Here is a 72,089-nt window from a genome sequence, read left to right on the forward strand (position 1 = left end):
ATTCTAATACATCACGTTATATAAAGCACGCTTATAAATGTTGGCGAACTACTCTGAGGGCACATTTGTCCCCGTACAATCTTTATTAGTTCGGTTAAAGTCACACTTGATTATTGCAGCACTACGTTTATGCACTAATAAATGTAAAACCTTCATTTCTGCGTCATCACGTGCGATCCCTGGAAACTTTAATCTGGTCTCCCTGATGCTGGCTGGCTGGCAAGGTCTGCTGCCAACCTGCCGATAAGCTAACCAAATATACACCTGTACAAAAAGAGAAACGTAAAACACTGCAGAAAGTTTGCTTCAATCCGAAAACGGCAAATATATAGCCAGTATTAAAGTTTTGAAGGTGCATTTTCTTGCCAAGAACGAACTAAGACAAAGTGCGCCCAGAAATCCAGCCTGAGCGCGTGCAGCCTGCACATTCCACGGCAGTACTGTTTCTGATGAAGTTTCCTCGCTCAGTACAGACACAAGCAGGAAAGGTGAGGCGAGGGAGGGGAGGGCTGCAGCTCTGACTGCCAGTCTCCGCCATTTTAATTTAGGAAGAACATTTCAAATATTTTTTTTAAAAATGGTTTTCTGAATCAACTCGCCTCCTACAGTGGAACTGTGAGCACCAGACACATATCCTGCTGTATGTGTCTGGGTTTGCGTGTAGGTAAACATAGGGGCCGCACCAATCAGCATTGTTTACAGAGCTTATGCACTCTAGAAAGATGCTTCGGGGGAGGCCCCTACTTACACTAAACTTTAATACCAGAGCAATGACAGCACGCTGAACAATGTTGATACATGCTATCACCTTTCTATAAAGCCTTTCCTATTCTTACATGGTGTAGGGGACATTTATGACGAATTAGACGTAGAAAATAGGAAACATCTCATACCTCACTCACCTCTTAAAAATAAAACGTTAAAAATATAGGGAGAATTCCATAAACAAGATAAACCCGTAAACAATTTTATCATTTAATTTCCTTTGCGCCTAATTTGTATTTTCACTTTTAGTTTCAACAGAGCAAGTGTGCAATTTCAGTTCACTTAGTGCATTATTTTTAGGGTCGAGCGCGCGCAAGAGCTCTGGCCCTTGTTGTAACCTCTCTGTGGGCTTTTAGTCTTGCCCATAAGTTTGATTGGTTTGTGGGATTGCCTTTTAAAATGCGCTTGATTTAATTTGTGAAAGGCATACATATGTCATGACTTTTCCGGGGTTTAGCCCTCCTCAAGCTCACTGGTAAACTACTAAAAACATACGAGGCTCCACGTTTCCCCCATGGCTTCTGGACTACTTTATATTTTTATTTCCTACTCAGCATGATCTCGCTGGTCAGTAGTTGAGCGCTTTGCATGATATCAACCCTGTTACCTGGATAATTGCACTTTTGATTGTTACATCGATAATTCTGATTTTGCCGGTTATATGGATAATTGCACTTTTGCTGATACATTTCACTGCAAGCGAACTTCTGTTTCTTTTTCTGTGTCTCCTTCACGCTCATGGCGACCGTCGGCTTGCCTATGTATTTTTCATTATAGGATTATGTGGCAAGAAAAGTCCGGTTAGGAGCTTTCAACAATAATAGCTCTAACTCGTTTGATTCTCTTACCACTTTACAGGCAGACATGTAATAACAGGGTTAGCAACCTCAGACGGATAAAAGGCTGAGCTGGGTGTTGCAGACTGTCAACGGCCACCACTTTACCCACTGCACCGTCTTGCCTTTCTAATCCATCAGTGGTTTAAATGCATGCAGCTGATGACCTGTGATGTGCAAGCCACACGTTCAAATAGGAACGAGGTCAGTTCGGCTTTTCATCCTTCCAATGTCAATAAAAGGATTACCATACAGTTCCTAATGGTGCTTAGAAATGTGGTACAAAATGCTATATAAAAACAAGTTGTCACTCATGGCGCTATATGCCTACTCGTAGTGCTGCTGAGTGCACATAAACTTTGGGCTACGCATAAAGATGCACTTCTTCAGCAGACATACAAGTGCTGCCATTTTGTACACATAGTAGTGATGTAATTATAGATATGGTGCTATGGCATCACCTGCCTATACTGTAATATGAGTAATCACAGAGGTAGTGCTTCTCTAGATTTTAGAAATACACATATTGAATGATTACACACAGAAATGTGTAAAGTCAAGAGGTTGAAACTAAAGCGAGCAAACTTGTTTTATTTTTTTGTAACTCCTTCACGCTCATGGCGACTGTCGACTCGCATAAATGAAACTATTGTACTTTTCATTTTTAATTTATGCGGCAAGAAAAGTCCAGTTAGGTATTTAAAAACCTAATAGCTCTAACTCGAGCAAATGCTTGTTTAGATTGCCTCGCTCATGTTCTGATGTACGTACACAGCTGATGTTAGCAACCAGCGTTACTACTTCCAGTCCCACCTTCTCTGTCTCCGTGTGCTGTCCCCTTTGCAGCACCCCTACCCTGTCCTTATTCTTAAAGTTCTGCAGAGTTGTAAACTGCAAATGTATGTCTGTGTGTGGTTGGGTGTGTATCTGTATGTGCGTGCCCTTGTGTGTTTGAATGTGTCTCTGTGTGCGTGCGCTTGTGTGTTCCTGTGTGTGCTTGTGGGTTCATGTGTGCTTGTGTGTGTCTCTGTGCTTGTGTGCTTGAATGTGTCTGTGTGTGCATGTGCTTGAGCGTGTGTCTGTGTGTGTGCGCTTGAGTGTGTGTGTGTGTGTGTGTGCGTATGGTTGTGTGTGTCTGGGTGTGCTTGAGTGAATGTCTGTGTATGCTTGTTATGTACTTCCAGTGGGCCTGGCTAATGGTGCAGTATCACAAAATATCAGGGAACTATTGTGCCATTTGTATGACAAGCCAAGAAGATATCACCCCGTCACCAAACAAAAAGGCTTCTAATGCATGCACTCGTGTTTTTCTACGAATAACATACTTTTTTTTACTCTAAAGGATTTACAACCTGCCTTCCTATTCGTTACCTGATCCGTCCAGCTCCATGTGGTCTCACTTTTGTAAGTGATAGATGCACCGAAATACAATATCAAGGACCAAGACCAAGTCAGTTTCCTAACACTGGAGATATCCATACAATGATATGGTTGTTACTCATAGAACATCCCATGCGCTACAGAGAGACCACAATTTGCACAACCAAAATCTATTAGCTTTAAATGTATTAAATATCTTTGCAAAGCGCAGCACATCGGTATACATCTGCCTTAGAGCAATTGTGACGGAAAGTAGCGGTTCTACAAATTACTCTGAAGTTTAAGAGGTCCGATTCAAGATTTATTGAGTACACTCTCACACCTCATAAAGGCAGAAAAGCATCCAGGAGCTGACAGACAGCTCCTTGATAACCTTTTAGCATACATTGATAACTCTTCGGTTTACATCACAGACCCTATCAACAGTAAGTCTCAAGAAACCCTTTGGTTCACCAAACAACAACATTCGTTTGGCCACCCTCCTATGTTTCATGTAAACCATCTTCTTATTTAACATTTTTCTTCCAAAGCTTCGAAATACACTTTAGCTCCATACGCACTCTAATCTGCCACACTCTGATCTGCCCCACTCCAATCTTCCACACTGCAGTCCTCCCCACTCCAATATGCCTTACTCCAATATACCACACTCCAATCCAAAACAATCCGTCACACTCCAATCCATCCCACCCCAATCCAATACACCCCATCCCAAACCAATATAATCCACCCCACTTCAATCCACCCCAGTCTAATTCACCTCACCCAATCTTAATCCACCCCACTCCAATCCACCCCATCCAGTCCACCCTCTCCAATCCCACCCTCTCTACCCCAATCCAATCCACCTCAATCAAATCCATCCCACTACCTCAATCCACTCCAATCCACTCCATCATTTTCCACCCCTCCACGCCACTCTGCAACATTGCACTCTGAGACACTGCACTCAACAACACACTCTGCAAATGAACTCTGCTCCCCTCTATTCAAAACCACTCCCCTTGATCCACTCTACCACACTCTAGTCCAACAAATACAGTCTATGACAATCTACTCCTCCCACTCCACTCTTGGACACTGGCAACTGCTACATGGCAACAGTCCATATAAATACACTCCACATCATGGCACATAATTCCAATCAGCATAATTTCACTTAACGCCACACAGTTCCACGCAACACAGTTCCACTCCACACATTTTCATCCCACACCTCATAATTCAGCAACAAACCAAATAATTCAACTCAGCAACACATTTATACCACACACCACATACATACTTTCCACACCACAGAATACCACATCATGCCACATAATTCAACAGCACACCACAAAATTCAAAAACACAAAATACCACTACATAACACAACATGCCATTCCACATAATTACATTCCATGACACACAATCCCACTCCACATAATTCCAGTACACTCAAAACTACATAATTACTACCCACATAATTCCACCGCACACCATGCCACATAATTCCACTCCACACACCCACTCCACACAATTCCACACCACACAATTCAACAACTAACAATTCCAATCCAACCCCCATAATTGCACTCTACACCACATACATCCACTCCACTCCATAACACCTGGGTAAAAGGCTGTCATTTACAACACCAATAGATCTATCTCTCACAAATGCAAGACCTATTGCCATTGCCAATGCGTGTTTTGTTTTTTGCTGCCCAGGCGCTCACAGCTGGGGGTCCTTTTTCAATAACATAGCAGATCTTAACTCCAGCTTCATCCGCCAACTCCCCCAAGACATGATTACGCCTCTCCTGGCAACTTTGAACCTACCATGGAGACTTACTATGGGTGACAGGTTTAATTTTAATGGAATTCTGGGAAGCTAAACTTTATTTAATTATGAGGAGGGAATTACTGTCCAAAATTACTTGTCTAGAAAGCAATGCCCTGGATACAGGTATGCAGTGAATGAACAGCCAAAGCCATCTTTCTCAGTTTGAGCATAGAACGGTCAAACATCCACAACCACAATATCAGGGGCATTGTGAACAACTGCTCCAGCAGATGGGACCATTCTCCATCAGCTAAAGTGGCGTTGCCACCGGGTTGATTAGATTGCTGTGTTTAGCACTTCACAACTTTGATCTGTGACTCACACAGGAAAGTAGAATGGAAAAAGGAAGGTTTGAACAAATGTTAGAAGGAAGGGAAGCAGAAGGAAAAACAAAGAAAAGAGTAATGGGAAGTGAAAGAGACAGTAAAAAAAGGAAATAAGGTATTAAGAACTGAATGGCAAGAAAAAAGATTGGAAAGAGATTGGAACTGTTGGGATGGTAACGTTCCCATGCTTGGCTCCGGAGAATGGACAGCCCCGCCTTTCATTGTCCATAGCAAGTTCTGTAGACTTTGGACTAGGTGAACTTTGTGCTAAGGGTTTCCTGTGACAAGCAAAGCAACCCAGAGCAGGGCTTTATGGTCTGAGGGGTACACAAAGTGCACTATTCTTTACTGGACACGAGTGCAGTGAGCCCATAAGGCTGTTTAGGACTGACAGTGGTGACATCAACAGATTATAATGGCATAGCAGGCCTTTTTACCTCTCACCTGTCAAGGAGAGCCCCCTACTGGTCTCTCTTGTATTTTCAAATTGGTCTGCCAGTACCCTGAAACTGGGTCTTTAGATCCATCTAGGTGGGACATAGATCCACACATGTCTGTTTAACTTCTGTGTCTGCACAAGGCTGTGCATGAAGTGTGACAGAGAGTCCTTTTGAAGCATACGGAAATAAACATGGCATTTCTTGTTTCATTGCTCTCTAGACAGGTCAGGTTAAAGGGTAATTAAGTAGGGCAGCCTCTCCCTCCTGTGCACCCTTAGGGGCAGATTTACAAGAGCCACCTTAGCGTCATTTTTATGATGCTAAGGCGGCGTTAAGGTGTCCGTTCCCTCGGGTCATGTTTACAAAGTGGTGCAATGCATGCATTGCACCACTTTGCAACCTCTTGCCCATAATTATGCCTGTGTCAGGCATAATGTATGCAAAGGGAGCGTTCCCACGAGGTATGCCCAAAACAATGGTGCAGTGAAATTTACAAGATTTCACTGCAACATTATTTCTGTAATTTTTAACGCCTGCTTAGGGCAAGAGTTAAAGTGACGCACCCATAGTCATCTAAGGGCCTCCCGGTGCTTTGCTACAAGCGCCAACATTTTTGACGCTAGTGCAGCAAAGTACCACAAAAGCGTAACAAATTTAAACACTGTTGTGGTAACGACTGCCATGGTGAGCCGTATTGTAAATATAGTGCTACTATGGTGTCGTTAGGGGGCCAAGGGTAACCCAGGAAAAGTGGCACATCAGGACCAATGTGCCACTTTCTTCTAAATCTGCCCCTTAGTTTTGGCTTTACCAGTAATGAGACTTCAAACTCCACCCCATCCTCACACTAAAACACGACAAAGATTACAGCTAGACCAGTTTGGGAGGAATAAGCAAATGGGAAAAACTGCCTACCTCACATCTAGTCACTTCTGCAATCTTAGTATTAAACTTGGGATAGAAACTATCAACCATTGTGCTAGGAGTCATCCACCAGAATCCCAGAACTTCATACCAGTGGAGATTGAGAAACTCTGGTTTGCCAGGGATGGGGCCGCTGGGTGCCAACTCCCCTTACCCAGGTTTTAGAACAGGACCTGGAAATTCTTTTAAACTGCCAGTAGTACCTATCTGAAGCCTGTCTGGAGGAAAAGAACCGAAAAAATGCTGTGAAGTGATTCCAGAGGAACCCTTGCACAAGGGAGATGATGCCCTGCAAAAGAGTACTGCAGTGAGTTGAAGAAAGAGGATCTACGCTGGCCCGCTGAAAATCAGGGAAAGATCTGCATTGTCAGGCCTTGTGCTGGGCATTGCGAACATGTGGCTCCTGCAGCATGGCAAGAAGTAAAGTGCCTCTGACTACATGGGTTCCTGACGAATTAAGATTGCATGTCAGGGGTCACCTGAACCAAAGCTTTGTGCCAGGAGAGAGTGGAGATCATATAATGCTATTTGTGACTTTCCACCGACCTCTGCTGGACCATTATTGCGAGTAGGGTGGTTTCTTTATCTTATTTGGGTGGGGGCTTGAGTTTTGGACTAAGGACGAACCACCGGCATGGACCCATCTGGATATGGGCAACACCAGTGAAGCATGACCTTCATCTTCCCTGAACATGTGCCATCCTACCTTCTTCACCAGATGTGCACACCATTGATGCAAGGACAGAGGTCTCACTGACATCGGCTGGGACTGATCAGCATACATAAGACTGCACACTACCAGGATCTGTGTCGCACCACCGGCAACCAGTCATAGTGGCAAGGCTGCTCAGATCACACACAGACTAAAATACAGTGCAAGGGAATGTCCCAAAGGAACTGTTACATTTTATTTGGAGGAGTGATACATACCGTAAATTCCTCTGCGAGGAGTAGATGAGGAGAGGGAAACCCAGTAAGGGAGGGCCAGAAGGCCTAACATCACCAATTTCTGCATAGGGCATAGGTTTGAACTTACATTGGATAGATTACATACTGAATTAGCAAAGGGAATAGCAACATTTAGTAATTACTAGTACCTCTGCACTGAATACCACATTGATTACTGTGTACCACGTTTTATTTGCTCTCTAAAATTGAATATATAGTATTATGTTGCATGACTGAGGGAAGGGAGGAAGGAAGAAAGAAGGAAAGACCGCAAGATCATAAGAGAAAAGTGGAAAAAAAGAAAAAGAAAGAGAAGGACAAAGATAAATAAAGGAAGCAAAAGCACATAATCAAAGTGAGATTTAAGGGAGAGAAGATGTTAGAAAAAGGAAACAACAAAGAAAAAGAAGCACATAAGAAGATTGTGAAATAGGTGGAGCTAGAGATAGAAATAAGAAGATAGAAAGAAAAATAGAAAATGAAGAAACAATGACCAGAATGTGAAATGAAGAATGACAATGTGGAAGACAGAAAGAGAGAAAGAATATAAGAAAGAAAATTAAAAAAACAAATGAAAAAAGCAAACTAAAGAAAGTATGGAAACAATAAAGGGAGAAGCAGAAGAGTGAAATCACAAGAAAGTAGACGCAAAGACAAAGAGGTGAACACGGGGGGATTGAGAAATGATAAGATCAGAGATATAAAACGAAAGAGGGAGGAGACAGACGAGATGGAAAATAAGAAAAAACAGAAAGGGTCAAAGATCGACCCGGAAAAGCAATAATACAAATAAAAAGGATGAGACATGTGGAAGAAACAAGTTGTGCAATTAAAGGGAACATACAGATAGGTAGAGATTCACGTGAGAGAAAAGCTTGCAGTATAAACTACGGAAATCAAAGTAAGATTACAGAAATTAAAAAATAGAAGTGACTGAAAGAAAGAAAGAAAGGGGAAACTTAGAGGTTGAGGTGACAATGGTAGAGATTAGGGCGAACATTCCAGACCTCTTAGTGGCCTTGCACGGGGTGACACAGACAGCATATTACAGTCATTCTTGGGAGCATTATGCCCATGGTTCACAAACTGTGGACATACATTACATTTTATGAAGCGTCTCCTTACCAAATGGTGTCCATTCTAAGCAGTATGATGTCAATCCTTCGCATATTGTGCCAATTACAGGCATTTAATAGCCTCCACGACATCGTGTGAGCATGCTAGGCATAATGGAAGCCTGACATAGGCACACTGTGAGAATTCAGAGTATTATGTGAGCCTTGGCATTGGGTGCATGTGAGTATGTATGTGTATATGTAAGTATGTATGTGTGTATTGGTATTTGACGAGCACATACCTATATTGAGAGCAATGGTACGTTGAACAGGAGGCATGACCCTCTGCAAGATACACGTTTTGGTGGAAAGTCATAGCAGGGTTGTTGGGTCAAAGTAGTTCTGGCCATACCTAAAACTTACAAAAAATGTCATAATAAGGTCTTTCTCTAGGGAAGCCTCCTAAAAATTGGTCAGACTGAAATATTTAATTTTAATAGTGCTGTCATCACTTTGCAGCTCCCACTTACTTACTTGGTTGCCGAGCAGCCAGTCTGGGTCCCATAATAAAGGGATCAATTGCATCAAAGCCTTCTTGGACATGCTATCAGTGGAGATTCCTGTATTGGAGAGCAGGGGGCATTGACCCAGGCCCCGAGTTGCCACAACACATTATAACTATAATTTAAAGGACATTGTTGCCACAGTTTAAATAAAATGGCTTGCCCTACCTCCAAACCCCTATGCCCAATTGCAGCGCTCTTTCCATTGTTCTGCTGTTGCGAGCGTCAGGTGTCTCAGAGGGTGTGGTCAATCCTTGGCAGAAAGACAGTAAGAGTAGTTACTCATGTAATAGCACGATGATGACAATGTAGTGCGCATGTCAGGTTGGATGGGTGTTTTGTTCTGTCCAGCCCGATATTTGCATTTAAGGCCTCTGGAATCTGTGCTGTATGAGAGAGACGGGGGAACACTGACATAGCCCCACAGTCTCCCTTGGAGCCCTGGATTTCCCTGTTCCAACCAATCCTGGCGCTGTTCTTATTCTGTCTACTGTCTGAGAACAACACCTAGATTGGTTCTGGCAGCTAGGCCCGGAGGCGAGGGCACACAAGGCTGCATGGGGGCAGGAGAATTACATGAGTGGTCAATCACTGTGAGGCTTTATTTTGAAGCTACATGGTGATTGGCCATGTGTCTTTCTAGCAGTTGCTCTTTTGCCTTCATGCAGCAATGGCGAGCGACACTGCAGGAAGATGAGGTGAGAGTACTACCAACACTTTCCAGTTTTTTTGTAGGCGGGGGCCCCTATTTCCCTTAAATAGCAATTGGACTTTCACCTTTTTACTCCCAGCCCCACCACTTTCAAAAGTTACCAGCCGTGATTGGCTACTATCTTTCTGGGTAGCACCCTTGACTTTGGTTACAGGCAGGCTTGCTTAGAATAAATACCCTGTTCTTTTTCGCCATCCCCATTCCCCTTCCCAACATGGCCTTCTGGTGTGGGCCGTGTCTCCTGTGTTCCCCTTTGCACTGACCCACTTTGCAGCCGGTGTGTTCACCTCGGGTGGGTAGTTGATTTCTTAAAGTTACCCCTTCTGTAAACCTAAACGATTAAAAACAAAGTGGCATGAAGGGAAGCAGCAGTGACCGCAGAGGTATGTGTGGAACATAGGCCAATTGTAATAAGTGCAATTGTGCTGAAGATGTTTTAATCTGCTGGGTGCACCCATTTGAAATGTTCAAAAGCTGCACTCCAGCAGCAATTTTAAATTGTTATATCTCAGTCCTTGCTAGTTCATTGTATGCAGGGTTAATGGAATTCTGCTCCAGGAACCAATGCAGTCTTCAAGAAGTCTCCTGGCTCTGATATTTTTTAGAGTAATTCCTTTAGCCTGTTCCCAGCCTCTGGCAGAACTGCATCTTCCTCTTTATGGCATTAGGTTAGCTATAAGGGTACTTAGCCAGCCCTCCTGACCACCCCTGGTGATCCCCCTATTATGTTATATTTTATTATGAAGTTGAGCAGTAAAGAAGAGGTCTTGATGTGCTTAAAAGCTATTTGCAGGTCCTGGTGGCAATGTAGGAAAAAGCATGACCTCCAACTCTGCTTCTGTGCATGGGTGGGATATGTGCAAGAAAGAGATACTTAGGGGCATATTTATACTCCGTCTGCGCCGATTGTGCGTCAAAATTTTTTACGTACAATCAGCGCAAACGTTGCCCCGTATTTAAATTTTGACGCCCGAGCCCGCGGACGACAAAATTCCGCCGTGTGCGTCATTTTTTGGATGCGGCAACCCGCCTTGCGTTAATTATATGCAAGGTAGGCGTTCCCATCCAAAAAATGGCTTAAACGGACGTGCGTCGTATTTATGCTTTTGGGCAAAAATGACGCACGGCCGGGAGGCGGAGCCAGAAAATGACGCACAGCCCGATTTGCGTAAAAAATTAACGCCTGGGTCAGGGCAGGCGTTAAAATGGGGCAAACACACCTGTATTTAATCAGACCACACAGAACAAACAGCAAAGCAGCAGAGCAGCAACAGGGAGCCATGGAGGTGATTCCAATCCAGCGTGCACGCAGACGCAGAGCTCAACAGCAAGAACAGCAGCTACAACAACACCAGCAGGGACCCCAAAGGCAGCGCAGAAGGCAGGAGAGAATATTCCACCCAAGAACAACCCTTCAGGGCCTCAGGGAACACAACATCATACAGAGGTACCGGTTGAACTGGCAGGCCATTCACGGCTGCTGCAAAACATTGAACAGCAGTTGGCCCCCACTTTGGTGACACCCCGCACCATCCCAACAGAAACAAAGCTGCTTGCCGTACTTCACATGCTGCGAAGTGGCTCTTTCCAAACAACTGGTGCCCTGGTTGGCGGAATATCACAACCATCATTCTCTGCCTTTTTGCCCAAAGTACTGGACGCCATCATTCGACTGACACCCCGCCACATCTGCTTCCCTAACACACTGCAGAAGCAGCAGGAAACTAAACAGGGGTTCTACGCAATCAGTGGCTTCCCACACGTCCTTGGTGCAATCGGCTGCACACATGTACGCCTTGTGGCACCTGCTGCAACTGAACACCTCTACCGCAACAGAAAGCACACACATTCAATCAACGTGCAGGCCATAGTCGATCACCAGGGATTGATCAGCAACATCGTGGCTAAATATCCTGGGAGTGTACATCACTCCTTCATCTTCCGTCACTGCACCATCAATGAACACTTCCAGGATGGACGGTATGGCAATGGACTACTTGTTGGTAAGTACAAAAACCTACTTATATATACACTGCACAGCAACCCTCTAGGACACATACACCACAACAGCAACATGTCAATAGGAACACACTGAGGTCGTGACTTCACTAACCATGTTTCTAAAGTAACCATTGAACCTGTCACACATCGGAATTTACTGTACAGCCTAATGTGAAGACGTCAATGAGTGTGGTTGCCGAAATGTCACCTTGCAAATTGTAAGTGTCCCAATGACCTTTACATTAATACATTGCATAAGTCTAAAGGTATGGGGTGTCCAGGGTACTTTGATATGAACGTGTTAACAACACTTTCAAATTTAACTGTGCATGGAACCATCATCTCACCCCCAGTGAAGACACACGGACACCTGTATCACAAGTCACAATGATAGGGAGGGCACACTGTACTGCAAATCCCAAAACATACTGCTGACAAACGGTTAGCAGACAAACACTCGTTCAGCCAAGGAAACAACACAATGCAGATGGTATAGCCTACAAGCATAGGATGTCACATTAGTACACAAAAGAGTCACAGACAACACAAGACAACTACTGCCATGAAAGGTCTTTTCAATAGTGCCAGCTACATCAACATGATCCCATTCATTTTCTCTTGCAGCTGATCAGGGGTATGGCATCCAGCCATGGATTATGACACCATTTGGCAACCCGAGTACAGCTGCAGAGCGTGCATACAACGAGGCCCGTAGGAGGACACGCAGCATTGTCGAGCGGACCTTCGACATCCTCAAGTCAAGGTTCCGCTGCCTCAACATCACTGGTGGTAGCCTCCTATATTCCCCCGAGATGGTCTTTTAGGATCATCCTCACATGTGCAATATTGCACAACATTTGCATCAGAAGAAACATTCCCCTCCTGGAACCAGAGACACACATGCCTGAAGAGGAGGAAGAGGAGGATGCTGGCCTGCAACAGGAGGGGTAACTACAGAACACGGCTGCTGGTATACGCAGGCGGCAACAGATTGTAAATAATTTCTTCTGAATATGATCACCTTCACCACTTTAGTTAACAAATTTAAATAAACACCTATTCTAATCACCATATCATGGTCTGGCTATTCCTTTTTACACACCTTCATCTCTACTTATCAGAATAAGAGTGTTGCCTCATGGAGCATTGCTGAGATACTGAGTAGGACACGGAACATCCCAGAGCTTATGTGATGCCTAACATACAATGGTCACATACACACACACTCTTAATGACATATATCATGTACATATCTCCTTTGAAGGCCAAGAGCAGAGGACCACAACTATTTCACACATACATGTTGAAAGCAAGGTCCAACGAAGCATATGGCACACAACTATGACACCATCACTCAATAAGGGGAAAACAAGCCTCATACATGAGGCAGTCAATGTGCTTTGGCATCACTAACAGGAATGTCTGACAAGACCCTTGACAGCAGTTAGTCCAACTGCATCCAATATTTGCATGGAATATCTGTGACTAGAGTTCCATAGAAGCAGAACATAGACAGCACAAGTGCCACACATATGACATGCATTGCGCACATGACATTCCATGCACATGTCAGCCCATTTCCCAACTCCTGACACACCCATGCACCTGGTCACAACCCACCTGTCGGAAGAGGTCCCTGGAATACTAAGATGTGTACCCAGATAATACCTCCTCTACACACACAGACCAACATTAGCAATCCAGTGTGCTACACCCTTTCCTAAGGTATGCCATTGTCATATAACATCTGACTGCATGGACGTCGGGTCAATTTATACACTGTCTTCTAGTTTCAAAGCCCTGTTAGCACATGTAGATTGCTTCCCCTTGTGAAAATGTCTGTTGGCCCTTAGAATGCAAGTCCCACCTACAGGACTGGTGAGAAACAGATGCAGCCCACACCTGTGATCACCTCCATGCACACCACCCATTTAAAAAAGCACTGCCCCTGATGATGCCTGGAACAGCATAGGAGTTGCCATTATGTCAAATACACCGTCAACCATTGATACTAATTAAGCCGTGTAACACAGCCCTTGGGTTCATTGGTCACCTTCAAAAACACAGGACGAACACAGATTGACATGTCAACTGTCTAGTTTGTCCTCCAAACAGTCTCAGTCAGACCACTGATTATGTAACTTGTCCAGTAGCTGGCTCCTGAATCACCTTGCATTCTGTCAGCCTGACTGGCAACTGTCTGTGCGTCACACTAAAGTATCCCTGTGTCTACATATGTACCACACTTGCGTTAGCAAACCTGCCATTCATCAGGGGGCATGGGCTTCTTCCATGCATACACAAATACATTGTATAGCATCATCTGCCTTTTAACTGTACCATTTGAGTTACTTCCTCTTGGAAATGCAAAATTCATGGCCCATCCCTTGTCTGGGTTGCATATATGCATGAATGACAAAGTGTGACAGTGTCCCAGGGTCATAGGCAGGGATTGGGTACGGGGCTTTCAGCACAACCAGCAACCTCTGATAATGTACATGAATAATACACAAATGTCAGAACCATGACAGTTCGCACACAGCATCACAGTGCGCACAACATAGTGATTGGCCGTGCGTGGTGAATAGCTGCGAGAATAAACAGCACAGAGGCTATGATGTTCCCAGATGCAGTGGGAAGTGCAGAGGCCAACCTGTGTACAAATGTTGTAATGACACCTGCCGGAACATGACAATTGAGACATTATCTCACTCAGCACACCAAGGTTGCCCTGTTGACTGTCTCATTACACATCTTTAGTGACAGGGTGGGACCATCCACATGTTGGTTCACATGTCCACATCTACTGTACTCACATTGATCAACAAAGGATACTCAGTAGTTACAGGAATAGCTGCCACTGACTCATGATGAGTCCTGGTCCGAACTGTGACAAATTACACCCCAAACAATTTACAGGATCATCATTGGACCACACACATGAACAAGACACCTATGTGCAATTGATCACTGGAAATATGTGGACACGTGCTGTCTTGTATGCTGGTCCACCAAAGCCACTTGATAGTTGGGCCTTACTTCTATGGCCTCAACTGTGGTGTCATCATACATATGAGATTGACCCTTGTCTGTCTGTGCAAACAACATGGTACCCACTTCCTCAATGCTTGTGCATGGCTCACTGTGGGATTCATCAACTAGTGCCTAGGAAGCTCTTACCAATACTCTAGGACATAGGATGTAGAAAATGTGGACCTTTGATATGAACATGCGTCTGCCATCCATCTGGTGCATGCTATGTCACATGTGGTGTCTACGTGACCCTAAAACTTGGAAGTATACTTTACGGGTGTTGTTACATGTATGACTAACACATGCCCTTGCTCATTCCAATTTTGACTTTCATCTTAGGGTTGGACACATGGACGTCACATTCATACAACCAAATGTACAATAATGCTTCATGTGATATACACACACACTTGGTCAACCAACAAATTAGTTGTCAAAGCACACACTTTGAGCCAAAGGCAATTAGGTATTGTACATATGTGTGTCACATTGCTATCCTCTCCTTATGGCAAACATGCACAATTTGTGCCATACATATATGTAGGCCAAACTTATGACCATCTATGACGTCAGCCAACTGTAAACATACTGTGAAGGGTGTAGTGGATGATGTTCCGCTGCAGTATGATGTCACACATTTGAACATAACACCAGCAACACCATACTGTCTTCAATTAGCCAATCTCTGATGTGTTCCAAATGTAAAATAACCAAAAAAGATGTAAAAATGCCCCAAACCAGTTAATCCACTGTAATTTTGATGTCCCTAGCGGTGTGCGTCAATTTTTTGTTTGCCAAAACTGTATTTGTGTCATTTTATTTTACGCACAGGAGTGAAATTTAGCCCGCATCCAGATATTTGTACAGTCCATGTATCATTATGTGGATGCGGGTTAATATTCACGTCTGTGCGTCAAAAAAAATGACGCAAATACAGTTTTGGGAAACAAAAAATGACGCATAACGCGAAAAAGGCGGGACTTTTCATACAGCAAGTGATGTAATAGGATATCCTGTTTACAGATCATGTACAGTGGGTGTACTTTCACTTTCACTTTGCAGTCTATGATCCTTCTAGACTGTGTGGCTGTGTAGAGAGTGTTGTCCAGAGATTTTGTGCTGTATTTGTCCTGTGTGCTATCTGTAAAGTCCTTTTGTGAAATAAATATTGTTTGTGTATACTGTAGTACTGTGTTTTGTCTACATTTTTCATTTATCTTGTGTATTTCTTGTTTGTGGGAGTCTGTTGTGGGTAATGTTAGTTTGGGGATGGTTGGGCTCTTTTAGTGTTTAGGTTTACTTTTTTTCTGTCTTTTTACCCCTACTTTCACCCATTTCCCCTTTCTATTTCTTTTACCCCTATTCCTTCTCTTCAATTATAAGTATGTCTGGTAGGCCACGTCTTGGCAGGATGGGGGAAGAGGAGTTGGGGGGCTTCATCTGGCTGGTGACACATTTCTTGCCATTCATGATCCAGGCAGGGGGCAGGGTCATACAGGGGTACCCGACAGAGGCGCGCAGAATCCGGTGGGGAAAGGTGCTGCATCACCTTCAGCGTGTGTATGCCAGCCAGAGGTGTGACCACCAGCTGAATCACCAGTGGGCTGACCTCATCACCAGGGAGCAGCATCTCTTGGACCACTTTGGAATCATGATTGGTGGCACTGTTGGTGAGTACGACTATTGTTATTGTGCACGATTAAATGCTCTGTAGTGACATCAGGGGATTAGTGCAATGTCTGCCAGCTAACTTGCTGACTGCGTGTAATGCTGGGGAAATATAAGGGGATCATTGATGCACTATGGCAAGGATCACAATTGCTAGCTGTCAGGTAGCACGTGCTCAGCAAACCTACAGGTAACTTTACCATGAAGGAAATTTGTGCGGCCTTTTTGTCAGCACAGCTAACAAAATAGGAGCTAATCATGTCCATATAGGGTATTATTGACATAGAAGTACAGATGTACCAACATTTAGGACAACAATGTTGACGCAATTGCTAGACTGACTTTAGAATCACTCCATGATGCTGAAAACGAGTGCTGCCTTCACGTCAAATGATAATAGCAAAGTGGCTCAAACATTGGTCTCATGTTAGTCTGGTGAGTGTGGAAGGAAAGAGTTCACAGAAGTACTATGAATGTGTGGGATTATTGTGTTTCTTGATCTTTTTGGATGCATGTCAGTTAATGATTTGAAAACATCGTGAAAAGGTGTAAGGTGCCCTCAGCTAACATCTCAAGATGTTTGTTGGAATCGGTTGAGCCACAATCCAAATATGGATGGCAGTCCAAGTGTATGCACATGGCTTCACATCTCCATGGTTGGTGCAAATCACCATAGCTGGGCCACATCAATTGACTATACTGTAACAACAGGATGGCTTACAGGTGTCCCTGCCCCTCCCTCTGTACATTGGGCCTATGTGCAATAAATGTGTCATGTCCACAAGGCATGTTTGACTGGTAATGCAGTCCTCAAGTAACCAGGCGTTGGATGTTTCTCTTGGATGCACATGATGAGACAATTACACTCCATATTTTTTAGTGCTCACCAATTATGGGGCAAGTTTGCAACCACATGATAGTTAGGGCCAATGTATGTGTGAAGATATGTGTGTAACTGTCACAGGAGACCCATGCTATGTACAAGTTGCCCGTGAAATATCAGATGCAACACCATCATGTCTGAATGGCTGCCATGTCCTTATTCAGCCTACACATTGTAAATGATACTGAAATTGCTGCACTGTGCACAGATTTTGACCACATTTCTTCCTTCCATACCTTACAGGTGGACCGGCACCCTACACTGTGGGAGAGGTGGCGACATTTGAGGACCCCAACCACTCCAGTAAGTGTTGATATGTCTGTTATGTGTTGTGTTTGCTGGTTATGGACTCGTGTGAGTTGGACGCATAGCAAGGTGTGATGCGTTGGGCAAGTTTTTCACTTGTTCCATGAGTGGGAATGCAATTCTCACATGTTTTGAGTTAGCCAATGCGTACCCAATGGTATCATGTAGGGATTGTAGGACATCCCTGTAGGCCCCACTGTGAGTACAGGGGATAGTCATGTGTCTGACACTTGTATCACCAAGAGTCGCAATGGAGGTCAGCCCCTATTTAGTCAGCCTGTCAGACCCACATTCTCTAAGATTGGTGGAGCTAATAGCTTCCCAATAGACATCTGCTTCACTATTTACCTACGTAAGTTTGAAACAGTAGGTAGAACCTCCTAGCAGCATGTACTTCCACATGTAGTGCATCAAGTCTGTGGAACCTGAGTGTAATGGCCTAGGTGTGCATGCAATTCATGATCATGGGTGTTCTAGCAACTCTGTGTCTGATGTAAGTCAGGCCTCACTGGAAGTATATGTTGTGTACTAAGTTCTGCATTTCCTGACATGTCTGACCCTATGAGTGCTCTAGGGTTTGCTGACTCCAAATTGTAGATAGACCTTACCTGTGGTGTGTCTGTAGAGACAAACATGTGTGGAGTTGCCTATACACTCCTCGGTGTACATGTTGTTGGCAAATTATAGTTGTGTATCCACCGCCCCCCCTCAAACACGGCCATGGGTTTGTGAATGGGGTACCTAGTATTGATGCTACCAGTATGTTACACATACCTGTGAATAAGTGACGGTTTGGTTGCATAGTAGTATTCACACTCAGGTTTGACACTTGGTACCATACTGGAAAGTCCAGTTACAACTTGCAGACCATGTGGCTTTAGTTTTGCTTTCCGTACACTGACATTTGTAGCCCAGCTCTTGGTGGAGGAAATGCAGCATGATTCTTAGATGTTAACTGTCAGAACTCAGATAGCAAGTCAAGGCCAGTTGTTACCCATCTTGTCGGTTATGGATGTGCTTTGTGTGATGTCACCTTTGTTGTCTGGCCTGCCATATACTTCCTCAGGGACATTCGATGCTCTGTATCGTGATATGAGCTATTACAAGTACATTAGATGTAATGTCTGATTAACTTGCTGTGCCGTTTCACACAATGCAGTTACTAATGTGGCATATCTGCATTTGTCTTCATAGCAGCTAACATGACTCCAGACCAGGTCCGTGAATTTCAGCGACGGGCCATGCGATACCAGCACATCCTGCTGGTGGAGTCGGGGTTCCGGAGGACGTGAACGTGCCTCCGGAGCATGGCGAGCCTTCCCACAGCCACCACAGAAACAACCACCAATCAGAGCCAGGTGGCCCCACCCACAGCTACCTCTGTTGATTCAACATCTGCTGGACTTCCTGGCCCCAGCATTGCCACTGGTGCAGGACAGCCCACACAGACCTCCTCCACCGGTACCCAGACTGCCACTGCTCCAGCTGTTGACCCTGCAGCCTTCAATAGACTTGAACACAAGATGGACAAAGTGCTGCGCAAGGTGAGCCACCTGAGCCTGGACGTGCGGCACATTAAACGGCGGGTCAAGGATATAAAGAGGACCCTCCGGAGGGCCAACCTCTAGACAGTTGAATAGATGGACATGATACCCTCCCCTCCCTCCTCTTTCCTTGTTCTTATAGTTAGTGGGCTTAGGGGGCTTAGTGTTAGGTTAGTATAGGCTGTTAGTTTAGTCAGTGTTAGTGGGTGGGGGGTAGGGGGTCCTGCTTGTTTCTTTTTTGACTTATTACATGTGTGGGTGGGCGGGTGGGGGGCTATGTTGGGGTTCTTGTGTGTAAAAAAAAAGAAAATACCAAAAAAAGCTAAAAAATAATTTTTTTAAAAAATCCTCAAAAATATATATTTGTTTAGGATAGTATAGTATGTGTTTAGGTTAGTATGTGTTGTCCTCAATGTGTCCCGTCTCATAAGGGGGGTGGGGGCAGATGTTTAGAACATTTCGTTACATGTGATAAGTAAGTGTAGCTTAGGTTAGTTAGGGACAGTTGTGGGTAATGAGTAGTCAGGGTAGATTAGGGTAGGTAAGATTTTTCCTTCAGTTTCCTCATCTATGGTTAGCTTTTAATAAATATTTGGTTACCCCTTAATAGTATGCGTTGAATGTGTCAGAGTCACCAGATCCTCGGGGTCTGTGCACGTTCCCAACACTTCCACCACAAGACAGCTCCAATACTCTGATTAGATTTATCACAGAGTCTAAGAGAGTCCAAGTGGGGAAAAACATGAACAACCCTAGAATAGTCCTAAAACTGACTAGGCTTTAGATGACCGAATACATGAGGAGGAAACAGGAAAAGTTAAATAGGACTTTCAGATTCAAATACTTTCTTTAGCATGAGAATCAGGAAACACTCTGAGCAATTTCTAAACAAACATATGAATCTCCTTTTAAGAATACATATCAGTAACACACAGTGTTAGAAATGGGGTTTCTGGTTGGCTAGGGTATGCACCTCAGCCAGGCAGAACTTACCCACTCTAGTCAGGGCAAGGGAGTTACACGTCCAAGATAACCCCTGCTCACCCCCTTGGTAGCTTGGCACGAGCAGTCAGGCTTAACCCGGAGGCAATGTGTAAAGCGTTTGCACAACACACACACATGTGACGCAATATCCCCACCACAAAGGAAACACAACACCAGATTATATGAAAATATACTGTATTGTACACAACGTAATTATTAGACCAACATCACATAACAGTACTATCCTGCTACCTTAGCAGTTGTCAGAACGTTACACATTAGTTACTCTGCAAACTAGCAGTAGTCACACATAACACACAGGTTACTCAGTATTCTGCAACATAAGCAGTAGTCAGGAAACACGTTATCACATTAGCACACTTGTCATAAGAATATCATAAAACGCCCATACTAGGAACATTAGAAAATCTATGGCAAGTTAAGCAAACATATTAGCAAGTCATGCCCATAAAAGGAACATGTGCACACATATGTCAACACATCAAAGAACAGGTAGGCAATATAACAGAATGAATAAAGTCTGTAGAAAGAACTTTAAATTATCAGCATATTGGTCCATGTTTAGACAGTACCTGTTCTGATGAAGCAGGCACCCTCCGTTCCTGAAGAAAAAGAAGAAAGGGGGCCCCAGCGCTCCTCTGCGCAAAATGGGGGCCCCTGACAATGTGGGGAGCGAGGAGGGTAACACACACCTCCCCTTAACGAAAAACGGGCCCCTCGGGGGACCGTAAATGCTGGGGGCCCCCCCAGGCCTCCACCGGCCCTCTCGAGGGGGGCGCCCCGGTCAGGGAAACCTTTGAGGTTGGGAGGGGGGCGCCACGCACCCCCTCCGGTTGAGAAACGGGCCCCTCCGGGGACCCGCAAACTCCTGGGGTCTCCCGGGGCCTCCATCGGCCCCTTCGCCAAGGGAGACCCCCTTTATTGAAAAGCTGGCCCTCGCAGGGGCCCCGAGGGACCGAGGGGTGCAGCGAGCCTCCGATGAGGCTGCTGCCCGTTCCCCCTGGCCACCGAAGCCTTCCGAGGCTTCTCCCGGCGGGAGAGAGGCGTCCTCCTCTCCTCCCGCTGCCTCTATGGCTCTCCGGCCCAAGGCAGGGCCTTCCGGTGCCCCGGGGGGACTCCAAAGAGCAGTCCTCGCCCCGGGGGCACCAACAGGAGCACGCTTGCTCCTTACGATGAAAAGGAGGTTTCCTTCGTGCCCTGGGGGCACAGTGCTGAGCGCGAACCTCGCGCTCGGGGATATCTTCGGAACCCGGCTGCGGCGGTGATTTCCAATCAAGCGCTTTTCACAGCGCTAGGAAAATTAGGCAGCCTGGGCTGCGGCGGTGATCTGGGGGTCCCAATCAAGCGCTTTTCACAGCGCTAAGAAAATTATGCAGCCTGGGCTGCGGCGGTGATCTGGGAGTCCCAATCAAGCGCTTTTCACAGCGCTAAGAAAATTATGCAGCCTGGGCTGCGGCGGTGATCTTCTTTTAGCAAAAGAAAAGCGCTTTCACAGCGCAATGGCACATCGGCAGCCTCAGCAGTTAAAAGAATGCCTTGTTCCTGGTTAAAGCATTCTGCGCAAAGGTTTGAAGGATCGTTGCAGGGGTCAGGGGCCACAGCACCCTGCCCCTGGGAACAACTAAACAAGAAGGAGCACAGGGCTGGTGGGCCCAGCTACAGGCCAGCACAAGGGGTGCAGATGGTGGCAGTTCCTCCTAGTGACCAGGCAGGTCACAGGTCAGCACAGCAGCAGCAGTCCATGGCGGTTTCCTGGTGAGTCCATTCATCAGCGTTCTGTGTCCAGTTTCAAGTTCCAAGAATGTTCAAATTGTGGGGAAAATTCCCCTGTACTTATAGTCAGTTCTTACAGTGTTTTACAGTGGTAGGGAGAGGAGGTTCCAGCCAGTTACAACTGGTTCTGGGAGTGCCCCCTCTCTCCTTTCAGCACAGGCTCCAAACATCAGTGGGGGGTTAACGACCCTATTGTGTGAGGCCAGGACACAGCCTTTACAAATGTAGGTGTGCCCCGCCTCTCCCTTCTCTCAGCCCAGGAAGACTATTCAGTATGTAGATGCACCTCAGTGACACCTCCACCCTCCCTGTGTACAGGCTGTCTGAAAAGTATGCACAAAGCCCCAACTGTCACTCTGCCCAGACGTGGATTGGAGTCAAGCTGCAAAACACCAGAATCATAAGCACAGATAAATGCGCACTTTCTAGAAGTGGCATTTCTGTGATAGTAATAAAAAATACACCCACACCAGTAAGCAGTATTTATTATCCCCATCACAACCATACCAAACACGCCTACGCTAGCCCTCATAAATCAGACAATACCCCTACACATAAGGCAGGGCATTTCTAATGCAATCCTATGAGAAGGCAGCACTCACAGCAGTGAGACACCAAGTTAGGCTGTTTGTCACTACCAGGACAGGCCATGCAATATGGCACATGTCCTGCCTTTCTACATACATGGCACCCTGCCCACAGGGCGTACTTTAGGGGTGACTTACATGTAGTAAAAGGGGAGTCCTGGGCCTGGCAAGTAAATTTAGATGCCAGGTCCCTGTGGCAGAAAACTGCGCACACAGGCCCTGCGCTAGCAGGCCTGAGACAGGTTTGAAAGTCTACTTCAGTGGGTGGCGCAAGCAGTGCTGCAGGCCCACTAGTAGTATTTAATTTACAGGCCCTGGGTATAGAGATACCCCTGTACAAGGGACTTATAGGTAAATTAAATATGCCAATCAGGTATAAGCCAATCATACCAACTTTAGATGGGAGAGCACCTGCACTTTAACACTGGTCAGCAGTGATAAAGTGCTCAGCGTCCTAGAGCCAACAGCGAAAGGTCAGAAAAACCAGGAGGAAGGAGGCAAAAAGACTAGGGATGACCATGCGTATGGCCAAAAGTCCAACACAACCCCCTACCAGCCAAAATCCAGGGGAGAACAATCAATACCTTGATGTACTTTCCTGATTGGGGCGATAGAACAAGGACCCAGGCCCACAACAGCAGGGGCATGTTCCAGTTCTACGCCTTCCTGACTCCACTGGGATCTCTCTGTCAATGCGTCCCAGGCAGCCTAGACCAACCCACGGGGATTCTCTAGCTGCCAATGGCCAGAACCAGGCCCCAGGCCATCTAGGAGCCTCTGGTCTCTGAAACCATAATGAGTGGGAGGCGGTAGCCCCAGGTGCAAAGCAACCTGTCTCCACTCCCTTTCCGATCAGTTCAGGGGCTCTACCCTGCCACTGATCCACCAACCTAGGGTCCGCACCCATAGGTTCTACAGGGGCTAGAGGCGAGGCTCTCCTCCCTCTACCCCTCCTTCTAGGATCCCGCCCTCCTCTCCTAGGAGGGGTATCACCAGAATCCACACTTGCCAGGGTGCTGGGTACAGCAGCCCTGCACAACTTTCTCGCCAGCCCAGGATCACTACCTGGCGACTGACCACCCAACCTAGGGACGACACCCTTGGGTTGCACCGGGGTCCGGGGCGGGCTTCCCCCTCCCTGAACCCCACTTCCAGAGTCCTGCGTCTCCCCACCTCGGGAGAAGCCACCAGAAGTTTCACACAGGGGGGTGAGCACACTAACCGCCCCCCCAACCAGGTCAGAGTTTACCCCCTGAACCTGTCTATCTAGTCCAGGGACGACACCCTTAGACTGGACCATTGCCCAGCGAACCAGGACTTCCTTGGGAGCACACGTACTCCCCATCAGGTCAGAGTTTACCCCCTGAACCTGATCATCCAACCCAGAGTCACCACCCTGCGGTTGAATCCTTGCCTGGCGCACCAGGACTTCCTGGGGGGCACACCTACCCCCCACAAGGGAAACACTTTCCCCAAGGGCCATACAAGAGTCTGGCTGGCGCAGGTCTCCTGACCTCTGCCCATCGGACAGAGTCTGGATTCCTCCCAGCCCAGAAATGGTCTCACCAAGGTCATTCCTGGGGGGCTCTGCACTCAGAGCTGACCCCTGACCCTCCAGGTTCTCCACTGGGGCCCGCAGCCCCCTCTCAACCCTATGCCTGGATTTCTGCCTCCTCCGCTGTAGAGCGAGACTACCAGACACCAGGACCGGCGGAACGCTATCACCAGCCACCCGCCCAAGTCCTAATGACAAAATGGGATCCTTCTGAACAGCTGGCCCTACGGCACAGGCTAGGCTCACCTCCTGGCGTTCACTCATGGAACCCTCCAGGACCTGGGACTGGAGCTCGGGTACCCTGGGCCTCAGCCCAACCCCATTCCCTCTCCTCTGAGACTGGACATGGGGTGCCTTACCCGCCCCAATACACTGGGACCTACCTGGGACACAAGCCTTTCCCACCACACCTGGTTGGGAAACACCTAGACCACTCTCATTAGGAACACCCCCTAATGTCACACCAGACCCTCTGGTACGCAACCAGAAGTCTGCCTCCTTTGCAAGCTCCCTGGGGTCAGAGAGCTCACACACTGACAAGTGTTGGCGTAACTCTGAAAAACAACAACGAAACAGGTGCTCTCTGAGAATCAGATTAAACAGCCCTTCAAAATTGTTTACTGTGCTACCCTTCACCCATCCATCTAGTGCAATGCAGCAAGCCTCCACAAACTCCTCCCAAGACTGGTGGGACAGTTTCTTACCACCCCTAAACCTTTTTCTGTATTCCTCAGGGGAGAAACCATACTTCACAATCAGTGCGTTCTTCACAGCGGAGTACCCCTCCCTGTCACTCTCTTCTAGAGTCAGTAGGGCATCCCTCCCCTCCTCAGGAATAAAACTCCCTAGGCCAGTTCCCCAATCCTTCTCAGGGATCCTGCGCTCTACCAGAGCCTTCTCATATTCCTTTAACCACTGACGTATGTCACCCCCCTCTTGGAACCTAGGTACCAGATCTATGGGTATGTGAGGAACCTCTTTGCTACAGCACTGTACATTGCTGCCACCACTGGACTCCACCTGCAACGCTGGTGAGTCCAGAACCTTCAGACTGCGCTCTAGAGCGAGTCTTTCTCTGGCAAAGGCCCTCTCTGCCTCTGCCATTCTCTCCTGTACTAAGGCCTTCTCTACCTCAGCCCTTCTCTCCTCAACAGCTAGGCGCGCTAACTGCAACTTCAGGTCCCTCTCTTCCCGCCTATCTCTTAGCTCATCAGGCGTCAAGGAATGAGAGGTAGCCCTGCTTCTTACACTGGACCCAGCAAGGGACTCCCTATCACTGGGGCCTTCCCTGTCAACTGGCGTCCCCAACCGGTCATTCTCACCCTCCTGATCAGTCTCTCTACCACTCTCTAGGGATGAGGTCTGGGAGCCCTCCCATTGGGAACCCTCGCTACACTCAGGATCCTCTGGGTACCCCCTACGCACACTCCCTCCCTGGGTAAATGTCACAAACCTTTCAAAGAAATTCAGAGATCTCCTGAGGTCCCCTTCTACAGGCAGCCCTCTCTCTCTACAGAACCCCTCTAATTCCCCCTGCGTGTAAAACGGCAGGTCCTCTAAATCAAAGGTAAGCCCCATCTTGAAAAGGTACAAATAACTCAACTGTGACAACTACAATACCCAAGCGTGAGAACTGAAAACAGGAAAAATGACCAAAGAGAGAAAGTTAAGAGAAGCCAAACATGTGATGGTCTAAACGCAATCCCTGTAGTGAAATAATGAGTCACAATGGTATTGTGCAAGCGCAAGTCCTATCCTCACCGCTGACTTCCAATGTTAGAAATGGGGTTTCTGGTTGGCTAGGGTATGCACCTCAGCCAGGCAGAACTTACCCACTCTAGTCAGGGCAAGGGAGTTACACGTCCAAGATAACCCCTGCTCACCCCCTTGGTAGCTTGGCACGAGCAGTCAGGCTTAACCCGGAGGCAATGTGTAAAGCGTTTGCACAACACACACACATGTGACGCAATATCCCCACCACAAAGGAAACACAACACCAGATTATATGAAAATATACTGTATTGTACACAACGTAATTATTAGACCAACATCACATAACAGTACTATCCTGCTACCTTAGCAGTTGTCAGAACGTTACACATTAGTTACTCTGCAAACTAGCAGTAGTCACACATAACACACAGGTTACTCAGTATTCTGCAACATAAGCAGTAGTCAGGAAACACGTTATCACATTAGCACACTTGTCATAAGAATATCATAAAACGCCCATACTAGGAACATTAGAAAATCTATGGCAAGTTAAGCAAACATATTAGCAAGTCATGCCCATAAAAGGAACATGTGCACACATATGTCAACACATCAAAGAACAGGTAGGCAATATAACAGAATGAATAAAGTCTGTAGAAAGAACTTTAAATTATCAGCATATTGGTCCATGTTTAGACAGTACCTGTTCTGATGAAGCAGGCACCCTCCGTTCCTGAAGAAAAAGAAGAAAGGGGGCCCCAGCGCTCCTCTGCGCAAAATGGGGGCCCCTGACAATGTGGGGAGCGAGGAGGGTAACACACACCTCCCCTTAACGAAAAACGGGCCCCTCGGGGGACCGTAAATGCTGGGGGCCCCCCCCAGGCCTCCACCGGCCCTCTCAAGGGGGGCGCCCCGGTCAGGGAAACCTTTGAGGTTGGGAGGGGGGCGCCACGCACCCCCTCCGGTTGAGAAACGGGCCCCTCCGGGGACCCGCAAACTCCTGGGGTCTCCCGGGGCCTCCGTCGGCCCCTTCGCCAAGGGAGACCCCCTTTATTGAAAAGCTGGCCCTCGCAGGGGCCCCGAGGGACCGAGGGGTGCAGCGAGCCTCCGATGAGGCTGCTGCCCGTTCCCCCTGGCCACCGAAGCCTTCCGAGGCTTCTCCCGGCGGGAGAGAGGCGTCCTCCTCTCCTCCCGCTGCCTCTATGGCTCTCCGGCCCAAGGCAGGGCCTTCCGGTGCCCCGGGGGGACTCCAAAGAGCAGTCCTCGCCCCGGGGGCACCAACAGGAGCACGCTTGCTCCTTACGATGAAAAGGAGGTTTCCTTCGTGCCCTGGGGGCACAGTGCTGAGCGCGAACCTCGCGCTCGGGGATATCTTCGGAACCCGGCTGCGGCGGTGATTTCCAATCAAGCGCTTTTCACAGCGCTAGGAAAATTAGGCAGCCTGGGCTGCGGCGGTGATCTGGGGGTCCCAATCAAGCGCTTTTCACAGCGCTAAGAAAATTATGCAGCCTGGGCTGCGGCGGTGATCTGGGAGTCCCAATCAAGCGCTTTTCACAGCGCTAAGAAAATTATGCAGCCTGGGCTGCGGCGGTGATCTTCTTTTAGCAAAAGAAAAGCGCTTTCACAGCGCAATGGCACATCGGCAGCCTCAGCAGTTAAAAGAATGCCTTGTTCCTGGTTAAAGCATTCTGCGCAAAGGTTTGAAGGATCGTTGCAGGGGTCAGGGGCCACAGCACCCTGCCCCTGGGAACAACTAAACAAGAAGGAGCACAGGGCTGGTGGGCCCAGCTACAGGCCAGCACAAGGGGTGCAGATGGTGGCAGTTCCTCCTAGTGACCAGGCAGGTCACAGGTCAGCACAGCAGCAGCAGTCCATGGCGGTTTCCTGGTGAGTCCATTCATCAGCGTTCTGTGTCCAGTTTCAAGTTCCAAGAATGTTCAAATTGTGGGGAAAATTCCCCTGTACTTATAGTCAGTTCTTACAGTGTTTTACAGTGGTAGGGAGAGGAGGTTCCAGCCAGTTACAACTGGTTCTGGGAGTGCCCCCTCTCTCCTTTCAGCACAGGCTCCAAACATCAGTGGGGGGTTAACGACCCTATTGTGTGAGGCCAGGACACAGCCTTTACAAATGTAGGTGTGCCCCGCCTCTCCCTTCTCTCAGCCCAGGAAGACTATTCAGTATGTAGATGCACCTCAGTGACACCTCCGCCCTCCCTGTGTACAGGCTGTCTGAAAAGTATGCACAAAGCCCCAACTGTCACTCTGCCCAGACGTGGATTGGAGTCAAGCTGCAAAACACCAGAATCATAAGCACAGATAAATGCGCACTTTCTAGAAGTGGCATTTCTGTGATAGTAATAAAAAATACACCCACACCAGTAAGCAGTATTTATTATCCCCATCACAACCATACCAAACACGCCTACGCTAGCCCTCATAAATCAGACAATACCCCTACACATAAGGCAGGGCATTTCTAATGCAATCCTATGAGAAGGCAGCACTCACAGCAGTGAGACACCAAGTTAGGCTGTTTGTCACTACCAGGACAGGCCATGCAATATGGCACATGTCCTGCCTTTCTACATACATGGCACCCTGCCCACAGGGCGTACTTTAGGGGTGACTTACATGTAGTAAAAGGGGAGTCCTGGGCCTGGCAAGTAAATTTAGATGCCAGGTCCCTGTGGCAGAAAACTGCGCACACAGGCCCTGCGCTAGCAGGCCTGAGACAGGTTTGAAAGTCTACTTCAGTGGGTGGCGCAAGCAGTGCTGCAGGCCCACTAGTAGTATTTAATTTACAGGCCCTGGGTATAGAGATACCCCTGTACAAGGGACTTATAGGTAAATTAAATATGCCAATCAGGTATAAGCCAATCATACCAACTTTAGATGGGAGAGCACCTGCACTTTAACACTGGTCAGCAGTGATAAAGTGCTCAGCGTCCTAGAGCCAACAGCGAAAGGTCAGAAAAACCAGGAGGAAGGAGGCAAAAAGACTAGGGATGACCATGCGTATGGCCAAAAGTCCAACACACAGCATTACATCTAGAACTCTGGTATTGTTGTGTTCTTCTCAGAAAAAACATTGGGAAGTGAATTGCGCACATTGCAGATTTTTATATGAGTATTAAACACCATAAAGGAATGTGCACCATGAAATCACACAACGTAGATTCAAGGAATAAATCACTCAACGTGTCAACTTGAAATGCTACCACGAAAATGTCTTAGAATAGTAGCGCACAGTAATTTACATTATTTATACACGAGGAAAGAATTGCGCGTCTTGCCGATTCAAATGCCACCATACAAATGCCAAGAAAAGGTACCGCACAATGAACAACATGAAAAGCACTCAGGGAAACAATTGCGCGTTTTGTTGATTCAAATGCCACCATGCAAATGCCAAGAAATGGTAGCGCACAATGAATAACATGAAAAAACACTAAAGGAAAGAATCGCGCGTGTTGCCGATTCGAATGCCACCATGTAAATGCCAGAAAATGGTAGCGCACAATGAACAGCATAAATTACACACGAGAAGTGAATTGCGCCTTTCGCCGATTCGAATGCCACCATGTAAATGTCAAGAAAAGGTAGCGCGCAATGAACAACAAAGTTAAATGCTCATGAAACGAGTTGCACGTCTTGCCAACTCGTAAAACATCATCTAAATGTCAAGAAATATCAGTGCGCAATGAACAACAATGTAATAACGAAGTCAAATCTTTATGGAATAAATTGCGCGTCCTCCCTATTTGCAAACCACCATACAAATGTCAAAAAATGGCAGCACACAAGTAATCTGTTATTCATTTAAGAATTAAAGTCAAGAATATGAAAATTCTCAATTACGGTGTTGGGAAATGTCCAAACACCGTCTTACCGCCTGGAAACAGTGATCACCAATGAGAGATGAGTGCAGAAGACTGGAAAATCCAAATAGGCCTCCGGGATAGGAGCTCAGGAAGAAGCTGCTGCTCTGCACCGGGACCTCTGAATAGTGAGCACTGGAAGTTGGGCTGACTCTCTTTTATAGAGTCTTGGCCCAGCCTAGAACCACACCCAGGCATGTTGCAGGGAAAGTCTCTAGAAGGCCCTGGAAAGGGACCACACCCTAACACACTCTGAATGTCTGCAGCAATACATTGCAAATGTACAGTATTTATAAGCACCTTAAAAATGAATCTTTTGGATGGAATTCTGCAATGCAAAAGGTTAAACAATAACATATCATCACAATGCATAAATTACATTATCTTGCGAGTGTTGGGTTTTTGCATTCTAGATGCCCGTAGAGCGCGCACTGTCCTGGTGTTGACAGAATGGTACTTGATCGTGGGTTTGGATTCAGTGTACATCTCTTTTGTACTATAGCATCTGTGTCCAATGCTACAAACAAATCCCAACTGAGCTGAGCAGCTAACCCAGAGCTACCTTGCTAAGTGTCTACCATTTGTTGCAACCACCAATCACAGTTAATATGGATCCCAATGTGTTTCTGTTGATAAGTGTGTTTTCAAAGTCACTAACAGTGCTTCCAGACTTGATATTGGGGAAACAGTTTTAGGTCTGACTGCAGTGTGATGATCATGCACACCCTTATAAGATGAGTTCTCATTGGCAATCTTGTATTCTTGTCTACATGACCCTCATACATCATTTGTGACACAGTTCGGCATGATTATCTATTTGTATGTTAACTCAGACACCTTCATTTGTGCAGTTTTTTTGTTTGTATTTACTTAGATTAGTGTGGCATGTTTATTGTGTTATTTCTGCATGTGGACAACATTTAGCGGGCATATTTGATGACTTACTGATCCCCTGAGGAAGCATTCTTCTGTCCTACACAGCATGGTGGTGTATGGTTTCTCACTTCATCAGATTATTCCCTCAGGATGGGCATAGTATGATGCAATCATGGTCACTGTGCAGATTTCTCTAACTACATAATATCTGGACAGTTGTATTGACAAGCTACGTTATTTGACAGTAGGCACATTTCAATTATCTACTGCACAGTTGATATGTCACATTACCCAGAGACAGATTTGTTGTGTAAGTGCTATTTATTGAAAAGTGCTGTAGTGCTATATGTACATTGTCCATGATTGTGAGTCCATTATAGTGATATCTTCCATTGTGATCCAACACAAGGGTTTACCAAAATGCTTTTGTCATGCTGGGGTTGCTGTTTCAGACAGTGCAGAGGGACAGACTTAGCCAATGAGTAGGAGAGAGACAATCACTGGGCTGGGTGACAAGATATACAGTGGTTAGCAGAACAGTGCTTGAGTACAGTTGTTGTAAGACGGTCATGTCTCAAAACGCAGGACTTTGGTAATAGTTGGCCATGTGGCAGGGACTAGTGCTTCCGGGTACTTTTCCTTGTGAATGTGATCTGTTTCATGTCTTCTTCTTCTGATGTGTGTGTTGCCTGCTTTGTCCTTGTTGTTGTTGGTTGTGAAGGGGCAACACACACCTCAGTGTTAGAAGACGCGGAGTCAGACATCCCGGTCGCTGCTCCCTGTGAAGGTCTTAAGGGCAGTACTGCTGCAAGGAGGGCCTGCTGGTTCTTGAGAATAGCAGCCACATCACGATGGTAGGCAGCCAGGTCGGCCCTGAGGGGTTCAATGTTGCATTCGTGCACCCGTTGACAGGATTGCTGTTGTAGGTGTTGGGTCAACTGTATTACAGCTGTGCTGATTTCCTTCTGGGTTTTCTGCAGTTCCTGCAAGATAGATGTTAGGGCTTACATAGCTGCTGCCTGATCTGCAAATGACATCATGCACGAACGCATCCCCTCAAGGCTGGCTGCCATATTTTGGATCCCCACCGCACCTCCTTGGCCAGCTCCCGCTGTACTCCAACTACAGTTCTCTCAAAGCTGGTGCCAGTGTCGCCTGAGTCCTCAGCTGTATTGGAGCTGGCAGGTCTTACAATTGGGGTGGTGGGTGGTTCCTCTGCGATGGCTGCTTGTTCTGTGCTCCTCCTTGTGACAGAAGGTGGGGTCTGGAGGGTTTCAAGGACCTTTTGGAGAGTCTCCTGGGGAATGTTTATTGGCTCGTCATCCATGTCATCAGGTAAATCTGGGACAGGCATATCGGCAGGAGATCCATCTTCCTCTGCTATGAAACAGGGTACAATTAGTGTGTCTGTGTTGTGACCATTTTGATGTGACGTGCCTGCCTTTTGATGAATTCACTTTGTGATCTTGTTTTGTATTAATATATGCAGTCCTTCAGATGGGCATTGTTTCAGGCCTATGGCCCACTTGTGTGTCACAGGCATGTTATTGAGTTATCAGACTTGTCAGCCTCATCGCCTCTAGGTGTTGGTTTATGCCAAATAGAGAATTGCCACCTTCTTGTCCTACTCGACCCTCCGTGTATATCCATTCTCATGGTGAGACCTTTCACTGGCTGTGGGTGTTCTGATGGCCCTGGCAGCACACTTAACAATCTGGACCTGCCCCAATCCCTGATCGTTCACATCGACTTAAATGTAATTGACATGTGGCATATCCTATGCATGGCAATGTTATGATCTGATATGGATGTTGACATTGTTAATGGGTCCTGCTGATGTTGGATAATGTGTGTTACATTGGATTGCCCTGATAGTCGTATCAGTGTCCTATTTCATCCTCTGACTGTGCAGGTGTATTTCAGTGACCAGTTACATGTGTCCCCTCCTCAATGCTGTTGTCTGAGCAGTATGACATTTGGGATGTTGCCTTGTTACCCAGGCACAGGATGGACCCTGACATATGCAGCATGGGTGTGTCCTTAGTGCTGTGTCGCTCCTATTGTTGTTTACTTTGGCTGATGTTTGTTACAACTATGGGCATTGACATTTGAGTGTACTGGGGCCTTTATCTTGTTTCAGGGGATTGTTGCAGATGTCATCCTCAGCCCCTAATTTAGGTGTGTATGATCCATGGGGAGGTTACTGCCATTGGCTACTTGAGCTGCACACAGATCAGAGGTGGTAGTGGCAACTGTTGTCGCAGTTACATTGCAGTTGTCGGTTTGGCTAGAGGATTGCTAATAGGGCCCTAGTTAATGTAGGAGGTATGTTGGCTGACGAGTGCCAGGATGTAATTTTGACGTAGTGGCATTCCCTCCTGTCGTGGCTTTCCCTTTGCTCCATCGGTGGCATGACAGCATGCCCCCATGGGACTGTTGTTGGTGTAGTGTAATGGTGTGCCCCAGCTTCTGTCTGTGCAGGCCATGCCCCAATGCCATGCCCCTTTACCCATGCCACTCCATGTATATGTTGACTTCCATGCATTTAGTGGTCGGTATCCCCCCCGCTTGCAGTTAACATTTGTGCATTTCGATTCCCCATGCGACTTACCCTGCATGTGCGTTGCCTCCTGGTAGTCTGCGCTGTCCTGTCCTTGAATCCCTGTGACGATCTCCTCAGGGATGACGGCTGCGACCATCTCCTCCATGTGGTCCAGGGCCTCCTGGTGTGCTGGACTCCCACCTCCAGTCTGCAGTGCTGCCTTCCTGTTCCTAGCCATCTTTTCCTTGGTCCTGAGTTTGCAGTCATGCCAGCGTTTCTTGCACTCTATGACAGTTCTGCGTACTTCAGCCACACTGTTAATCTTGTCGACAATTTGTTGCCATATAGCCTCTCTCCTACTGATGTGACAAACAGTTGGTGCTGGTGTTCCATCACCTCTTTAACCAGGATTTCCTGCTCCTCTGCACTGAAGCGACACTTTCTTTTCTTCATAAAAGTGTCCTGGTTCTTGTGTGGGTCCTCCTGGCTGGTTCCTGGTCTGCTGTCATCTTTCTGGGGTCTGTAGTGGCATCTGGGATCCATTTTGGCTCTCCTCTGGTGAAATGGCTGTGTTCGCTGGGGTTTTTGACGCTATTGCATAAAAAAAAACTGTGCATATCCGGTTTGCTGTGTCGTAAATCGACCCACAGTCATTTCCACCGCGTTAACGTCGTTTTCCTTTACGACTTGACGCTGCGGTGTGCGTCAAAAATGATGACTCCCATCTGTTGTTTTCGCTGCCGTGCGTCAAAGTATAAATATGTCGCCCGCAAGGCGCACCAAAATGGCGTTAGCCGGCGGTAATATTTTTGACGCAAAACTGCGCCGGCGCAGTTTTGCGTCAAAAAGTATAAATATGGCCCTTAGATCACAGTTGTCTGGTAGGTTGGTAGAAGTGTAGGCGGTGGTTGAGATAGGCAGGTCCACTGTTGTCGTGGGCCTTGAATGCGCGGATGAGCAGTTTGAATTGGCAGTGTTTTTGGATGGGGAGTCAGTAGTGCTCTCTGAGGTGAGGCGAGGTGTGGGCGTGGCAAGGGAGGTTGAGATTGAGTCTGGCAGCGGTGTTGTAAATGCTCTGGAGTTTCTGTGTGAGGTAGGTTTGGATTCCGGCATAGAGTGTGTTGCCATAACTCAGCCTGCTCATGATGAGGGCTTGAATGATGGTGCGTCTGATGGTTTGGAGTAGCTATTTGAAGATCTTAAGTAGCATTCCTAGGATGATGAAGCAAGAAGTGGTGACAGCATTTACCTGATGTGCCATGGTGAGTTTATAGACCAGGATGAATCCTAGATTTCTGGCTTGTCCTGTTGGGTTTGGTGTGTGTGTTCTAGTTCTGCTGGCCACCAGAAAAAGGTTCTGAATGAGCTCTTGTTTCTGAAGATCAGTACTTACGTTTTGTCTGTGTGTAGAGCTTCAGGCAGTTCTGTTTCATCCAGTCTGTCAAGCTGGCCATGCAGTTTATGATGTTGATTCCTGTTGTGTTGGCATTGTTTGGCATTGTCTGTGAAGGATAGGATGCGCTGTGTGTTGTTGATGTAGGATATGCTGTTGAATCTGCTGGCTCTGATGATGTCTGCGAGGGGTGCCATGTAGATATTGAAGAGTGTTGGGCTGAGAGACAATCCTTGTGTGGCTCCGCAGATGAGTTTCTTAGGTTCTGAGGCATATGGTAGGAACCTGACCCTCTGTGTTCTGCCTCTAAGGGTCTGAGTTCTGCCTATAAGGAAGGAGGCTATCTACCTTGGAGCTGCTCCTTGTATTACAGTGTAGTGCATCTTTGAGACGAGAGTGTAGTGAGAAACATTGTCAAAAGCTGTGGAGAGATCGAGCAGGATGAGCGCTGCGCTGTCTCTGGATGTCATTGGTGGCTGCAAAGAAGTTGGTTTCTATGCACTGGTGGCAGAGAAAGGTACTAGTGAGATGGGTTGATAGTTGCTGAATTCACTTGGGTAGGCCAATGGTTTCTTCAGGAGGGCGTTGACTTTGTGTGCTTCCAATTGATCAGGAAGGTTGTGCGTTCAGTGGATGTGTTGATAATGGATGTGGCTGTGGAGCTGATCGTGGATCCTCCTAAGTTGCAGATGTGGTGTGGGCATGGGTCTGTGGGGGCTCCTAAGTGGATGGATTTCATGATTGCGACAGTGTCCTTGCTGAGGAGTGGTTTCATGACAGCCAGATGCTTGTCATCGCTTATGGTGGTGGGTAGGTGGCCAATGATGTCTTCTGTGTTGGTCTGCGAAGAAGTTGCTGTAGATCGTTGTCATTTTGTGACTTCTTGTGAGGTGTGATGGTATTGGTTGTAGCTTCTGGGTTAGAGAATTTCTTTGATGGTAGTGAAAAACTCTTTGCAGTTGTTGCAACTTGTTTCTGTCCTTGGTGCCTGGGCTTTTGTTTCTTGTGTCTCTCATTTGGTGGTGGTAGCGTCTGAGTGCTGCCTTTTTTATGTTTCTGGTGGTGATAACTGAGCTGATTCTACCTTTCTTTCGATGATCCTTTGTTAAAAAAAAAAAAGAAAGAAAGTAAAACAATGGAAAGCAGACTGGAAAGAATTCCCTGTCACTGATGGTGCCTTCCGCCATGGTTTCTTGGCTGTAAGGTTGCCACGAAAACCATGGTGGTAGGCGGGGTCATAATCCCGCGAGCGGGCTAGTGACGGCCTCCTGGCTGGAGACTGAAGTCTCCAGCCTGACGGTCGTTACCGCCATAGTAGACAATGTGGTACATTCCGCCGGGGTCCTTGAATATTTTAAGAAGTGGTATGGCTGAAGAGAGGGAAATCCCTCATCTATGAGTAAGTGAGGAGATGTTTAGGAGGTACTTTGAAGAGGGGTTATGAAGACCTGTATCAAAGAAGCAGTGAAGGCTGCTATGTCTAAGAGGAAGAGGAGCACTCGTTCAGAAGAGGAGTACATTTCAGCCTCTGATGAGGACAGACCCACAAACCTGAAAAAGCAAGGAAAGGCCCTAAGAAAGATGAGGCATCTGAATAGACCCCTGAACACTGGTTCAGGGACAAGGAGGAACGTCCCCCTGTCCTCCATGACAGCTAGCCTTAGGGCTACAAAAGACTGGTGTAGCCTTAGCGCTACCAGAGATGGTGGTGTCTGCTGCGGCACAAGAAGAAGTGGTGTCCTCAGCCGCACATAAGAGAACCAGGACTCACTCAGCCTGGATGATATGTTTGATGCCAATATCAAAAACAAAGTTTTTGACAAGGTCGTCTTTGATCCTGATGAAGGTTTAGATTCCTTTGAGAGTCTACACAAGGACTTACAGAGCACTTCAACCACTATGAAAGTTAAGTATCTTTTGGAGAAGGATATGTTCAGTCCAGATGCCATTAGGCACCCTCGTAGCTCTGAAGGGTAACCACTGACACTTGTGTCAAAATTTATAAAAACAGTGGGTGAGAAAACCCCTTGAGAGGCAGCATCAAAATCTAATGTGGGCTGAAAGCCCCAGGCCAGTGATAGATAATCACCCAACATAGATCCGGAGTTAATAGCATTCCTGTTCTAATGAGGTGAAGACCCCAGAAAGAGACTAGAGCGTTGCCTAAACAATGTCAGGTCTGACTTTTTGACCTCTTGGGCCCTTTGGCATGCATATTAGGCATGACTGAAAAAGTACGCATAACACAGAACTAGACATGGAGCTCTCAAAGGGCTGGAACCAAAGGGTTCTCTGTATGTTGGGCAATGCCAACACAAGTTTGACATCTAAAAGAAAAAAGGCCAGCCTTATGAGAATGAACCCAAAACTTGCTGAGTTGGCCAATAAAGAATAGGATGGTGACCCTGGGGGTCACCTATTTGTACATGACTTCCTTAAGTCTTTGGGCAAGTACGTGCCCACTTTCACAACTTTGAGTAAGGCTCAATTTAGCTTAAGAGGTGTGTTTAGCACACAAATTTTTGGAAGGACCAACAGGAGGGGACCGGTTGCTAGAAGAGGAGTTAGAGGATCCCAATTTTATATTCAAAGCCAGTACTCCCAGAATTCAAAGGGATATAGCAGAGGTTTCCAAACCTCCTCAGGATTTTTCTCTCAGAGAGGAATAGCCAGAAACAGAAGGGGAAGAGTTAGATCTCAAGGTTCAGGGCACGAAGGTAAGTGCCAAAGTTTGTACTGGTTTTTGCCAAGTAAAGGTAGCGGGAAGGCTAAAAACTATTTGTGCACAAATTAGAAGAAGTGGCAAACGACGAGGAGAAATCTGAATCGGGGTTCCCAAAAATCTATCTTGAAACTGATATCGTTTCCAGAACCCAGGGGTCATTTGACAATTTTGCTCATTGTGAACAAATAGTTTTAGCCTTCTAGCTACCTTTACTTGGGAAGAACCAGTACAAATTGTTCCACTTACCTCCAAAACTTTTTTTGGTTTTGTTTGTTTGGTGCTGGATTTCCTTGAATTTGAACTATGGGTGCAGGCAGGCCCATGTGAATTATGTAATAAGCATGTAAAGGAAATGGAAATTTCTGAGGATGGTAGAGATCTGAGGTTATATATATTCCCTCCTTTTCCTTGTGCTTTTGTGAATTTTGTCCAGCTATTTAATGATACTGTGAAATTTTACTCTTTGGGGCCTGGTCTTCTACAGGCCATTGATATTTCTTTAATGTATCTTTCACATTCTTACTGCTGCTGATATTTCTTATTATTTTAGGGGCCCGTGGATGGCTTTGAATTCATGACAAATTTAGGTTGTTGAGTTTGAGCGTTATATTTATTTCATTTTATTTGTTTGATTCCATGTTGCTGTATTGTTATTGTTTTTTATATTAATTGATTTTTATACATTCTTTTTGCTGCTTTATTAGTGCAATATATGCCCACATAAAGGCCTAGGCACATTTTGGATGTATGTATTTGTACAATCTTTTTTCTGCAATGCTTCAAGTATTTTTTGGTGTAGAGAGGGAGTGAAAGGCTCCTGTCAGGGTAGTCAGTCCAGTTCTCTTTGTCCTTCATGCCTTCTGCCTGTCCAGATCATGTGAAAGTAAGTATGTCAGCTGCAATTAATTACTATATTTCCAAATAAAACAGACAAAAATGCCCCTTTTACCATTATGCAGTAGTGCTCATACATAATCCAGTTTGATCATTTGTTAAACATATCAACTTCATGCGTCTTTATCTTAAAACAAATAACATGACCTAACGCTTAAAAACAGCTTATGCACTGTGTCAAATCCCAATAGACCTGCCATAATCACCTCTAGCCATTTTCATATTTTAAAACGTAAAAACATTGGTCTTAACAGTTACCTTCTCACTGAGTTAATTTATTTACATGCATATTATATGGGAATAACAAACTGAGAACATAAGAAACAAGTAGGGTTTATTTCCGCATTTAAAATACCATATCGCTATCCTTTATTTGGGATCAGACTGAATCTTAGTGTAATTAATGCTCTCTTTTGTTTGAAAGTGAGTGGCAACTCTAAATACTTTTGCTTTAGATTGTATTCACAAACTATCCATGATTGTTTCCTTGCCCCTAAATCACCACCTTTCTCATAATATAGAGTTCTCAGTTTTGCTTGTTTCAGGAGTAAGATAGTTTTTTTCCAAATGTCTTCGAATTTTAAATCTTCTAAGCCTCACGGGGGATGTTCACTCCAGGTAATCCCATCAAACACGATTCATTGCCATATTACATGATTCAGTGTTTTTGGTGAGGCTAACCTAAGTTTCGCACAATAAACCACAAAAAAGGCGTGTAATATGTAAGATTGTTTAAACACATGAAACTCTAAGCACGCTTGCACGCTTGCACTTGCCGAGTACTATCAATGAAACAAGTCTGCTTGTTCAACCTTGTGTTAAGACCATCTATCCAGCAAACTTCCCGTGGAAAGTTGTTGATACACAAGTGAGCCTGGGGATCAGCAGCAAGAAATATGATAGAAAAGGACCTGTCAGCGAATTGCACAAGCATGAAAAAGATAAAAAAAAAATGCGCAGTGGACCTTAGTGTCCCAAGATGCATTCTTGAACCTTCTTGTTCTTCCAGTCATGTCCCAGAATATTTGTAATTCTTTTCATGTTCAAGATTCGTACCTTCCAACTTTCAACGGCCTTTTTTGATTATCCTACAGTCAAAAAATACTAATCTAGTTCCATTTTACCTTGGCTCTTAGATTATTTTCCAAACAGCAACTGTTCCATACACTTAGCACTCTCTGCAACCCACATGGAGTGCAGTTTAAGATTACTATGTCGTTTGCATAATGCAGAATAATGAACCTTTTTACCAGTTCGTTTGCTTGGAAAAATAATCAGTGCTGCAAGAGCTTCTCCCATATCAATCAAATACAGGTTGGAAAGTAAAGGTGATAATATCCAATCATATTTCAAACTTTTATTTATGAATACATTTTCAGTGACTACCAAAGCTGGCACCCATACCCGAGGCTAATCTGACTTTCACCTGTGTCTCTGAGTATAAACTGATAATGGCTATCAGTAACTGCAATGGAATGTCACATTTTCCCATAATTTCCTTTATCACTGCAATCAAAAATTTCCACCATTTTGTGAAACCTAGGCACCTATTTTGTCTTTGTTGTGTATGCCGTCTGCTGTTGTTTAGCATGTGCTTGCCCGACATTATGTGAAACCTCATTCACCACAGCTTCTTGCTGGAAAGTTTCGTGAGTAATCCTTCAAGTGTGGGAGGGAGGAGGAACACTATTTCTCCATGCAATTGCCATAGAGAATTTGACAATGCGAAAAAAACTTCTGAACAGAAGTATACCATATTTAGCAGAAAGGTAGATCTCTGCACCAAGAAAGCATAATTCTTGTGGTTTGGGTTAAATCTGTTTGACCGTTTCTGAGAAATTAAGGTGCACAAAATAGAGATATCTGGAAGGTTGACCCCAATGGGTGTCCCACAGGAGTCCTGTAGGGCTGTGGATTAAAAAAATGGAGCAATCTGATCAGTCACAGTTTTTTTTTTCCCTTGGCATCCTTCTAGCTGCAGCAGAAAGCAGCAGTCCTGTGGTACATACAAAACTAATTGGTTGGCTGCAATACTAGGAAAAATGTTGCACCATCCCAATTAACACCCTGCACACACTTTGTCCATCCACACCCTTTTTTAGTTCCCCTGTTTAGTAAGTCACTGTCACAAGTTTATTTTTTTCCACCATATCATGTTCTAAAAATCTCACTTTTTCAGAAGATGAGTTAAGTGTTGTGGTGGATGAAATCAGAAGAGTAGAGCCCCAACCGTTTGAAACACAAACTCAGCAAACTCCTCTCAGTAGGAAAATTGAAATATGGGACATGATCGTTGACAGAGTGAAAGCTGTAGTCACCACCCTGCACACAAAGGAGGATATCAGGAAGAGGTGGACTGACCTGATGGGCAAGGTCCGTTCCCTGGTCTCCAGGCACCAGATGCACGCCAAAAAGACTGGTGGTGGCCCTCTCAGTGCCCCATTACACCTCTTTCACTGGGAGGATATGTATTGGCTATCCTGCATCCTGAGGTCTTGACAGAAATACCTGGGGGAGTGGAATCTTGTAAGGCACAACACAAGAAATGTCACAAAATGTCAATGTCATGCATGCTCATAGCTCATCTTTTGCTACTGTTTTGTTCATGTACCCCACCAAAATTCAATACCCAGAGTATCTGGGTGTTGACACCGTCAATCTGTTTTGTTGGACCCAACAACACAGCTACTAAGGCCCATCACACACCATGGGGGTTATTCTAACTTTGGAGGAGGTGTTAATCCGTCCCAAAAGTGACGGAAAAGTGACGGATTTACCACCAGCCGTATTACGAGTCCATTATATCCTATGGAACTCGTAATACGGCTGGTGGTATATCCGTCACTTTACCGTCACTTTTGGGACGGATTAACACTCCTCCAAAGTTAGAATAACCCCCCATATGTCCAAATAGGGCTTGTATTTTTTTCAATATCCAATAATAATCCCAGGACTCTTGGTATGTCTCAACAGCTAACCGTGTGCCAAAACCTAAATGCAGTTGGCATACAGATATATAATAACCAACATTTGTATAGTGTGTGAAGTACAGAGAGTTACCTGACTACAGTTCCCTGGAGGCACTGTTTCTCGAATTCCAAACATCAGACAAGTAGTCACGTGCCCAAATACACCTGTTTGTTATCTCTCAATTGAAGTGTACTCACCTGAGAGGATAACATTTGCATAGTGTGTGTAGTAAAGGGGGTGCCCTGACTGCAACTCCCAGGAGGCACTGTTTCAGTAACTCCAAACACTAGCAGCACGCTGTTGTCTTGTCCACATACCATTTTTGTAATCTCTTGTCAACATCAGGACAGTGCGTGCTCTATGGGTGACGTAAATGCAAAAACTCAGTCCTTATGTAAAGTCATATTTCATGCATTGTGTTTCTATGCAGTATGTTAACCTTTGCATTGCAGAGCTTTTACCTTGAAAAGTCATTAATGCTGTTTGTAATTCATTGTTCATTTGCAAGGCTCGTTTACAGGACTACAGGGTGTGGTCCTTTATTCTAAGACTTTCTAGAAGCCTTTCTTGCAGCTTGGTTGGGTGTGGCTCGTGGGCGGGGTTTGGCTCTATATAGGGGAACCAGCCCAGCTCCACGTGCTCACTATTCAGAGGTCCCGGTGCAGAGCAGCAGCATTTTCTAGAGCTCCTGTCCCAGAGGCCTATCCAGCCATTTCCAGGCCTGCCCTCATTTATTTGGTGATCTTCAAGCAGGGCGGTAAGGCGGATGTCGGGTTAGGCCCCCGACTCCGTTTTCCAGTGAAACTCGAGTTTTGGGCCTAAACTTAAAATCGCGTGTGCATTACTTTTCATGGCATTTGTATTGTGAATTCCGAATCTGCAACAGTGTGCGCGATTCATTCCAGGCATACTTTTTGGCATTCAGATCGGCAGTGCGCGCGATCTTTTCATGGCATTTGTATTGTGAATTCCGAATCGGCAACAGTGTGCGTGATTCATTCCAGGCATTTACTTCTTGGCATTCAAGTCGGCAGCGCGCGTCATCATTTCATGGCATTTGTATCGTGAATTCCGAATCGGCAACAGTGTGCGCGATTCAATCCTGGCATTTACTTCTTGGCATTCAGATCGGCAGTGCGCAAGATCATTTCATGGCATTTGTATAGTGAATTCTGAATCGGCAACAGTGTGCGTGATTCAATCCTGGCATTTACTTCTTGGCATGCAGATCAGCAGTGCGTGCGATCCTTTCATGGCAATTGGTTCCTGATAATAGAATCGGTAACAGTGTGCGCGATTCTTTCCCGGCATTAAACTTTTGAATCACAGATCGGCAGTGTGCTCGATCATTTCATTGCAAGTGAATCTCGATGTTCGAATCGGCAACAGGATGTGCAATTCATTCCTGGTGTTTAACTTTTGAAATACAGATCGGCAGAGTTGCGCGATCATTTCTAGACATTGAAATCTAGATGTGCAGTTTAATGAAGGTGCATAATAATTCCTGAACATTTTGCGTCTTCGAACGTTTAATCAGAGTGTGACGTAGCCGTGTTATTCATGATTCTAGTACAGTTCATTCATACAGAGAAAACCAGGTGCTCTTCGACTTTTGTTATAATGCAGTGACTATTCCAAGAACTAATTGGAGAGTGTTATTCAATGTTCATAGTAGTCTTGAAACACAAATCCCATAGAGTGTTATTCAATGTTCATAGTATTCTTGAAACAAAGATTCCATAGAGTATTATTCAATGTTCATAGTATTCTCAAAAGACAGATTCCATAGAGTGTTATTCAATGTTCATAATATTCCTGAGACACAGATTCAATAGAGTGTTATTCAATGTTCATAGCATTCTTGAAACACAGATCCAACAGAGTGCTATCCAGTGTTTAGAGCATAAGAGATTATTCTAAAACCTATTTGGAGAGCGTTTATTGTTAAAAAATATAATATGTTAATTCTGGAATGTTCATATGAAAACCTTGTATAACCTTTCTTGATTTCCAGGTACCCAGATTCTTGAGGCCTAGTTATAGTGAAGCCTTAGGCCATTCATGTTTTCAGCATAAGTGTTTATTTGAAACAAAACTTATTGAAAGTCATTGTGATTAATCTTGCAATTGTGTTGTTTAACTCTTGCTTCCACAGGTCTCCTTCCCCGCTGTTCCCAACCCAAAACCCATTCCCCCACTTGGCCATTTTTTAACTCTGTGCTGTATAACTAGTGGAGTTTGGAGCTGCCAAGAGGTGGACATGTTGGGAACATGCGCAAGCCCTGAGGATCTGGTCTCCTTGACATCTCTCAATTGAAGTGTGTTAACCTGGGAGGATTCCATTTGTATAGTGTTAATTGCAGGGTTTGACATGACTGCTACTTCTAGAAGGCACTGTTTCACTAACTCCAAACACCAGCCCAGTGGTCACTTGTCTAAATGCCCCTGTGTTGTAACTCTCAATTGAAGTGTACTCATCTGTGAGGACACCACATGTATAGTGTGTGTTGTTGAGGAGGTGACCTGACTGCAACTCCAGGACGCCTTGTGTCTGTAACTCAAATCACCAGCACAGTAGTCACATGCCCCAATACATATGTTTCTTAACTCTCAATTGAAGTGGTCTCATCTGGGGGATAGCATTTGTATAGAGTGTGTAGTAGAGGGATTGAAATGAATGCTAAGGCCAGGAAGCTCTGTTACTGTTACTTCAGCCACCAGCCCTGGGGGGGATAACATTAGTATAGTGTGTGTAGTACAGGGAGTGACATGACTGCAACTCCCAGGAGGCCTTGTGTCTGCAACTCCAAATACCAGACCAATGTTCACGTGTCCAAAGACCCCTGTTCCTTAAGTCTCAATTGAAGTGTACTCATCTGGGAGGACATCATTTGCTAAGTATTGGAAAGTAGGGTTAAAGATCTGACTGCAAAGCCCAATAGGCCCTGTTACTCTAACTCCAACCATCAGCACAGTGGCCACTTGTCCAAATACTCTTGTTTGTCAATTCTCAAATGAAGTATACTCACTTCGGAGTGGTCAAGTACAGATCATGCCCAAATCAGAGATATATCTGTCAACATAGCTCCATCTTCACATGATAACCCAAGAGGAAATATTTAAGGACAGGAATAACACCTTACCCAGTGTGTCCAACAAGTATTCATAAGGCCTCAAGATGGATCACCACATTGGTATTGGCAACAGACACATTCACACTGCACTGTGTACATGATGACTCCAGTCACATACACAACAAAGTCCTGGGTTTGCCTGCATCACACTCAACTAGGACTCCAAATGGTCAAAGCCTTATCTTGCCTAGCCACTGTTTTGTCTGCACTGGTGCCAAGATGTCATTTTCAGACCATCTTTCCAAGTACAAATGATCTGCACATTTCAGCAGCTGCTTGAGTCAAAATGAATTGGCATGCTTCACATGTCATGTCAATACACCAAATACCTTGGTTACTTGTCACACTAGGATTAACTGAAACTTAACTTTGTACAAGGTCTCTGCTTACTGTAGCCCTAAACTGTTGGAGGTAGATGTCACAACCAGTAACACTGTACATTTTACATCAACAGGTCGAGCTGCCGCTGGGCACATGGAGGCCACAGAAAAGACTGCCACTGCCCCCCTGGATGAAGCCCTAAGTGAAAAAGATACTTTGGGATTTCTGGATGTGGAGTACAGTTCTGGCCCATCTCAGCAACCTGGTCAGATGGCAACAGTGAGTCTCACTTTGCCCACAACTTCACCTCTAATCCCTGTTGCCTCAGCATCACAGGCAACCATTTGCCCCCCAACCTATGTGCTTAGCACAGTGTCTACCATCTCATGCCCCCCAGTCCTGGATCCTGAGTTGCTGTGCAACACTTCGGACAAAGAGGGTCGAGGACTAAGTTGGAGAGGGCATCCAGTGGCAAGGGCACAGGCCAGTGGGGGTAGGGCGCATGGGAGAGATGCAATGGGCCAGTGGTGTGAGGCCACCTGGGCTGCTCTTGGTCAGGACATCATCAGCCAAGTCTTGGGGGTCTATCTGGAGTCCCAAGGCGTGATGGGCCAGGTGTTAACCCAGCTCCAGCAAATCAAGCAGCTACAGAGAGACATGCACAGAGACATGCAGGGATAGATGGAGGGCCACAATAACAACGTGACCTCCCTAACAGGGGTGCTGAGGGACATACATACCAACCAAGCACATTAACATTGGTGCCAGCCACTGGAAGGGAGGCCTGTCCTGCCAGAGGAAGAACCAGGCGCAGGCACCCCTGCCTCTATAGCAGCAGATCCCCCTCCAAGAAGGGTCATCCAGTAAAGAATCCACGAGGTGCAGCTGTTAAGACACCCACCACTACCAGCAAGCGACCTCTCCCTAAAGGACCTATTTTGTGTGCCAAAAATTCACTCTGTTGACCGATCCTGAACCACCTACCAGTTCCAATGGGAGGAGTACTCCGGACTTTAGACTACCAATGCTGGGGCATCTACTCCAATGACTTCATTCACCACGACTGACACCTTCACTTACATCTTTCTGTCCCAAATTTATTTTCTGTATTAGCATTGTCATAAATTCACCGATCACAAACTCATTGTCTGCTTGCTTAAATTTCACATTTAGCTATGTAGACATGTAAGACCATGTGAACCATACGAGGAAGATACAAACTACTTGTGCGAGCAGCAATATGTTATAGGTACACAGTGCCCAGCTCAGGATTACAACCATTACACATTAACAAAAACAAACAAGTGTCTGGTCAAACCAACTATTTTATTACAGTGTTCAGCACATAGGCTGTCAATATGTCTGAACTATTGGAAATCAAGAATAAGTGACTCATACTGAGTAAATTAACATGTGTGGCTGAAATAAAGACTTTTTGATGATGATGACATGATGATGACATATTTACACGTACTGACCACCAGCCCACGAAAGGAAGGGATTTGTCAGACATTGTCCTGTAGAATAGGCAAACAAAGGTGGTTGATGTCAGCAGCTGGAGCCTTATCACATACCACACCAAAGTAATTTAACATCACATAATCCAAGATACAGAAGATGGCAGTACAACAGTCCCTGAACATAGGGAAATCATAATCCAATTCCCGTGCATCTGGTGGTATGACACAAATATATTTTAGTGTTGTGGCACAGGCATTGTGGCCTGCAATGATGAAGCACATCTACAGCTATATACAGGTCATACAAAAACAGTGTTTAGCCAAAGTGAAGGAAACCTGACTTGGTCAAAAGCTAGGACCACATATTTTCTGACTACATGATGACACACATGATGCATGAGACCAACCACAAGACACAAAACAAATGCAATGGCACTTCTATACCTCCACCCAAACACTGTGCATACTGTCTTGGTATAGGTCTCATACATCCCAACTCTACTACCAATTTTATCTGGAACAATCCATGTCCACTTTGTGTATCAGAACAGTCTCAGATACCTGCCAATGTTACATCTCTGAAATGCCAACATCAAGATGTCATGGTGAAGATGCCTGTACAAAGAATAAAACAAGGACTATAGGCTTGAAACCATACCTATGACACAAGTCACAAAGCAAGCAACTTGAAAACAAAGTACATTGCAAGGAAACTGACACAAACAAAGCAACATTATCAAGGTGGGGTGTGTGGCAAATGCTATCTTATCAAGCAGCCTTTGGTTGAATATTGCAAAGTATCAACTCCCTATCTGTTTCCAAAACACTCAACTTCACACATTCTCACAACTACAGTTCACTGTACATTCACAGTCATCACATCACATGACATAATTACACTCATGAGAAGTAGCTGTTGATGAGATCTTCTCGCAAGTCAGCTCCTTCCTCTTCAACACTGTCATCCTCACTTGGCCTTTCAGGAGCCTCACCTGGTAGCACTGCAGGGGCCCCCTTCTCTGGGATGTATGGTATATTCCTCCACATGGCCATGTTGTGGAGCATGCATCATGACGCAGTGATCTGACACACTGTCCCGGTTTAGTAGAGGAGGGCTCTACGAGTCCTGTCCAGACACCTGAGTCTGGCCTTCAAGAGTCCAAAAGCCAATTCCTCTGACCGCTGTGTTCTTCCCTGGGCCTCATTGAAGCAGACTTCCTCTGGTACAGTTGGATTCCTCAGCGGCGTCAACAACCAAAAACGGTTTGGCTATGCAGAGTCTCCTGTTAAGGAATGGGACATAAGTGCAACAATGAGTCACTCACTTCATAATTGTAGCACTGGCATTGCACACACACTATCAGGACAGACATGCCTTACCAAACAGCCAAGCCCTCTGTGAGTGCAGAATAGACATCAGCCGAGGTATGGTGCTGTTCTGCATTATGAAGGAATCACGGGCTGATCCTGGATAATGGGCACACACATGTGAAATGTAGAGATCTGCCAAACAGACAACTTGCACATTTCTGGAATGGAAGTTCTTTCTGTTGCAATAGACTTGTTCAGTGGCCTGCGGTGGCAACAAAACAAGTGTGTGCCATCAATGGCCCCCACCTCACGTGGGAAGAGGGCAAAGCCATAAAAGTCAGCCTTCACATTGGCTGAATCCTCATGTCAGGTTAACCTGATATAGCTGCCAATGTGTTTCAACATTGCTGAGAGTAAATCCTTCAACACCAGACTGAACATTGGTTGAGACATTCCAGTAGATAGGGCCACTAGATGTTGGAAGGACCCTGTGGCTAGGAAGTGCAATGCTGACATGACTTGTACAATGGGTGGTATGCAGGTTGGATAACTAATAGCTGGCATCAGATCTGGCTCCACTTGATGGCATAAGTCCACTATAGTTTGCCTTTACAGGTGATATTACATAATTATATGTTGTTCTTCCATTGTCTGAAAGCCTGGCAGTGGATGGTAAACAGGAGGCTCTTGCATCCTCCCTCTCCCAGAGTACCCATGTGTGAAAAGACATGCTTTGTAACATCAGTCAGTATATCCACAGCAACATACATGATGCATGCCAATGATATCATGTGACAAAGCATTTCTGACTGGATAGACATGGCACCCAGCACACATCACAGCTGGCAACTACACAAGGGTCACATGATTGCCAACTCAAAGATGTGTTACACAATTGGCCCTTGTAATGTGACTGTATTTTCAGGCCCCCAAAAAGACAGTCAGTGGTATGGACTGTGCACCACCGTCAAATGCCTTTTGTGCCATTGAACACACTACACTGGTGGTTGTGTAGAAGGACCTCCATGAAAAGAGAGAATAAGAATATTTGTGATGCTAAAACACATATATTCTAGGTGTTACGCAGTTTACAAAGCCAAATACAGTATTTCAGGCTGCCAAAATGGCGGTGGTTTGACCTACTCAACTGGACATTAGGAATTGCCCACGACCAATGGTGGAGGTCGACTGGGCGGTTCCAACCATGGTGGACACAGCCATAGGCTAACGTTGTTGCCTGTGACGGTCACAGCCCAGTACCTGTTTCCGGCGGCACCAGTGACCGCGTATGTGGTGGACGTGACCGCCATGTTGTGCACATTTACTCACTTGACTCCTGACACTGCTGCCAGCAACACCTCCACTAACTGAGCTGTTCTTTGCCAATTCTGGGAGCAATTATGCTATGTCCAGCAGGTGATAAGGCCCCTGCCTTTTCTCCAGAGGAGCTGGAGAGGCTTGTTAATTAGGTCCTTCCCCTGTATGGACAGCTCTATGGCTCACCAGAGGAGCAAGTAAGTACCACATTGGCACAATTGACTCTGTTTGGCCCCATCCTTTCCCTCCTCACAGGCTACAATGTGTCCCTGTGTACCAGTTAGACTTCTTGTGTGCCTATTGTTACAGTCTGTGGCGTCAATGGATGCACATAGTGCATGTGTTGGTGGGCAGTACTGTATGTTAAATTCTGTCACATTGTGTTGTGTGAGGTTTTTGGGGTCCTAGATCATCCTCCTTGTGCTGGATCCACATGAGTAGGTAAGGAGACTGTACTGCCATCCAATGACATCTTTCTTCATGATTGTTGTAAATGTTGGACAACATGTATGTGCATGACAGCATGTCTGTGTATGCATCTTGTATGAGTCATTTGAGGATCTTGTGAGCAATGTGTATAGTATCACAGAGCTTTCAAACCACATCAGCCTTGCCAAACTGTTGCCTAGAATCCATATCCTGACCCACTCTGCGCTTCCGGTTGCCACACAAACCACATGCCAAATTGCTGATGGCCATATGATGTACTGTTGTGCATGAAAGTGATGAAAATGTGAGTGACATGTAGGGTCTGTCTGCTCAGCCTGCAGAGAGCTGTCAGTTGTATCTCTCAGTACAGGACCTAGCCCAGGCTGTGGGAGAATCACTGTGGCTGTGCAACTGTGCCACTGTGCCCACTCCCTGTACACTAGCAGATCCTGGCATGTGGACAATATGATGTTGTGGTGGCAAAACTTGCCTTGAATGCCTCAGTCAATTGACTAGATTAGGAATGGGTACTGAGGTATATCCCAGAAGTAGTCCATATGTGCATTTTGCCTCATTGTCAATGTGCGCCTGACTTATGATAGGTCTCTTTCTCCCACAGTCCTGTTGTCACCTTCCCACAGGTCGAATTTGTCCTGTACCGGCATATTGCATAAATAACAGTCCCACAGTGCAGACAGTGTGTTGATTCCTCGGAGGCCATGTTATGGAACTCAGTAGTCTAGCCACATAGCAGAAACTAACTGTACAATGCATGCCTTTGTTTGTTGGATGTCATCTCTGTAGGATGGGCACATTTATCCAAAGGAGTGTTCTGTGGTACAGCTACATACCACAGAACTCCACACCCTGAAGTGGATTGAGTTTGCATTTGTTAGTCCACATGTCATGTCCATACAAGGACAGGGAAGACACTTTCTGCACCAACCATGCAAGTCCATTCATTGTTACCAATGATGTTGGAGTTTGTTCCCTGGCTGTAGCCTGAAGGATCTGTCTGCAGAGAGTCATCCTCACAGAGTGTGAATGTGATGGTTCATTCATGTCTAAGGAGTTTACTCTTCAGAAGCCACAGAGGTGTGATGTGTCTCATAGTGGCTCATATCTCAGACAGGTTGCTTGAGCATGTCCCACATGATGTCAGTAAGCTTGCTTAGTCATTGTAGGGCCTGAGCAGGGTGGTGGGTTTGTCTGCCGATTGGGGAATGTATGCCTGAATGTACTTATTGGCTTGTATGTCTCACACTTGGGGAGTATTCACAAATAGGAAAGTTCTAGCTTGATGTTACTGACATGTATGTGATTCAACCATTTGCGATGAAACTTGTGATCATAATCTCTTGATTTGTCTTTTGCATCCATGCAGGTCAATGCCCATCAAAAGAAGGGGAAATGAAGCCATCGCCAAGAAGGTGCGGACCCTGGGGTCCAGAGTGGGCGAGGCACCCACTGCAGAAAAAGGTAGAAGGACCTGAGATGCTGGGTCCGGTAGATCACAGAGGCCCAGCGGCAGCTCTCCTCCCAACCTGGGCGGAGTGCCCGTCGGCCAATGACCCCCTTAATGACACTCATGCTGGTGGTTGCCTATCCAGACCATGATGGACGTTTGAAGGCAGCACAGCAGCCACAAGGGGGTGAGTACAGGGCATGTTCCTGCCTGTCCCATTGCCAAGTGATTGAGTGAGGTTCTGAAAGCTCCCACTGACAATTAGGGATGAGCATTGTGTCACACAATAGATGAGAGATTGTTTATGCTGACATGTCATGTGTTGTATACTGAAGTGCCTTGCCTATTGGAGCAGGGACCTAGGACACAACTGGGTGGAATTTACGAAAAACTTGCTCAGCATGGACTACATATAGCTGTGTATATTGATCAATCGTGTACCGTTTGTTGCTGTAGTGGGTGTAATTTCTATGCAACAGACCACAACTCTGCAGTGTCCTAGGCCAAACGAAGGTAGGTGATTAATCACTGTCCTCTATCATATGTCTGGGCAAATGTATATGTTGGCAACTGCTACCGAGAAGCTAGTTATCTTCAGCATATGATGGCTGCTGGTGCCTCACTGCAGTCTGTATTGTGAAGGTGTCCAACATAAATGTGACAGGGCTTGCACTGTTCTTTGGATTGCAGTTACTACTTTCCCTTGTTAAGACGGGAATGTCCATTGACATGATTTAGGTGCAATCACTGTTTCCATCATTCCTTGTTCCTACATGTGGCATGTATCCCCTTCTCCTTGGAAATATTTGTAAGCTGTACTTTCATGCATGGTCTAGCTATGTTGATGGGATTAAATCTATATTATCTCACATATATGTGCCTGGCAAACTGTTTTTGGAAAAGTACATTTGCAATGGGGGTACATTTCATGTTGTACCACAGACAGTAGTGTGTCACCATTGTTTATTAGCTGACACATACCCTCACCCTCCATAGCATGTCATTTGGCATGTACATCTGCAGTAGCACTGAGGGACATGTTAGGGAGGCCTAGAGTTTAGAGCCACAATGTGAATATCTATGCCCTTGATGTGGCATCAGGTAGAAAAGTGCACTGCATATATGTAATGGTTAAGGTTTGTAACCTGTTTGTTGGTATGCATCATGGAGTGACTTGCAGTTATGTTTAAATCACAATCACGTGTGTTTGGGTACAGGCATTCATCCACAGAAAGACATCTGGGTTTGCATGAGCAAAATGGGGACAGTGATGTAGCTTCCCATTGAGCAACATGCTGAGCGCCGTCTACAAGTCCTTGCAAATTGTTGGGTTTCTCCAACATGCTATGGGCTAATGACTTCTACTGAAGCACTCAGAGTATGTCATTGTAAGGAGTGCCAGAGATTAGTGGTGATTACCCTGGGGCTTGCTGATTCATTGTGTTGTGTATTTTGGGGACATCTCTCCGTGACATCTTGCACATGATGTCTACAGTGTTAATTTCCATGCCACATGTGTGGCCTATCTGAGAAACATTAATACTACCCCCTTAACTCTATTGGGACAAATATCACTTGGTGAAGTGTACATTGTTGCTATGTTCCCAGCGTGACATGGGTATTTCCATGTCACCTTCTACAGGATATTGCACTGATGTCATCAACATTGCATGATGTTGTATCATCATTCCTCACTGTTTGGTCAACAGGTATGTGACAAAGAGATGTGTGCATGACCTTGTATGGGATCTGTGGAAATGCATTTTCTGTTGGCCTACTATTGTATGCCAACAGGTGACTGTGGTCTTCTCCATGGGGAAAAGCTTTGAGGGTGATGGCATGCATGCATATGGTATGGCACATGTATGGGACACTTAGGTGAAAGTTGTTGCTGGGGCTAACTTGACATCATGGTAATATTTGCTAATCATAGCAGTTGTTCAAGTGTGATCATGGACATGTGATGACCCTATTTCTCTTTGTATTTGCAGCATCAGCACCAGCAAGAGAAGGAGATGGGGGTGGAGCCAAGTGGAGAAGCATTTGGCCATGGGACCTTAGGTCAAGGCACCACTGACACAGAGGGACCCAGTGGCCTGGAGGGCGAGGGGAGTACCACGGGGGAGACTGCAACATCATCCTCATCATCATTGGATTACTCCTCCAGTGGACACTCCCTAGTGGTGGCGGACCCATCGGGGCATCCCCTAGTATAAACCTTGTGGAACACCCCCATTCTATCACTGCCCTCTCCGTTGCTTCCCACCCAGTTGGCCGCACCAACTCACCCAAGACGGTGGGTGTCTCTTCCGCCGCTGGCACCTCTGCCCCTGTCCCTGTTACCCCTCTGCCCTCAGTGAGGAGCCTTTTGACCTCCTGAGAGGGATCTCTGTGGGTCAGTCAGCCATTGTGAATGCCATCAAGGGATTGTCCACTCAACGGCAACAAACCAATGCATTCCTGGAAGGCATTCATGGTGCAATGGCTGGCCTACAGAGATCTTTTCAGGATCTGGCTTCCACACTGACGGCAGCCAGTCACCCCCTACCTTCTTTCCCACCTCCACCTTCCTCTTCCCAGTCCAAATCCCTCCTTTTCCTACCTACGAGGAGCACACAGACAGATCTGCATGCATCCACATCAACGCACCAGAGGAGCACACACAAACACAAGCACCATAAAATACACAGGCATGCAAGTAAACAACATCCACCCACAGACACAACAGTCATGACTTCCCCAGACACCCCCACCACTCACAGCATCACACAAATGACATCTGGAATGCCCACAGACACAACACCAACAGTCACTGACACACCTACCACACCCATCATATCTGCAGACACCATCCCAGGACACCCACAGACATCCACCACAGGCACCACACCCACAGACACCACAACTACAGACACACAGACATTCACCAAATCCAGACAACCTGCAGTCCCCACCACAACAGCCACACACACATCCACCATTCTATCCCCCAGCACCTACACCTCCCAGTCCCCCAAGGCACATAAACACACTCACTTGCTCACCCAACTGACACACACCACACACAAGCATACCTCCCAGAAGCACACACACAAGACATCTACATCAACACAGCACACAACCACTCCCACGATCTCCAAATCCGAACCCCCTTCTGCTGACTGTCCCGTGGCCCTAAAAAACCTTTTGTTGTTTGACCTGACCCTTACCCCTGTTCCTTTCACCCCATGCAACAAACCCACGATGCCCCCACCCAGCTCCCTCTTCAACTTTCCAGGCCTCCACTGCCCCCCCTGCAGGCACCCATACATCTCCCACCCCAAGAAAAAGCCCACCCCTCCCAAAAAGAAAACCACCTCCCCAAGCTCAACCTCCCCCAAATCTAGCACATCCCCTCCAGATAATCCCTGAGGTGCCTGTCTGCCCCATTGATGCCCCCTCCTCTGAAAGTTCCATGGCAGTTGGGAGTCAAGTTTAGACACAACACTGTGCTATTATTGGTCTGCTTTTAGACTGGCCAATGGCCTTTGGACTTCAAATATTCATTGTTTATTAAACTCAAACGGTTGTCTTTTTTGGGGTATACATTTGTCCTGCACATCCTTTTCTACCTGTATGTTGTTCCCGAGTGACTTGTGTTGTGTGGCTACAGTTGTATGTATTTGAACCTGCTTGCTGATTCATTTGCTGTTGTTTGCAGTATCTGACTTTGTGGGCAATGCTGGTGTCCCACAAAAGAAGGGTATATGTTGAGTGTATGGATAAGTGGGTGTAAATGCATTGGTGGTGTCAAGGCATTGTGCATTGTTTGTTGTGTATTTCATCTTGTATTGTCCAATGTGAGCAGGTATGGTGTTAGACTTGTCCCTTGATAAGGCTTATGTATTCATCTGATGTGTGTCAGCTTGAGTTTTGTTTGTGCAGACATGGAGTGTATTCAGTTGTGCTAGACTTGTTTGCATTTGACTGTGCATATGTCCATTTAGCTGTATGTAACTTGCAGCTAGGTCCTGTAGAGGCATGTCTCATGCAGTTGGAGTTCTATATGCTGTGTTGACTTGCACTTCCACATTGTGCAGATGGGCATGGCATTTGGGTCTAGTATGTTTGTCCTGAGACACATGTGGGGCCATTTCCTGTGCACATGCTGTTTTAGGGGCTTGTGCAAAATGATATGTATCTCCGTGCAGCCTCCTTCCATTAATGCTCCTGATGGCCCCATCCCTATTGTGAAGGTATTGTTTGCATAGTTCTCCTTGACTATTTGTCTCACTGGCTATGGTGTGTGCTATTGTCCTTCCATTGTGCTGTGATGTGTGTGTCCATTGCACAGTTGTTTACTGGGAGTATTGTTTGTGTTCCATGCCACATTGATACATATGTGTGTTGTATGTGATGACAGTCCCTGGCCTGTGTGGAATGTGAGTGTGTGAGTTGTATTTGTAGATGTGATGTTTGTGTGTTGCTTGTGATGTGTGAGAGAAGGTTGTGTAGCCTTCACTTTCCCTATGCCTGAGATGTGTGGGCATGTGTTTTTGTGTAGGGTTGCTGTGCAGTGTGACTAAGCTGCCCAAATTGGGTGTATTGTCACTGTGAATGGATCCGTTTTCATGTATGATTTGGACTGTGTACACAATGAGACGTGTACTTGGTGCCCGTAGCGTGACCCTTAAATGATGTGGATAACAGCGCAATGATCTCTTGTTGAGATTTATGCCATAGGTAGGTGTGTGTATTTATGGTCAGTTGCGCCGACGGTGCTATTGATTTTGTGCTTCATCGATGATCAACAACAGCAGCAGGACATACGTGATGGGCTCCATGGCGGCTCCGGACATGTAAAGCTGCCTGCAAGTGAGTGTCTGCCTTTACACTGTCCGTTTCCGCCTGCTGATACATGGTCAAAGGAGCTATTATATCTATGAGAACTTCAGGACTACTTAAAGGAGTAATTATAAGGAGAAGAGCAGCAGATTTTGTGTGTGAGTATATTGGTATAAAATATACAATATAGAAATAAATACAGGATAAGATTATGTTTTGATAGGGGGATTTAACAAATGTATGAAAATTGGTTCTTGATAACAACAAATAAGTTTGTATAAATTGATTTGGGAAGTATGGATTTCTTTGTGTTATATGTAGTTAAGTAATTTGTAGTTGTAGCAACACATTTTAGGATGGCTGCCATCATTTTGAAATGGCCGTAGTCCGTGTTCTATGTTTATGTTTGTGGGCGGAGTTATAATGGAAATGGAAGAAGGGCTCTGAATATCTCTGTGAACAAGGGAGCAGGGTCTCCTGAAACGCGTGGGAGTGAATTTATGCCAATTGTGTTTACCTGCCTGATTGAATAAACCTTGGACTGAAGCAAGTAAGTGACTGCGACGTCTTCTTCTTTGTTAAGAAGCAATTTTGGGATTTTGGAAGGGTTTGCGACCCTTTCGTAGTCTGCTGTGTTGGGCGCAGACCGAAACGCGACTGTCAAGCTTTGTTTATATATATATATATATATATATATATAATATTATGACAGCCAACATGCTCCTTACAAGAACCTTCAAATCCAAGAGGGGTGGAGGGCCGAGTCTGTGGATCACACCGACAAACAAACCAGATGATCACAGACGAGAAATATTAAGTACCATGAGAAGGCAGATCTCATAGTGGACAAAATAATCATAAATGAAAATGAGTAATTCACCAGTAAATAATAGTGCATTCCACACCCTCCTCCCAAAATTAAAAGAGTTAACATAGAATGGAAAACTTAATACATATCATATATATATACCTTAACCACAGGAAAACCTTTCCATGTCCTCAGATGTGGTTTCATCCTCTGATAGTTGCTCCTCCTACTAGCCTAAAAAGATGTTTGCAATTCTGGGAGTGAACCAAGTACCCATGACAGTACTGTTTTTTTGTCTGTATAGTACCCCATTAAAGAGGAAGCTATTGTACCTTAAGCAATATCTGGTCATGTCCAATATTATATTGGTGTGATGCAGATGCCTTATGAGTCTGGCTTTCAAAAAATGTAAGCAGGCCTTAATCCCTTGCTCACGTTCAGCGATGGTGCAGAAAGAACACACATTGAGGGCCTGCATTAGAATGTAGCGGGGAGGTTACTCCGTCATAACGGTGACGGAGATCCCGTCCACCAAACTAAATCCCATTATATATAATGGTATTTAGATTTCGGCAGATGAGATATCTGTCACGTTGTGATGGAATACCCCCTCCGCCAAACTCTAAATCAGGTCCTAAGTTTCATAATGTCAGAATGCTCTTACCAACTGCTAGCAAAGGAGAAGATGGGAAGACTTTTCCCAAGTCCCTTCCCAGAACACTCATTGTTCTCAAATAAAACTGAACAGAAGCGCTCTAAGGGGGGAAAGGGGATGGGGAAGACAAGAAGAGGCTGCCTTGTAGTCAATAGTTCCTTCTCTCCTGTGTGTTTTCTATTTTCTATGTGTAAAGAATGTGATACTGCTCATTTGTCTTCGTATTTGTGGAGTTTACGATCTGCAAAAGAAAAACAACCATTATCATGTTCATTACATATTTGCTATTTAAACTCTTTCTTTTTTTTTAAAGTCTTTTCAACATTTACATACCCAATATGACTAAGGCTATTGCTCTTCTTCTATGTGTGTATGACGTTATGTATGAGAATTAGATGTTGTTTTAGAAATGTTGATGATTGTACTTCTGTCTATAATAATAACCTTCTAGTTCCACTCCATTGCTTTTTACTCAGAATTGTTCACAACTTGCCAAATGGTTTTCTTTTCCTTTTAACAAATATAAATATATACTGAGCTTTCATTAATTATCTTTTTCTTATAGCAGGTACTTGCCAGCTCCAGAAAGAACAAGGCCAGAGAGAAAAGATGATAACTTTAGCTTCACAGATTCTGTAGTTTTAATTTCCTTTTCCTATTTCTGGAAAACTGCTGAACTATCGATGAACTGAATCTTAAAAGCACATTGCTAAGTTGAAAGTATTTGTTAAATTCAGGATCAAGCCAGTTCACTGAAATGCCACGAAGGAAATAATGTTCAGTTTACTAGAAACTCTCTTTCTGACAGACAAGTCTTTGTTTCCTGGGAATGTATGGTTTAGATTGTCAAGCATTAAACCAATCAAGGTACAATTTTTTTTTATAACAGAAAGAAAGGAAAGCATTGAAAAAAGAGTGCTGTGGAAAGACCTTCTTGACTGAATGGAAAAAAATTAAATGTTTACCTTCCTAATCCAGGCTGCTGACAAAAGAATTCTAAACCAGAGACACTAAAACGACCTAAAATAAAAAGAACGACACCTCTACCTTAACTAGCTTTCCTGATGGAGACTCTGGAGAAGGCTATTCTCTAAGGAAATTCTTCAGTGAAGTGCACATTCCTTAGCTAGCGCACTTCACATTCCATTTGTGCTTGGAGGAGAGAACAACTAGTGCGCTGCAGAGAAAACTGAACTGGCAGCCATCTTGAGTTTCAGCGTTGCCAGTTCTGTTTCCAATTGTTTGTTTGTTTTCCTAATTTTGATTGTGGTTGACACTACACTGGCCATTAGAGTTTTGTCAACCGGGATCCTCCGTAGGATCCTGACACATAAGAAGAAAATATTCTTCCTGTTCTAGTCCTTCCAATCTACATAAAAAAATCTTTTGTATCTCTCGAATATGAGAGACGACTGATGACAAAGTCCATTAATACACATTTTCAAAAACACTACCTTTGGAAGACACTATGGCCCTGATTATGACCTTGGCGGACGGCGGAGGCCGTCCGCCAAGGTACCGCCGCCAAATGACCGCATTTCCTCTGGGCCGGCGGGCGCTCTCCAAAAGAGCGCCCGCCGGCCCAGAGGAAATGCCCCTGCAACGAGGACGCCGGCTCAGAATTGAGCCGGCGTAGTTGCAGGGGTGCGACGGGTGCAGTTGCACCCGTCGCGTATTTCAGTGTCTGCTTTGCAGACACTGAAATACTTTGCGGGGCCCTCTTACGGGGGCCCCTGCAGTGCCCATGCCATGGGCATGGGCACTGCAGGGGCCCCCAGGGGCCCGTGGCACCCCCTACCGCCATCCTGTTCCTGGCGGGAGACCCGCCAGGAACAGGATGGCGGTAGGGGGTGTCAGAATCCCCATGGCTGCGGAGCACGCTCCGCAGCCATGGAGGATTCTGTAGGGCAGTGGTAAACCGGCGGGAGACCGCCGGTTTACCCTTTCTGACCGCGGCTGAACTTGCCGCGGTCAGAATGCCCTCGGGAGCACCGCCAGCCTGTTGGCGGTGCTCCCGTGGTCGGTGACCCTGGCGGTCACCGGCCGCCAGGGTCAGAATGACCCCCTATAGGTCTAGCTGGAGAAATGGATCTGGTAAGCAGGGATATTCTTTTCTGACATAGCAGTACTCTTCCCGTTCAAGAAGTCCCTTGACCCTCCAGATTTCAGCTGGTTCCAAATCCCAGTGACATTACTCTTCTGTGTATGCCTATCAATGACCTGATACCAAGAGTTGACTTTGAGTTGTCTCATGGCTTTCCTGATGTACATTTCTCTGGTTGTTATAAAGATATTGCCACCTTTACCAGCAGCACATATGATAATGTTGTCATCACTAGCCAATGACCCAATCGCTAATCTTTGACTCTTATAAAAAATGTTTTTGCCTCTATATTTGGTATTTCTCATACCTTTGAGTTCTTTGGTTACTATAGCATGACAAACATTTTGCTTTTAGATCGCACACTTTTGATTTTAGCAATTGGACTGGATTTATTTTCCCAAAAGGAAGAGGTGGCTTTTGGGGAAAAATTGTGTGTTTATTCAGAATATTTTGAACTGATGTTTGGGGACAAAATTATTGCAGTGACATATTATATGTGAATATTGAGAGAAAGATCATGCTAAGCGGGTAGACACATTTTGTTGACGCTATTTCTTTGGTGTCAAAGGACTCTTCCTGTTCTGGCTCTTTTTCATGATTCATGTGGGGGTATTTCATCAACTATATTGCCAAAGTCTCCTATTACATTATTATCAATAGTGGAGTCTGAGACCAGAGCCTGTTGGATTGTAAAAACTTTACATCTATCTATCTATCCATCTATCTATCTATCTATCTATCTATCTATCTATCTATCTATCTATCTATCTATCTATCTATCTATTTCAAGTAAGCTGCATACTGCTAAATTGTACCAACACAGAATTTTATTACACTTCATGACATGCATTGTCAACACAGTTCATCTCATAACCATAATCTTCTTATGATTTAGCATCCTTGATTCAGACTCACATCCAGGTTTCCACGGGGTAGTTATAGTTCGGATAGTGTTTCCATAGCAAAATCATTTTTTTGTTTCCTTCTAAATTTGGCAAAACAAGTCTGATCAGAACAGCACAGTTACTATGCTTCCTGGAAAGTTTTGGGGTGATCAGTTAAATGGGGCCCAGGAAAAGGGGCTGATTGAAACTACACCAATTTTGGCATGTAGCTAGATAACAGTCCAGAAAGCGTGATTTTTGTGATTTGGTGTAAATCCATTCAGTAGTTTTTGAAAAATTAACCTTCAAAAACGTTGTATATCTCATGGATCCAAAATCTCAATATGAGATCTGTTTGGCTGTCACCACATCAACAAAAATGTGGTGGCAGCGATCTTAGGAAGGTAAAAAAGAATATAGAACAGGGTATGGATACCCTGCCCTTCTAGACCTGGCGACACAACTCAGGGGCCAAAAACATATTTTTTTACAACTTTACAGCAAACGCATGGTAGATCTGAGAATATGAGGTACATTTTACAAAAAAGCACAGGCTCCTGCTCTTTCAAGAAATAACCCCCAGGGGTAGGCCAGGGTCCAGCGCATTAATTTATTTAGGGGAGTTGAGCATTAGCCCCCGCTCCCTGGGACTCTCTGAGGCCACAGGGACCCCAGTCCCCATGGCTGATGTGAAATTAAAGGGGAGGGAAGTTTTGTGCCACCTCCCATTTAATGAAGAATTAGCGCAGGGACAGCAAGTTGGAGGAGACGTACCTTTGTTTCCGGAAGCAGCGTAAGACTTGGCTATTTTCATTCTAGGGTAGGCTCCCCTCTCTCTCTTTTCTCTATTTCTTTTCTTTTTTTTCTGATAGAATAGGCATCTGTTTTTTTTTACTTTGGTAAGGACTCCTTCGAGTTACTTTTAGTCATTAGTGCTTCGATGCTATGGCCTGAATGCGCTCTATATATGCTATACAATACAATACAATACAATGCAAGTATTTGAAAGAGGGAGGGGGCATGTAACCCTGTCCCAGAGGCTCATAAAGCCCCAAGAATCCCATCCCCCGAGGCTAGCTCCACTGTTGTGTCTAGAGAAACCCACCTGCGAGACACAGTTTCCCTGCCCACAAGCACGTTGACAAGGTAAAAAATGTGTACGCCCACCCGGGGAAAGCTGCAAAAATGCTCTAGAGATTTCTTCTCCCTGGCAGAAGCAAAGAAAAAAGTCTGCTCCTGCCAGGTAGGAGCAAAGCCAGCTTCTCCTGCACTGTAGATGGGTGCATGCACGAAAGCGAGGGTGGCTGCAGGGGCTTTCCCCTGCATCCCCCAACAAAAAATAAGGATCTGGGTGTACCGGGTTGCAACCCGGAACATCCAAATTATGAATTAGAAAAAATAGGAATAACAAATAAGAGATTGGAGACATTCATTTATTCTTCACTGCCCCCTGCAAGGAACACTCTACAATGCCCTATGAGGGTTTTTAAAAAAAAAAATCGATTCTGGTGGTGTCCCTAGCAAAAGAAGTGTCACCACTAAGCATTTTTGCAATGTTGTGGAGGCTTGCAGCAGCCCCCCGTAGCAACATTGAAAAAAGAGTAAGTTTCCTTGGCCACTAAGTCCATGACCACAAGAGAGCTTACCATATTTATTTAAAGCACTCCTAGCTGTAGTTATATGCTCTTCAGTTGGAATGCACAGCCCCCTTGTGGTCAGTTTCATGGCTACATTAAGTAGCTTGAAAGATTTTAAAAGACTGAAACGTGTTGTTTTTAGTTCTAATAAACTTTATTAAATCCTTTAATGACAATCACTTTTTTAAACATTGAACTGTGTGAATTCATGAAATACACATTTCATTATAATTATTGGACTTTTTTTATAATTACAATACATGTGGTTTATATGTTAATATTGTGACCCTTCATGAAGCTTAGAGGCTCACTTTTCATATTTTGGATTTCTGACACTTTCACAAAGTCAGTAGCTGTGCTTTAGTTAAAATGACACCAGTTATATTCAACCAGGCCCCACGCCCAACCCCAAACAGGGGCCCATGGAGGGCTAGGCCAACCCCACATCAGCAATGGCTGAAGGGCTTGCCCAATGTGGGATTCCCTTCCCTTGAGGGGTTGGGTGCAGGCCTGGCCCTGCTGCCAACCTCATGCTGGGCACAGCCAAAGCCCATGTGCTGTATGGGGTTGGCTCCCCACGAGGGGTTGGATACAGCGTGTGGCCACAGGCCCTGTGACCCTGTGGTCAACCCTATTCTGTGCTCAGCCGAAGGCCTTGCTAGGTATGGGGTTGGTATTACATCTGGTAATAAAATATTAATTTATGTTTAAAAAAGCCCTAGAAATCCACTGAAAAAACAAAGGGTAAAGTGACTTTATAGTTAGATATTGTTAGAAATGGGGCCTTTGGTTGGCCGCAGGTTACCCCCTGTCCAAACAAGGACCCTCACTCTAGTCAGGGTAAAGGAAAATCACCCTCGGTTAACCCTTGCTCACCTTCTTGGTAGCTTGGCACGAGCAGGCAGGCTTAACTTCAGAAACAATGTGTAAAGTATTTGTACCAACACACCTAGTAACCCAGTGAAAACACTACAAAATGACACAACACAGGTTTAGAAAAATAGGTAATATTTATCTAAACAGGACATGACCAAAACTACAAAAATCGAACATATAGAAGTCAAAGTATGAATTTTAAAAAGAATAAGAGTCTTAATCCTTAGAAAACAGTGAGAACGCCAGGCCCCAGACACACACCAAGGGGTTGGAGACTGCATTGTGTGAGGGCAGGCACAGCCCTTGCAGGTGTAAGTGACCACTCCTCCTCTCCCCTCAGCCCAGATGGGCCATCAGGATATACAGGCTACACCCCAGCTCCCTTTGTGTCACTGTCTGCAGGAGATGTGCAAACAGCCCAACTGTCAAACTGACCCAGACAGGGAATCACAGAATAGTTTAAGCAAGAAAATGTCTACTTTGTAAAAGTGGCATTTTTCAAACACACAATTTCAAAATCAACTTCACAAAAAGAGTTCAGAGATCCCAAACTCCACATCTCCATCTGCTCCCAAAGGGAATCTGCGCTTTAAGGATATTTAAAGGCAGCCACCATGTTAACCTTTGAGAGAGATAGCCCTTGCAACAGTGAAAAACGAATTTGGCAGTATTTCACTGTTAGGACATGTAAAGTACATGTCCCACCTTTAACACACACTACACCCTGCCCATGGGGCTACCTAGGGCCTACCTTAGGGGTGCCTTACATGTATGAAAAGGGAAGGTTTAGGCCTGGTAAGTGGGAACACCTGCCAAGTCGAATTGGCAGTTTACAACTGCACAGACAGACACTGCAGTGGCAGGCCTGAGCCATGTTTAGCAGTGGTAAAGTGTCCAGAGCAAATAAAAACAGCAAAAACAGAGTCCAGCACACAGAAGCAAACTGGGAAGTAGAGGCAAAATGTTAGGGGAGACTATGCCAATGGTGCCAAGTCTAACAGATATAATAATAATATCTAACATTACATTAAAAAACCCTTAGAAATCCACTTTCAAAAAGCAAAGGTTAAAGGGATGGTATAGTTAGATAGAAATGTCTTAAAACATACAATTTTAAACAAACAAAATCACTGAAATTAACCAGTTGAAGTTATCACAAGTAACTATAATCCATGCCCTAAAGTAACTATAACTCACACCCTCATTATGCCTTGCTTATTACTCCACACATTACATCATTCTTGATATGTTCTAAGACATCATTGATAACATCTCTATACCATTTGAAATGACATTGGTGCCACACTGTGCATGGTGAGGCCACACAAGTATATTTCCAGGGTGAATCCAAGGGATTGTCTTAGATGAAAGTTGGGGTTTGAATCCGTCAAAGTTCATGTCATTGAGACAAGTTTCAACTAGTCGTGCTTATTGTTCCAAGGAAATAACAGAGCTTCTATCTTTGTGGGGTTGGGTTTCAGGTAGCTGCTGGGCATCCAGGTCTGCCTGAGGTGCAGTCAGTGCTTGAGTCATTAGATATCTCAAGCAAAGGAGACTTTCAAGTAGAGTTATACATTGTGGTACTATTATTTATGAGTAGAGCCCCAAGGGTTTCAAACTAAAGGGTGAACATGATGTGACCTTGTGGAACTTTGTAAGAGATAGGGTTCACCTAGGACCTGGAGGTGCACATGTAAATTGACTGGCATCAATTGGATAGGTAGGAGGAGGACCAGTAAAGAACAATGCCAGGGAATCCCATTCGAGACTTTAAAGCGTGGATGAAGGTGAGATGGTCAATGGTGTTGATGGCAGCAGAAAGGTCCAACAGTATAAGAAGGTAGAAGGCAGTATCTGCTCCATATATTGACAGAAGGACATCACCTATGATGTCCAAGGTAGCTATCTCAATGCCACAGCATGATCTGAAGCCACAGTTGTAGTCATGCAGAAGATAGTTGAAGTTGATCTGATTTTGGAGTTGAGTGTAGGTTGCTTTTTCCATGATCTTCCCATTGAAGGGTAGGTTAGTGAAGGACTGGTAGTGGCAAGGTCATGAGAGACTAGTTTGGGTTCTTCAGGTGTTGGAGAATCTGGCCAAGTTTTAGAAATTCTGGAAAGATGCCTTGAGTGAGGGAGGCTCAATGCATCTTCTTTTCCTGACTGATGAATCAGCATTCAGACAGTTATTGGTAGTCACCACTAATATAGGTTTCTAGCACCGCTCTCATTCCTTAGCATAACTATGTCATCAATTATAAAGGTGGCCATTCATTCCATGCTCATTCCTCAATTACATCCTGCCTGAAGGGAAACTGGAAAATTATTAGATTCTATATAGGATTGTAACTAAATTGTGGCTGCCTGTTGAAGGTACTATGCAGGATATGGTAAGAGAGAGATTCACCACAATCAGGAGAGGATTTCTTTAGAAGTGCTCCTATTATGCAGCCATTAATATTATGCTAAAATAGTAGAGCTATTAGTAGCAAATGTTATTCTGACTATTTAACAATAGCAGCCTACTATGGCAAAGGATAATGAGAGAGTTGATTGGCTTGTTCATTGCCATGAGTTTTTCACATTGCTTTAGTGGTTGAAAGATATTTAAATGTGGGACAGTTTTTTAAACCCATTGTAGTGCCCAAGAGATCTGAAAGCCAGCCTCACAATCATTTCTACTTTTCATTTCTACTTTTATACATTCTCTGCTCTTCTCTACTTTCACATAAAAAAAAACTTGGATAAAGATTCCATGAGGGTAGGAAAGGGAATCGCCACATTTTTGGCTTTGGCCAAAGAGGATAGAGTTTACAGAACAATAGAATTTTCCTGGTGTGTCCACTGCTTTAGTAATTGTAGCAGAGAAATATTGCTTTTTAGATGCACTCCCAAGGTAGTTCTGTTTAAACATTTGGCAACTATGCTTGACCTTGTCCAGTTGAGTACACAACCTTTTCTCCAATGTGATTCTAACTTGGTTCCAGGTTGGTTCAATCACTGATCTGTGGGTTGAGTAGATTATCAGGGGCAATTACCACATCACTTGTCCTCGTACAAACCTCAGCCGTGCATTGTCAGCAGGAAAACTGTGCTCTTATTGAGAGGGAGTGTATCCTTTTCTCCAAGGGACAGTCATCTTGAATATGTCATCATCATCACAAAGATAGTCCTTCCTGTACCTTAAAAGGAAACCTTTAGGTGAATTGTGGCTAGCTGTGATAAACCTCAAGGTTGTGAACAGGTTATTGATCAACTACTAATTGAAAATGGTTAATTTACAACAAATAATAGTCTTGATCCTGCTTTAGGACTTCCTTTCTTCCGTCAACCTCCAGCTAGTCTAATTTCCGCCCATTATATTCTAGTCAACAGGGTCTCCTTAGCTACTCCACAGGAGGATGGAACTTTCTGTTGTTTGTCACACTATTGCATACCTAGGAACAGTAATCAGTTTGCTGTATGGCCTGACAGTGCAGGTTTGCCCACAGATTGATGACTTTCTAATTCATGTAACATCGATAGAGTGTCTTCTTCGAGCAGAAGCCTTCGTCGCACCTCAAGATGCCCTTCTTCCTTGCCCAACAATTCATTCCAAGTTATCTTCAGCATTTTATAAAGAGCAAAAGGATTTCATCCATCCTCATTTTATCTCATTCAGTTGCGTCATGCAATGTGGTGTGGGCCATGTTGATTTACTTTGTCTGCTCATCCCTATGTCAGAAAAATGAATGCACTGTTAATTCAAGGTCACCAACGCTGGATGCCAGCACACTGTGTAGCTAACGGCCTGATTATGATCTTGTGGATGAGATACTCCATCATAAATGTGACGGATATTCCATCCGTCGTATTACAAGTTCCATTATATCCTATGGAACTTGTAATACAGCGGACGGTATATCCGTCACATTTGTGATGGAGTATACTATCTGCCAAGATCGTAACCAGGCCCTGTATCTTACAAGCCTTTTAGGTGATGTGCTCCATTCCTCGGGTTGCACTGCTGGAACATTCCAGTCATTAGGTTGTGGACATCGGTGAGTGACTAGGAGTAAAGTTTATGCTCCTTGGAATGTGGAAAAAAGTGCATTATTCCTGTGTTATCACAATACCAAAGTGCAGAATTCAAAATAAAGTGGCACTATCATATTCTGTAAATTGCACATCCCATAGCATTGGAATTTATTGGATGCTGTATAACTATAGAGAGTAAGATGGCAAATGTAATAAGACACAGGCAAGGTTTAAGAGCACAAAGAAAGTAAAAAACACTCTGTGTGTTCCTACCTAACAATGATTATGCTGCACCTTCAATTGAACAGTTCTGTGATAGAAAATCAAGGAAAACAATATTGACTCACCAAAATATTGTCAAAATATCAAGACTTAGAAAAATATTGCCATCCTTTACATAAATACAAATAACATGGATATCTATGTCAAACATATCACCATCAAAAATATTTAAATTTAAGAATATTGACTGCCCAAATACTGAATCAAATAATATAATATACTAATTAAATTAATGGACAATATCAAAAATATTGAAACACACAATATCGACTACAATCCAATTGTTAAAAATACGAAAAAATTATTGAACATTTAAAATATATTAATGCTATAACTAATACAACTTTTAAAAGTAAAACAGAAACACTAATTAGCATCTTCCACAAAATGTAATAACTGAACAAAAAATTCAATGTACACACAAAGTAGCCAATAAAATGTATCGTTCAAGAACTAACCAATTAAGAATAAACATTATTAAGAAAGCAGTATAAAAACAGCCCCCACCTCACTATTTTTCACAGATAATAACTTAACAACTGTAGGAACATAACACTCTGCCAGACATGAAGGAAAGCCTTAAAGAAGACATAAGGAAAATAACAAGGGACTTTCACAAATAAGTGTAACATTGAAAACAAACACAATGGAACCTGACACCCTTTTAAAATGCAAATCTATAAATACATTTCTAAAGTCTTTCTTTTATTATGTATATTAGTCCTTACATACTAAAGAACAACTTCAGAAAAAATGAAGCACTGCACACTGAAAAAGACGCTCTTACTGTAAGTAAATTAAACACAGTTATGAAAAATAAAACAACCCCTAAAATACATTTTAAATCCAAAATCCCATTACTCCCCAAAGTAACCAAACCTGTATTTTTAACATACAGCTAAAACAAAATTGTGGCCCTCATTACAACAATGGGGGTAAATGCCGCCTACCGCCGTGGTGACAGCCGCCAAAAGACCGTCACCGCGGCTACCATCCGTTCGCCAAATTATTACCATAGCTGGATTTCCACCACAAGAAGGGCAGAAATCTGGCTGTATCCATACTCGTGGGTGGTGGTAAGGTAGCGCTGCTACCACCAGCAGCGCCACGCCAGTAGACCGCGTCAGCCGTCTTATGACAAATAATACAGCCTGGCGGTGTTCTGCTGGCGGGTGCTGCTGGCGGTGCAGTGCCTCGTCCTGTCCCCTGCTGGAAGACCCCCTGGATGCAGGTAAGTTGGGTTTCTGACAGGAGACTGGGTGGGGGGTGTTGTGTGTGTGTGTGGGGGTGTGTGCATGAGTGTGTGCGTGAATGCGAGTGTGTGTGTAGTGTTGTTTGCGTGCGTGTATGCATGGGTGTGAGTGTGTGAATGAATGGATGCATGCGTGTATGTCTGTGTGAATGAGTATGTGTCTGGGGGAGGTTGGAAGGGAGGGGGAGTGTGGATGAAAGGGGGCATCTGGGGAGTGTTGGGGGTTAGCGGGCCTCCTATCAGTGACAGGGAAGGAATTCGGAACCATGGCGGTAGGCAGAGTCATGATACCGTTGGTTGTACAATAGCGGCCGCCAGGCTGGAGATTGTTATCTCCAGCCCGGTGGCTGCTACCGCCATGGCGGTCAGAGTGGTACATTGGTGGGTTGGCTTCAGCCAACCCGCCAATGTCATAATTTGGTGGTAAGTACCGCCAGCCTGTTGGCGGTACTACCACCACATTATCTCTGACCGCCGGGGTCATAATGACCCCCTTTATCACCAACAGAAAATAAAAGCCCACCTGACCCAAATCTCAACAACAGCAACAAGAAATGGAAGAAAATCAAGTGCAACTTAAAGAAAAAGCATGCATGTAAGTATGAAATGTGAAACTTTGTAAAGCATATTTAAATTATGATAGCAAAAAAAATTAACATTTTTAATTCAATATTTAATGTTAAAGTAATACTACTTCCAGACAGAATGGCAGAATTAGCCACATATATCATATCACAAAAAGGCATACACATGCTATCACAAATGGGACACACGTACAGCCAGGAAAGCACAAGCACTGATAATCTGAATTGGAAATATACCAAATATTATGCAAATGCTTGTTATATGAGGTCCAGTATTGTATTTAACTTGCAAGAACACAACCACCCCCAAATGTAACAGAGATAAAAGCAAGAAACATACTTCACGATTTAAAAGAGGCAAGCACCAGTTCCCAAGAGTTCACTACTAAAACTTTAAAAGACAAAGGGCCTCGTTACAAGTCTGGCAGTCTTAAGACGAATCGCTGCACTCCTGGTGGTCGGACTGCCAAATTGTGACCCTGGCAGTTGGACACAAACTAGCACAACTCAACACACTCCATGTCTGCACTAACAAAACTCGAGAACACACACACCACTAGTAGACTAGAGCCCTAAAAGGCAGAAAAGTCATACACCATGCATGCCCACATCACACAACACAAAAACAAACACATACCACAACAAACACAACACAATGCCATGACACCAACATTCAGTCTACATACACATACCCATCACACAACACAGACCCTTCCTTTGGGGGACAACAGCACTGCGCACAAACTCACAAACTGAAAAAACACCATATGGAGCAGGAAGCAGCCCAAACACACACAACTACAGGCACACAACCAATGTCACTCAGGAACAACACAAAGCTAGGGAAGAAAATGCAGGACAAAGGTGTATCCAACAAACAACAATTGGTTGACTTTATTATAAATTAATGTTTTTAAACTAAAATCCAAGGCCATAGGCCAGTCCAAAAGTTTTGGGCCAGAAGGCACAGTGTTCGACCCCTACTTAACTCCTGACTGCCATCTAACCTCTATAGGTAGGGGCATCAAGACAGGTAGGCAGGGATGATCTGGGGGATGGGGAAGGAGGGGTGGAATTTGGCCTTGGGAAGGGGGTTGAGTTTGGGTGTGGAAGGGGCAGCCTCCTTGGGAGGGGTGGGCTTCTTCTTGGTGGTGGGGGAGGCATGGGTGCTTGCCAGGGGGACTGCAGAGGTGGAAGTGATGCCCTTTGGGAGGGAAACTGTCCTTTTGGGAGTGGTACGGGGGTATACAGGGGTAAGGTCAAGTTCACAAAGGAAAACTTTCTTAGACACATGGGGATGTTCATCAGAAGGGGGTTTAGATATGGAGGTTGAGGGAGAGGTTATCTGATGTGTAGGTGTGAATGTTTTGGGTGTGTGTTTGCTGGAGGTGTGCTTGTGTGTGGTGAGTGTCTGTTGGGTGGGTGAATGAGGGAGTTTTTGTGTTTTGGGCTGAGGGGGTTGGTGGTGTGGGGGATGCCCTGCCTGTTGGGGTGGTGGCTGCAGATATGGTGGATGTGCTACATCTAAGTGTGTGTGTGGTTGTGGTGTCTGCGGGTGTGGTGACTGGGGTAGATGTCTGAGGGTCTGCTGGGGTGATGTCTGCAGGTATGATGGGTGTGGTGGCTGTATCAGTGACTGTTGAAGTAGTGTCTGTAGGTGTGCCAGATGTTGTTTATGTGATGCTGGGGGTGTCAGGGCAAGTCATGAATGTTGCTGTGTCTGCGGGTGGATGCTGTTTGTGTGCATGCCTATGTTTCTTGTGGGGCTTATGTTTTGTGTGCTACCCATGTTTGTTTAGGTGGATGCATGCAAGTCTGTCTGTGTGCTTTGGCTAGGTTGGGGAAGAGGAAGGTGGTAGGGGTACAGAAGACAAGGGGTGACTGGCTGTCGTCAATGTGGAGGCCAGAGCCTGAAAAGATCACTATAGGCCAGCCATTGCACCGTGAATGCGCTTTAGGAATGCATTGCTCTGCTGGACTTTGGTTGCCAGTACCTGGGTGACATTCACGATGGTGGACTGACCCACAGAGATTGACCTCAGGAGGTCAATAGCCTCCTCATTGAGAGCAGCAGGGGTAACAGGGACTGGAGCAGAGGTGCCTGTGGCAAAGGAGATGCCCCCCCTCTTCAGTGAGTGGGCATGGCAAACTTGTTGGGGAGCAACAAGGAGGGTGGTGATAGAATGGGGGTGGCAGACAAAGATGGTACTGGGGGGTCCCTGGTGGGTCCACCACCACTAGGGAGTGGTCACTGGAAGAAGAATCCGAGGATGTAGATGCAGAGCCAGTTTCCCCCATGGCACTTCCCTCACCCTCTGGGCCACTGGGTCCCTTCCATGTCAGTGGTGTCTTGACCCGAGGTCCATGATCAGATGCTTCCCCACTTGGCTCAGCCCCATCTCCCTCACCTGCAGGTGCAATGCTGCCAAAAGAAAGTATAGTAGGATCATAACATCGACATGAAAATACGTCAATCACAACTCGGAGAGACAAAATATACCACCAAGTGGCCACACACATGAAATGCTAGCAAAGTGGCACCATCATGTGCCAATACAAAATCATGCATGCAATCTGGAATTACAAAGGTAACACATAAGCAAATTTTGGTCCCAGACAACTACAGTAGCATGGATGAAGTCTAGCTACCACACTAATCAGATCACAACTAGGTGACCACTCTACCCCAAAACTGTGCCACATGCAGTACACCCCAGTGAACCAGTAGCCAACTGTTGGATCCCATTGTAAGGCACCCTACCAATGACACAGACATAAGCCTAAGCACACAACTAACTTGCACTGATGTAATGTATCAACAATAACAAATGTTGCTAAGGAGATGCAGACAACACTGGTACAATCATGCCATACCTGAATTAGGTGATATGGAAACATCCATGTCACTGTGGACACATCCCAACATTGTACATTTCTACAAGTGACACCTGCCCAAAATAAGTCAAGGAGGTAGTAGCAAGGTCACTCAGACATGCTCTACATGTGGTGTTGCAAGGAACAACATTGAGGTCAGGTCCTAAACATCATAGAGAGATGTCTCCAGAATACACACAAGAATGGTCCTGTAAGTCCCTGGATATCCCACATCAATGTCTCACACCCATTTCCATGTTTACTTCTGAGTGTGCTTGTAGTAGAAAACTGTATCGTGCAGGATAGAGGGACACATACCTTGCAATCACTAACAAAAGGACACCAAATAGTTGTACAATGAGAAGCAACATCACTACCAACATCTCAGACATGGCAAACATGGCATCTGTCTGTAGACGAATCTATGACCCCTAACACATGTGATGCAAACATCACTGCAAGTCAGTCCATGATGCATCCCAACAGTCAGGGCACAATTCCCTATCAACACACAGGTGCTGGGTACCTACAGCCAATATTCCACATCAAGGGTACAAATGATAATGAAGTGGATCCACACCCTGGTCCTACCTGTCATGTCCACCATAGCTACTGCAGTTACACATGACTAATGACATACTATGAGGCATGAATGTATCTATCTGACAACATATGATGGTGACATGGTCCTGTGTGGGGCATCACAGTAAATGGACAACCATTACAGATGCACCAT

This window comes from Pleurodeles waltl, chromosome 2_2, assembly GCF_031143425.1.
Source record: "Pleurodeles waltl isolate 20211129_DDA chromosome 2_2, aPleWal1.hap1.20221129, whole genome shotgun sequence".
In the NCBI taxonomy this organism is placed as follows: Eukaryota; Metazoa; Chordata; class Amphibia; order Caudata; family Salamandridae; genus Pleurodeles; species Pleurodeles waltl.